Raw genomic sequence first — 72,089 nt, forward strand, 5'->3', positions numbered from 1 at the left:
AGAATGGACAAAATGCAAGAAACAGTTAACAAGGACCTAGAAGAAATAAAGATGAAACAAGCAATGATGAACAACGCAATAAATGAAATTAAAAGTACTCTAGATGGGATTAATAGCAGAATAACTGAGGCAGAAGAACGGATAAGTGACCTGGAAGATAAAATAGTGGAAATAAGTACTGCAGAGCAGAATAAAGAAAAAAGAATGAAAAGAACTGAGGACAGTCTCAGAGCCCTCTGGGACAAAATTAAATGGACCAACAGTTGAATTATAGGGGTTCCAGAAGAAGAAGAGAAAAAGAAAGGGACTGAGAAAATATTTGAAGAGATTATAGTTGAAAACTTCCCTAATATGGGAAAGGAAATAGTTAATCAAGTCCAGGAAGCACAGAGAGTCCCATACAGGATAAATACAAGGAGAAATACACCAAGACACATATTAATCAAACTGTCAAAAATTAAATACAAAGAAAACATATTAAAAGCAGCAAGGGAAAAACAACAAATAACACACAAGGGAATCCCCATAAGGTTAACAGCTGATCTCTCAGCAGAAACCCTAGAAGCCAGAAGGGAGTGGCAGGACATACTGAAAGTGATGAAGGAGAAAAACCTGCAACCAAGACTACTCTACCCAGCAAGGATCTCATTCAGATTTGATGGAGAAATTAAAACCTTTACAGGCAAGCAAAAGCTGAGAGAGTTCAGCACCACCAAACCAGCTTTACAACAAATGCTAAAGGAACTTCTCTAGACAAGAAACACAAGAGAAGGAAAAGACCTATAATAACGAACCCAAAACAATATAGAAAATGGGAATAGGAACATACATATTGATAATTACCTTAAATGTAAATGGACTAAATGCTCCCACCAAAAGACACAGATTGGCTGAATGGATACAAAAACAAGACCCTTATATATGCTGTCTACAAGAGACCCACTTCAGACCTAGAGACACATATAGACTGAAAGTAAGGGGATGGAAAAAGATATTCCATGCAAATGGAAACCAAAAGAAAGCTGGAGTAGCAATTCTCATATCAGACAAAATAGACTTTAAAATAAGGACTATTAAAAGAGACAAAGAAGGACACTACAGAATGATCAAGGGATCGATCCAAGAAGAAGATATAACAATTGTAAATATGTATGCACCCAACATAGGAGCACCTCAATACATAAGGCAAATACTAACAGCCATAACAGGGGAGATCGACAGTAACACATTCATAGTAGGGGACTTTAACACCCCACTTTCACCCATGAACAGATCATCCAAAATGAAAATAAATAAGGAAACACAAGCTTTAAATGATACATTAAACAAGATGGACTTAATTGATATTTATAGGACACTCCATCCAAAAACAACAGGATACACATTCTTCTCAAGTGCTCATGGAAAATTCTCCAGGATAGATCATATCTTGGGTCACAAATTAAGCCTTGGTAAATTTAAGAAAATTGAAATTGTATCAAGTATCTTTTCTGACCACAACTCCATGAGACTAGATATCAATTACAGGAAAAGATCTGTAAAAAATACAAACACATGGAGGCTAAACAATACACTACTTAATAATGAAGTGATCACTGAAGAAATCAAAGAGGAAATAAAAAAATACCTAGAAACAAATGACAATGGAGACACAACGACCCAAGACCTATGGGATGCAGCAAAAGTAGTTCTAAGGGGGAAGTTTATAGCAATACAAGCCCACCTTAAGAAGCAGGAAACATCTCGAATAAACAACCTAACCTTGCACCTGAAGCAATTAGAGAAAGAAGAACAAAAAAACCCCAAAGCTAGCAGAAGGAAAGAAATCATAAAAATCAGATCAGAAATAAATGAAAAAGAAATGAAGGAAACGATAGCAAAGATCAATAAAACTAAAAGCTGGTTCTTTGAGAAGATAAACAACATAGATAAACCACTAGCCAGACTCATCAAGAAAAAAAGGGAGAAGACTCAAATCAATAGAATTAGAAATGAAAAAGGAGAAGTAACAATTGACACTGCAGAAATAAAAAAAATCATGAGAGATTACTACAAGCAACTCTATGCCAATAAAATGGACAATCTGGAAGAAATGGACAAATTCTTAGAAATGCACAACCTGCCAAGACTGAATCAGGAAGAAATAGAAAATATGAACAGACCAATCACAAGCACTGAAATTGAAACTGTGATTAAAAATCTTCCAACAAACAAAAGCCCAGGACCACATGGCTTCACAGGTGAATTCTATCAAAAGTTGAGAGAAGAGCTAACACCTATCCTTCTTGAACTCTTCCAAAATATAGCAGAGGGAGGAACACTCCCAAATTCCTTCTACGAGGCCACCATCACCTTGATACCAAAACCAGACAAGGATGTCACAAAGAAAGAAAACTACAGGCCAATATCACTGATGAACATAGATGCAAAAATCCTCAACAAAATACTAGCAAACAGAATCCAACAGCACATTAAAAGGATCATACACCATGATCAAGTGGGGTTTATTCCAGGAATTCAAGGATTCTTCAATATACGCAAATCTATCAATGTGATAAACCATATTAACAAATTGAAGGAGAAAAACCATATGATCATCTCAATAGATGCAGAGAAAGCTTTTGACAAAATTCAACACCCATTTATGATAAAAACCCTGCAGAAAGTAGGCATAGAGGGAACTTTCCTCAACATAATAAAGGCCATATATGACAAGCCCACAGCAAACATCATCCTCAATGGTGAAAAACTGAAAGCATTTCCACTAAGATCAGGAACAAGACAAGGTTGCCCACTCTCACCACTCTTATTCAAAATAGTTTTGGAAGTTTTAGCCACAGCAATCAGAGAAGAAAAGGAAGTAAAAGGAATCCAAATCGGAAAAGAAGAAGTAAAGCTGTCACTGTTTGCAGATGACATGATACTATACATAGAGAATCCTAAGGATGCTACCAGAAAACTACTAGAGCTAATCAATGAATTTGGTAAAGTAGCAGGATACAAAATTAATGCACAGAAATCTCTGGCATTCCTATATACTAATGATGAAAAATCTGAAAGTGAAATCAAGAAAACACTCCCATTTACCATTGCAACAAAAAGAATAAAATATCTAGGAATAAACCTACCTAAGGAGACGAAAGACCTGTATGCAGAAAATTATAAGACACTGATGAAAGAAATTAAAGATGATACAAATAGATGGAGAGATATACCATGTTCTTGGATGGGAAGAATCAACATTGTGAAAATGACTCTACTACCCAAAGCAATCTACAGATTCAATGCAATCCCAATCAAACTACCACTGGCATTTTTCACAGAACTAGAACAAAAAATTTCACAATTTGTATGGGGATACCAAAGACCCCAAATAGCCAAAGCAATCTTGAGAACGAAAAAAGGAGCTGGAGGAATCAGGCTCCCTGACTTCAGACTATACTACAAAGCTACAGTAATCAAGACAGTATGGTACTGGCACAAAAACAGAAAGATAGATCAATGGAACAGGATAGAAAGCCCAGAGGTAAACCCACGCATATATGGACACCTTATCTTTGATAAAGGTGGCAGGAATGTACAGTGGAGAAAGGACAGCCTCTTCAATAAATGGTGCTGGGAAAACTGGACAGGTACATGTAAAAGTATGAGATTAGATCACTCCGTAACACCATACACAAAAATAAGCTCAAAATGGATTAAAGACCTAAATGTAAGGCCAGAAACTATCAAACTCTTAGAGGAAAACATAGGCAGAACACTCTATGACATAAATCACAGCGATCCTTTCTGACCCACCTCTTAGAGTAATGGAAATAAAAACAAAAATGAACAAATGGAACCTAATGAAACTTCAAAGCTTTTGCACAGCAAAGGAAACCATAATCAAGACCAAAAGACAACCCTCAGAATGGGAGAAAATATTTGCAAATGAAGCAACTGACAAAGGATTAATCTCCAAAATTTACAAGCAGCTCATGCAGCTCAATAACAAAAAAGCAAACAACCCAATCCAAAAATGGGCAGAAGACCTAAATAGACATTTCTCCAAAGAAGATATACAGAATGCCAACAAACACATGAAAGAATGCTCAACATCATTAATCATTAGAGAAATGCAAATCAAAACTACAATGAGATATCATCTCACACCAGTCAGAATGGCCATCATCAAAAAATCTAGAAACAATAAATGCTGGAGAGGGTGTGGAGAAAAGGGAACACTCTTGCACTGCTGGTGGGAATGTGAATTGGTTCAGCCACTATGGAGAACAGTATGGAGGTTCCTTAAAAAACTACAAATAGAATTACCATATGACCCAGCAATCCCACTACTGGGCATATACCGTGAGAAAACCAAAATTCAAAAAGAGTCATGTACCAAAATGTTCATTGCAGCTCTATTTACAATAGCCCGGAGATGGAAACAACCTAAGCGCCCATCATCGGATGAATGGATAAAGAAGATGTGGCACATATATACAATGGAATATTACTCAGCCTTAAAAAGAAATGAAATTGAGCTATTTGTAATGAGATGGATAGACCTAGAGTCTGTCATACAGAGTGAAGTAAGTCAGAAAGAAAAAGACAAATACCATATGCTAACACATATATATGGAATTTAAGGGAAAAAAATGTCATGAAGAACCTAGGGGTAAGACAGGAATAAAGACGCAGACCTACTGGAGAACGGACTTGAGGATATGGGGAGGGGGAAGGGTGAGCTTTGACAGGGCGAGAGAGAGTAATGGACATATACACACTAACAAACGTAGTAAGGTAGATAGCTAGTGGGAAGCAGCCGCCTGGCACAGGGATATTAGCTCGTTGCTTTGTGACAGCCTGGAGGGGTGGGATAGGGAGAGTGGGAGGGAGGGAGACGCAAGAGGGAAGACATATGGAAACATATGTATATGTATAACTGATTCACTTTGTTATAAAGCAGAAACTAACACACCATTGTAAAGCAATTATACCCCAATAAAGATGTTTAAAAAAAAATGTATATTACATGTATATTATACATGTATATTACAAGCAGTCCTCACTTGGCATGGTATTGTGAGATCGTAACATAAATGTGCAAACTGAAAGCACATAAAGAGAATTTAATAACCAATGGGAAAAACCAGGATCGTTCCATGATCTTTACAAATTTTTGTTAAATTTAAAATCTCTATTAATGTCAGTTATAAATGCATAGGGAAATGAAAAAAACCTGATATTTATTTTGTGCACTATAATTCAGAACATTAGAAACATTGAGAATTAAAGTGTTTTCTTTGTAAAACCCTATCAAGAATAGTTTGAGGAGCATTTACCTTTCTATGACTTGTCAAATTGTCTTATTCCTTCATAAGTTTGAATCAGCTCCAACATTATATTCTTTAGATTTTCAATGCCATAAAATATCTCCAAATGTTCTTTAATGTGAATTTTTTTGCTGGTGTCACTTCCTCTGGGACATCATCATCATTTCATCAAGATCACTTTCCGCATCTATGTTGACAATTTCACCTTCATTAAATTCTGGTGGCTGCCGTATCTAGTCTTTCTAATAGTGTCAGTGTCAACATTCCCATAGTTGACTATTTCTTCTATAACTCCATTTACAAATATCACTTCCAGTGCTATTTTGTTTCTTTGTTGGTCTTTCATTTTTTTTTTTTTCTCTTTTTGCGGTACGCGGGCCTCTCACTGCTGTGGCCTCTCCCGTTGCGGAGCACAGCCTCCAGACGCGCAGGCCCAGCGGCCATGGCTCACGGGCCCAGCCGCTCCACAGCATGTGGAATCTTCCCGGACCGGGGCATGAACCCATGTCCCCTGCATCGGCAGGCGGACTCTCAACCATGCGCCACCAGGGAAGCCCTGCTCTTTCATTTTTATTGGCCTATTCCCACTTCTGATTATTAATTTTTGTAAAATGTCAAGTGGGTTTATTACTGGAAGAAAAGGAGGCAATACAAATACATATTTTGCTCTCTGTATACAAACTAAATAAGAGCTGCACAGTGACCAATCACTGACAACTTTGAATAAAGTGATATAATGGGTCACTGATTATGATATGGGTCTGTTACAGTTTGTGTACTGAAGAGCTAGCACAGAAATGCGTGCTTTATGCATTTACTAAGAGTTATTACACTGAGGTAATGGAAATTTGAACCTTGTTGCTAAAGGACTGGTATTACTTAACTAAACCATGGTAACTGAAATTTGTGCGTTTAAGAACCTTACAAAAAAAGGACACTCTGTACTTTCTTTCATGATGTTAATGGAAAAAATACCTTAATCTTGATAATAATGAATTTTTTAAGTAGATAAATATATTTTGAAAATTCTTTGATATGACATGTTTGAATTCCCATCAATTCACTGTGGCTACTATGACTTTACAGAAACTCAACTGTGGGTCAGAAAACCGGGGTTTTACTTTTAGCTCTGCCACTAATGTGTCACATAATGGAGATAAATCATGTAAATTCCTATGAACTCTTCAGACATCTATTAAAAAAAATTGGACTACATTTTTTTCTAGGACAGCTCATCATACTCCTATTGTCCTGGCATTGTTATTTAAAGCTACCCTTCCACTCTAAAAATTGTCCCAATTGGGAGAATCAATTATATAGCTTGCCCCCCACCCAGTCTTTTCTGTGTCAAAGTTTTGTCTCTATGACAGAACACAAATACTATTTGTGACACAGTAGTATTGGTATTGCAAAGTTTTAATTGTTATTTACAATTATAAGAATATTAAAAAACAAAACAACTTTAAAGATGACCTTTAAATATATTCTCAGGTGCAAAACTCTATTCTTCCTTACATTTTCTGTGTCTTGTATATTTTTGCAAGTGATACCAAGTTCTTATAGATACTGAAACCTTTTATCACTTTTCAATACAAACTCACTTTTACCACTAAAAAGAGCTCTATGAAATTCACTTGATATTATTAAGCATATTATGCCTGTTGACCTGTCCTATGTTGTAGAGCACCAAGCAGTAAAAGCCCATATAGAAAAGAGATCTAAGTCAGGACTTCTGTACCTTCCTGGTTTTGCCTCTGACAGGTCTGAATTGAGAAACTTGATGATATTGGTTTATAACTTGAATTATATATTTAAAAAATATTTAGACATTTTTATGTGGTTCAGAACGGGGTAACAACAAACAATGTTTAGGTGAAAGAATTTTAATTTTACTTGATATATCAGAAATGTTCCAGCAATTTCATTGTAATTATCTCCAACATTTACCTCAGACAATAGCATTGACAGATTAGAATAGTAATCAACTTCCTACAGATCTGTGATGTTTCTAAATCTAAATGTTAAACACAGCCACCCCCAATCATATCTTAATGTTCACTCTAAGCTACATTCAAACAGAGAAATGTTGCATGAAATTTGATGACAATAAATTATGAATTTAAACAAGATACACATTATTCTTTCTTTACTGAAATCCTGAAATAAATACCAGAATGTTTTTATCAAAAGTTATTACTTTATATCTAATGTTTTAATATATTTGATACCAGACATAATCTTTCTCATCTTTCTAATCAAGTGCAAATTTAAAAATTTGGGGTTGAAGATCAATATGAACCAAAAATTTACTTCATATTTTCCTTTGTAATCTTTGCCTCTTGACATAGCATATTTGTTTATTTACAAGATTATTTATAGAAAGATTTAAAACTTTTAAGCCCTACTTAATTTGATATCAATGAAGAGTAACCCCCCAATTAAATATCAATATTTAATTTGATATTTAAAATATCACCTTTACTTTAAAAAAAAGTTTTATAGTTATATGGACATTAATATGTCCTAGAATTTCTAGGTTCTATATAACATAATATATAATTCCATAATTTAGTGCCTTATTACTAAGTTCTAGGGCCAAAATTTTATGTAGAGTATACAAATTATATAATAATGACCCCTGTTATAGTAAATATGATTTATCTCAAATATACCCTTTATACTAAATGGTCAAATATATCCTTTATGCCAAATGGTCAAAATTCTTTAATGGAACACATATACATAAATGCAATATATTATAAAATTCTGGCAATCTTCAACTATTCAGTTAGCCATTTTCAAATGTGGTGATTTTTAAATATTTGACTTGATCAAATTATTACAGCAGTCCAGTATTTTTAAACAGTGGTTGTTACAGAACACTAAACATTCAAATTACTTGTACTGGTCCAACCAAGTAACCTTGCTCTTACTCTCATATTCCAAGTGTAAAAATGTAGGTATCAGATTGCATTATTTCCAAGGTTCCCATCTTCCATAGCATTTTTTTAAATTAATTAATTTATTTTTGGCTGTGTTGGGTCTTTGTTGCTGTGTGTGGGCTTTTTCTAGTTGCAGTGAGTTGCGGTGTGTGGGCTTCTCATTGTGTGGATTCTCTTGTTGTGGAGCACAGGCTCTTAGGCACGCGAGCTCTAGAGCACGCGGGTTTCAGTAGTTGTGGTGTGCAGGTTCAGTAGTTGTGGCTCTCGGGCTGTAGAGCGCAGGCTCAGTAGTTGTGGTGCATGGGCTTAGTTGCTCCGTGGCATGTGGGATCTTCCCAGACCAGGGTTCGAACCCGTGTCCCTTGCATTGGCAGGCAGATTCTTAAGGACTGCACCATCAGGTAAGTCCTCTTCGGTGGTTTTGTAAGAGGTTCAATAATAGCATTCCCAAATCCCAGAGTTACTGAGACATTATTTATGATTATTTTGTGTTAGATTAAATTTTTTTAACTTATCCATTTATTTATTTAAAAATTTAGAATTCTTATATATTTCCTCCATTACCCAGTGTCTGTGAGAAATCACAAAAATATGTTTTTTAATCGTTTACTACCTATAAGAACATTATGTTATATAATTTCATTTACATCGTCTCCCTTAATCCTCTGAATGTTTCCAAAGATGGAAATATGGTTATCATCCTTATTAAAAAAAAAAAATAAGGAAGAAAGAAAGAAAGGAAAAAGAGGCTTAGAGGCTTAAAGAGACTAAATAATGATGTCATGTAGCTAATGAGTACATGGTAGGGACTCAAGCCCAGATTTGTCTTCATTAAAGTAAGCACCCTTTAAACAATGAATTACAGTATGGAGTGGGTTGGAGATTTTACTTTTTTTTTTTTTTTTTTTTTGTGGTACGTGGGCCTCTCACTGTTGGGGCCCCTCCTGTTGCAGAGCACAGGCTCTGGACGCGCAGGCCCAGTGGCCATGGCTCACAGGCCCAGCCGCTCCGTGGCATGTGGGATCTTCCTGGACCAGGGCACGAACCCGTGTCCCCTGCATAGGCAGGCAGACTCTCAACCACTGTGCCACCAGGGAAGCCCTACTTTATTTTTAAAATATATATTAAACCAATTTTTTCTAAACCTGATTTTGGTTTGACAATTATGAAAAATATTTTATTTGAGGCTTTCTAGCTGCAAAATCTGGGATATCATACAAAAGTCTGAATAGCTAATTTAATTAATATATTTATTGTATCTGTATTTAATCCAATGCTATTTTAAGAATGTGGAACTTCTTAAAATAAATATATGTCAATTACCCAAAAGTAAGTAAAACTTTGCCTTTTCAAATAAAAATGATAGAAAGAAAGGGCCTATTTTAAGAGTACACCATGTTCTAATTTGTCTATGACATATTGAGTTTAGGTATCATTTTTAGCAAAGTCAATTTTATGAGTAACTGAATAAACAATTAAAGTGCTTTTAAGAGTTTTAAGAACCACTCAAATTCAGACCTTAATTACTGCTGTAGCTAACTTTTGTCCTAGCCTCTAAGTTTTGCCCTATCTAAAATATCTATTATAATTCTGGCATATTTACTTTTTAAAATATCAAATATGCAAACATCCCTGCATCCATAGGGAAAACAGACAACACTTAAAATCAGTCATTTTAGATATATGACTGTGAATATATTACTAAATAGCTCTCTATCTTTTCTTAAAGTAAAATTATTGCCTATGATTCTTGAAACCTGCCACTTAAACCACAGAGTGCTGAAATCTTGAAAGATCAATATTCATTTTACCTTTTATGCACCCAATCCCCTCAACAGGAATACTCTCCCTGCTCCATTTATAAATATTGCCCATTTGAAAATTCAATTCAAGTGTCACCTCTTCAGTGTTTATTGAGCTTGTGATATTCCTTCTTTCATGGTATTGTGCTATTTAACTTTCTTTGTTCTTTAAAACACTGTATAGAGCAGAAGCAAGAAGAACCACAATCCTGCAGCCTGTGGAACAAAAACCACATTCACAAAATACATAAGATGAAAAGGCAGAAGGTTATGTACTGGATGAAGGAACAAGATAAAACCCCAGAAAAAAAACTAAATGAAGTGGAGATAGGCAACATTCAACAAAAAGAGTTCAGAATAATGATAGTGAAGATGATCCAGGACCTCGGAAAAAGAATGGAGGCAAAGATCAAGAAGATGAAAGAAATATTTTAAAAAGACCTAGAAGGATTCAAGAACAAACAAACAGAGATGAACAATAAAACTGAAATGAAAAATACACTAGAAGGAATCAATAGCAGAATAACTGAGGCAGAAGAACAGATAAGTGACCTGGAAGACAGAATGGTGGAATTCACTGCTGCAGACCAGAATAAAGAAAAAAGAATGAAAAGAAATGAAGGCAGCATAAGAAACCTCTGGGACAACCGTAAACACAACCACATTCGCATTATAGGGATCCCAGAAGGAGAACAGAGAGAGAAAGGAGCAGAGAAAATATTTGAAGAGATTATAGTCTAAAACTTTCCTAACATGGAAAAGGAAATAGCCACCCAAGTCCAGGAAGCACTGAGAGTCCCATACAGGATAAACCCAAGGAGAAACACACCAAGGCACATAGTAATCAAATTGGCAAAAATTAATTAAATTAATTAAAGAAAAATTATTGAAAGCAGCAAGGGAAAAATGATAGGTAACATGCAAGGGAACTCCCATAAGGTTAACAGCTGATTTCTCAGCAGAAACTCTACAAGCCAGAAGGGAGTGGCATGACATATTAAAGTGATGAAAGGGAGGAACCTACAACCAAGATTACTCTACCCGGCAAGGATCTCTTTCAGATTCAATGGAGAAATCAAAAGTTTTACAGACAAGCAAAAGCTAAGAGAATTCATCACCACCAAACCAGCTCTACAACAAATGCTAAAGGAATTTCTCTAAGTGGGAAACACAAGAGAAGAAAAGGACCTACAAAAACAAACCCAAGGGCTTCCCCGGTGGCGCAATGGTTGAGAGTCCGCCTGCTGATGCAGGGGACACGGGTTCATGCCCCGGTCTGGGAAGATCCTACATGCCGTGAAGCAGCTAGGCCCCTGAGCCATGGCCACTGAGCCTGCGCGTCCAGAGCCTGTGCTCTGCAACGGGAGAGGCCACAACAGTGAGAGGCCCACGTACCACAAAAAACAAAAACAAAACAAACCCAAAACAATTAAGAAAATGGTAATAGGAACATACATATCGATAATTACTTTAAATGTGAATGGATTAAATGCTCCAACCAAAAGACACAGGCTTGCTGAATGGATACAAAAACAAGACCCATATATATGCTGAAGTGAGACCCACTTCAGACCTAGGGACACATACAGACTGAAAATGAGGGGACGGAAAAAGATATTCCATGCAAATGGGAATCAAAAGAAAGCTGGAGTAGCAATATTCATATCAGATAAAATAAACTTTAAAATAAAGAATGTTACAAGAGACAAGGAAGGATACTTCATAATTATCAAGGGATCAATCGAAGAAGAAGATATAACAATTATAAATATATATCCACCCAACATAGGAGCACGTCAATACATAAGGCAACTTCTAACAGCTATAAAAGAGGAAATTGACAGTAACACAATAATAGTGGGGGACTTTAACACCTCACTTACACCAATGGACAGATCATCCAAACAGAAAATTAAAAAGGAAACACAAGCTTTAAATGACACAATATAGCAGATGGATTTAATTGATATTTATAGGACATTCCATCCTAAAACAGCAGATTACACTTTCTTCTCAAGTGTGCATGGAACATTCTCCAGGATAGATCACATCTTGGGTCACAAATCAAGCCTCAGTAAATTTAAGATAATTGGAATCATATCAAAAATCTTTTTTGACCACAATGCTATGAGATTAGAAATCAGTTACAGGGAAAAAATGTAGAAAATACAAACACATGGAGGCTAAATAATACATTACTAAATAACCAAGAGATCACTGAAGAAATCAAAAAATACCTAGAGACGAATGATAATGAAATCACGATGATCCAAAACTTATGGGATGCAGCAAAAGCAGTTCTAAGAGGGAAATTTACAGCAATAAAATGCTACCTCAAGAAACAACAAACATCTCAAATTAACAATCTAACCTTACACCTAAGGGAACTAGAGAAAGAAGAACAAACAAAACCCAAAGTTAGTAGAAGGAAAGAAATCATAAAAATCAGAGCAGAAATAAATGAAATAGAAACAAAGAAAACAATAGCAAATATCAATAAAACTAAAAGATGGTTCTTTGAGAAGATAAGCAAAATTGATAAACCATTAGCCAGACTCATCAAGAAAAATAGGGAGAGGAATCAAATCAATAAAATTAGAAATGAAAAAGGAGTAGTTACAACAGACACCGCAGAAATACAAAGCATCCTAAGACACTACTACAAGCAACTCTATGCCAATAAAGTGGACAACCTGGAAGAAATGGACACATTCTTAGAAAGGTATAAACTTCCAATACTGAACCAGGAAGAAATAGAAAACATGAACAGATGAATCACAAGTAAGGGAATTGAAACTGTGATTAAAAATCTTCCAACAAACAAAAGTCCAAGACCAGATGGCTTCACAGGTGAATTCTATCAAACATTTAGAGAAGAGCTAACATCCATCCTTCTCAAACTCTTCCAAAAAATTGCAGAAGAAAGAACACTGCCAAACTCATTCTATGAGGCCACCATTATCCTGATACCAAAACCAGACAAAGATACTACAAAAAAAGAAAATTACAGACCAATATCACTGATGAATATAGATGCAAAAATCCTCAATAAAATACTAGCAAACAGAGTCCAACAGTACATTAAAAGGGTCATACACCACAATCAAGTGGCATTTTTCCCAGGGATGCAAGGATTCTTCAATATATGGAAGTCAATCAATGTGATACACCATATTAACAAATTGAAGAAGAAAAAACATATGATCATCTCAATAGATGCAGAAAAGCTTTAGACGAAATTCAACACCCATTTATGATAAAAACTCTCCAGAAAGTGGGCATAGAGGGAACCTACCTCAACATACTAAAGGCCATATATGACAAACCCACAGCAAACATCATTCTCAATGGTGAAAAACTGAAACCATTTCCACTAAGATCAGGAACAAGACAAGGATGTCCACTCTCACCACTATTATTCAACACAGTGTTGGAAGTCCTAGCCACAGCAATCAGAGAAGAAAAGAAATAAAAGGAATACAAATTGGAAAAGAAGAAGTAAAACTGTCACTGTTTGCAGGTGACATGATACATACATAGAGAATCCTAAAGATGCCACCAGAAAACTACTAGAGCTAATCAATGAATTTGGTAAAGTTGCAGGATACAAAATTAATGCTCAGAAATCTCTTGCATTCCTATACACTAATGATGAAAAATCTGAAAGAGGAATTAAGGAAACACTCCCATTTATTACTGCAACAAAAAGAATGAAATACCTAGGAATAAACCTACCTAGGGAGACAAAAGACCTGTATGCAGAAAACTATAAGACACTGATGAAAGAAATTAAAGATGACACAAATATATGGAGAGATATACTATGTTCTTGGATTGAAAGAATCAACATTGTGAAAATGACTATACTACCCAAAGCAATCTACAGATTGAATGCAATCCCTATCAATTTACCAATGGCATTTTTTACAGAACTAGAACAAAAAATCTTAAAATTTGTATGGAGATACAAAAGACCCCAAATAGCTAAAGTTGTCTTTAGGGAAAATAACAGAGCTGGAGGAATCAGGCTCCTTGACTTCAGACTATACTACAAAGCTACAGTAATGAAGACAATATGGTACTGGCACAAAAATGGAAACATAGATCAATGGAACAGGATAGAAAGCCCAGAGATAAACCCATGCACTAATCTATGACAACTAATCTATGACAAAGGAGGCAAGGATATACAGTGGAGAAAAGACAGCCTCTTCAATAAGTGGTTCTGGGAAAACTGGACAGCTAAAGGTAAAAGAATGAAATTAGAACATTCCCTAACACCATACACAAAAATCAACTCAAAATGGATTAGAGATCTAAATTTAAGACCTGACACTATAAAACTCTTAGAGGAAAACATAGGAAGAACACTCTTTGACATAAATCACAGCAAGATCTTTTTTGATCCACCTCCTAGAGTAATGGAAATAAAAACAAAAAATAAAAAAATAAAAAGAATAAAACACTGTATATTATAACTTTTAAAATACACATAATATCTGGTAAGGTCTAATGAATATAACAGGTACTTATAATTATAAAGAAATATGGACAATTCCTAACAGAAGGACAATTCTAGAATGGCCCAGGAGTGCTTGATTCAGTGATAGAAATTTGTTACAAGATACTAATCATGTTACTTTTAAACATTACATAGTTACCCTTTAAAAATGACTAGATGAATTATTTGAGAACCCTGAACTATTCATTCCCCATGTCCCACATCTACGATTGTTTAGAGGGTAAAGTTTGTCCTTTTCATTCATTCATCTGTCTTCACTAGGTCAAATACTTTCAGTTGCAGAGCTTACAGTATATGATATAGGTCTAATATTTCCAGAAGGAAATCTCAATAAGGAGATCACAAAGCAAAATTTTGCCTATACTTTTGACACTGATTCCAATGACTTGCTTGAAACATGCTCTCTGATGTTTTCGATTAGAGTCAATGATTTTTTTCGGAGGAGGTAATTGAGTCTAATCTGGACAGTAGCTTAGAATATGATAATTGAAAAACATTTTGTAATCAAAAGCAGTAAAAATACAGTTGTCAAGCTTTTCCATATATGTCTGTACCATGGGTAGAACTTTCATAGCTTGTTTTTATTGTTCAGTAATTTTCCAGAGATTCAGAGGCCCCAGGGTCTGAAAATCCATTCTCCCTTTTAGGAATGTATTATTTTTCCTTTGAGGAGACTTTGGATATCAATTTCTTGTTAGGGGCCCTAGAAATATACTTGGTGACCTCCTGGAAACAAGAAGCAGATGGCCAAATTGAAGAAAGATAGAGGAAATCGCAGACTGGTTTTCTTAAATTCTGTCTTGAAATGCTCCAATAGATGGACAGAGCATACTGACTTCATGTGAGGATGAGACACTGAGAAATCAAGGTACATATATATATCTGGAAAGTATGGCAAGGAGGAAAATGAAGGACCTAATATTTATTGAGCACATGAAAAGCTGATTATTATATCACTGTGTTGCTTGATAAATCTAGTGTCTATAGTCACGCTGCCTGCTACTTTGTCCTTGTGATAATAAAAAAGCTTTAGTAAAATACTGTCAGGTTTAATAAAAGCAACCATTTGGTGATGAAATCAATTTTATGGTAAAATTTTTCTGCTTTATCAATTGAATCAGTTATCTGCATTATCAGTTGGATTAGCTGTCATAATCAGCAATGATGGAGAACATCAGCTTGAACATGTATGTGTGTGTGTGTGTGTGTATACTGATGACATCATACACACATACATATTCTTATTAGTACATATATACATACACACAACTGTGTGTATTCCTGTAAATCTTGAAATATAAAGAAGTAGCAAATGGTCTCTGATTGTTGAGTTGATTTAAATTTTTTTTTGGTTGGCTTAATGATCCTTTATTTTTTTAGTTTTTTAAAATTGAAATATAGGTGCTGTACAATGTTATGTAAGTTGCAGGTGTAAAACATAGTGATTCTCAATTTTAAAGGTTATACTCGACTTATAGTTATTACAAAATATTGGCTATATTCCCCGTGTTGTAAAATACATCCTTGCAGTTTATTTTATACCTAATAGTTTGTACCTCTTACTCCTCCACTCCTATGTTGTCCCTCCCCCCTTTCCTCTCCCCACTGGTAACCACTAGTTTGTTCTCTATATCTGTGTCTGCTTCTTTTTTGTTATATTCACTAGTTTGTTGCACAATGGTTCCCTTTTCTCCACATACTTGCCAACATTTATTATTTGTGTTCTTTTTGATGATAACCATTCTGACAGGTGTGAGGTAATATCTCATTTTGGTTTTGGTTTGCATTTCCCTGATGATTAGTGGTGTTGAGCATCTTTTCATGTGCCTGTTGGCCATCTGCATTTCCTCTTTGGAAAAATGTCTATTCAGATCTTCAGCTCATTTTTAAAATCATGTTGTTTTTTTGATGTTGATTTGAACGAGCTATTTACATATGTCAGATATGAATCCTTTATTGATCATATCATTTGCAAATATTTGCTCCTGTTCAATAGGTTGCCTTTTCATTTTGTCAAAGGTTTCCTTTGCTGTGCAAAAGATTTTAAGTTTAATTAGGTCCCATTTGTTTATTTTTGCTTTTATTTCCTTTATGTTAGGAGACAAATCCAAAAAAATATTGCTACAATCTATGTCAAAGAGTGCTCTGCCTGTGTTTTCCTCTAGGAGTATTATAGCATTGGTCTTACATATAGGTCTTTAATCCATTTTGAGTTTATTTTTGTATATGGTGTTAAAGAATATTTTAATTTTATTCTTTTACATGTAGCTGCCTTGTTTTCCCAGCACCACTTATTGAAGAGACTGTCTTTTTTTCATTGTATATTCTTGCCTCCTTAATGATCCCTCTTTAGTAATCCATTAAGGATCTCTATGTTAACTAAGAACTGAAATGAAGGAGGCATCTAAAATGTTTGAGCAGATATATGTAACTATTATAGAGAAATATTGGTACAAAGTACAGCCCTTAATTAAATGAGAAAACTCTGCATGTACCAAAAATGTGAATAATTTATCTGAAATTTTAAAAATGAACAAAAGTAAATGAGGCTGAAATGAAACAAAAAACATAATCTTCTGCATTGTTTAAGCATTTCATCCTAATTATATCTAGAATATCTACCAGAAAGAAACAAATTTTACCTGATTAAAAAAATCTAAGGCGATTCTGAGATTCATTTGTTTTTTAGGAGGATGAAAAATCATGATTTTGTTCATTAGGCTCATTAGGTGTACATTAACAGGAGCTACCTAAGACGTGGTTGAAACTTTTGGAAAGTCATTGCTCCAACTTTTATCTTTTAATAAAGAATCAGAGGTAAATAGGAATGTGAAATGTAAGGAAATGACTTAGAGTATCCATTCTATGTAATGAAAAGAAAATTTGAGGAAGAGTAATAAATCTGGAGTTGCTTTGAGTTATAAACTTGTCCTTTGTCTGAGAGAACATGTTTGACAGAACATGTCACAGCTGGTTCCTCTCCACACATCAGTCTCTTGGATGGGAATATACCAGCCAGGAATGAGGACTTTTTAGAAGATGGTGGGGGTGTGAGACTGAGCTGCATCTTCATGGCTTTAGGAATAAACAATTAATAGTAAGAAGGTACCCATGTTAGCCCATATCAACAATGAAATAAAAAGGCCTTAAGAGTAAAAACTCTACTAACCATAGTTCCTCCAAATATACTGGCACATACTAGCTTTCCAAGATCTAATGTGTAGCACACACAAAAAAAAAAATACTATTTAAACAGAGTCTGCTTTAGAATTTCTAGAGGTAATAAAATCAACTAAGGCAACAATAGCTATAATTTATTGTGTGCCTATTATATATTGGTAAATGTGAACTATTCAAAAATATTTTCTTTAGTATAGGTAAATATTTTATTACCATTTTAAAGTTGAGGAAAATGAAGCTCAAAGAGATTGTGACTTGCTCAAAGCCACATGCTGCATAAGAGACACAACTTAGAACTTAAATGAACCCTGATCTCACTTCAAATTCCAAGCTCAAACCACGTCAGGATCATTCTGTGACAGCAGTCAAGGGACAGAATAAGAATATTTTAAGATTTTTAACATCTCCAATGTTTGCTATTTTTGTAAATCTTTTTCAAAGTAATAATGGGTAACATAGCTATAGCAGTTTTCTATTGCCTCTGTAATAAATCAGTACAAATTTATGGCTTAAAACACAGAAATCTGTTATCTTACAATTAGTTAGGTCAGAAATTTGAAGTACGTCTCACTGGGCTAAAATCAAGGTGTCGGCCAGGTTCCACACATTGTTTCAAGCAGTTAGCACATATCAACTTATTTACTCCATGGTCCCCCCGCCCCCGACACACACAGTTCATATTTTCCCAGTGCCTATTTCAGAGAGAAGGAAAGCAAGGCAAAATGTGGTTAGTAGCTTGTCTAAGGTCATGAAGTTAGTGTGTTTGAGCCAGGATAATAATAATTAGCAACAAAATATTTGAAAGCAGGGCTAATGTATGTTCTAATTATCTGAGATTTTAAGAAAAAAAGTTACTAAGAAAATATATTTGACTTTATAGTTCAGAAGACAGAAACCCAGGAGGGAAAAATAGGTTGTTTCTACTCTAGAAAGGAGAAAAGAGTAAGTTGAAACTCTGCGACAAATGAGACTGATAAAGAAACCATCCTAGGTGCAAAGAAATGATCCCAGAGCTAAGATCTTGCTATCTGCTGCCAGACTTCTTGGATAAAAAACACCTGCCATCTTTATTTTCACTCTATCACTCACTCCAGATTCTCCACTATTGAAATGAGATTTCTACCTAGCTACTAGAATGCTACCACTTTGTTTCTCTCAGACATGCCCCCTGTAACTGGACTCTACTATCAATTGTCACCTGCCTCCCTAGATGATAAGTTTTGTTTGCCTGCCTACACTTCTTCACACTGCATACAGCTGGGTCCCTCAATAGTATTGACCCTTAAGCAGGGTCATTCACTCCTCCATCCTAGACCATTGAGGAGGACAGACATTTGTCATGAATAGGGCCAAATTTGGACTCCTTTCCCCACCCACTTTATACACACTTCCCTAAATGCATTGATTCTTCATTTTTTTCTTACAAAAATTATCAAATGCAAATTAAGCAAACATGAGAATGTTTTTTCCTCTAACATATTTATAGAAATGTTGACAAGTGAAGGCTCACTACAAACTTCCCTTCTTCAACCATCATATAATTTTTTTGTTTTATCAAATGCAAATATATTAAACAACTCTCAATGCAAGTCATAATTTTTTATCATGATCAGAAAAATAACCATAAGATCTGTAGTTAAATAATTTATAAAATTCAAGATATACAGCCAATAAGGTGAATGTGCTCCTCTGGTCCACATATCAATAGTGTTACATGCAAAATAAATGATATTAAAATCATTTTCTTTGACATTATTTTTCTCAGTGAATTTATAGTGATACTTCATTTATGTTATGTTCTTTCCTAAGTGTCAAAAGTTTCTATAACAAGCCTAGATTTTGGTCAGATTTATCACATGTTTTAGTTTATAGGTTTTGAGTTTTTTGTTTCTTCTTTAAAAGAGGAAGGGCATTGACTTATCTCCAGTCTTTCAATAGTAACAGTTGCCTCATTTTTTCATAGTTTCTCAAAGATAAACAACTAGAGATTCCACAGTAATACTGAAAATATCTTTCAGTACTTAGACATGTGATCTGATCCATCTGTTTCAACACATAAACAAACTATAAATGACAATACTTTCTCCTATTTATCACTTTATTAAACATTAATTACTCTCTCTTTTATTCTATTTTGATGTACCTTGTTGTCTAGAAATATAAAAGAAAAATATATACATAAAGAATCTTCATATTCTCTGACAGAAGATCATGGACTCTGGAGCCAGACTTCCATGCTTCAAATCCTATTTCTGCCACCAATAACCTGTGTGACTTTGGACCAGTTTAAATAGTCTATGTCTTAATTCTCTCCTCTATAAAAATGATAATTGTAATATGACACATCTCAAAGGGTTGTTGTGAGAATCAAAGGATATCATATAAAGCACTGTTACCATTTTAGATTTTTATATATTTTAAGACTTTACTCCAAGCCACTTTTCTATTTCATTTTTACTCAAGCATAGACTTTTTAAACTCCATTTTACATATTTAGTATTTCTATATAATAAAACAAGTTTGTCTTTGGGTTGTGTGTTGACTTCCCTCACAAATAACAGACATTGTTATAAAATATTTGAAACAATTCTAGGCTATTAAACATTTTTTCTAGCATTTGTGGCATATTTTTGGATATGTGCTTTAATACTGACCTGATTAGAGAGCTAACAAAAATTTCCCTTTTTATCCATCATCAATGTTAATTGTAATTTGTATAATCAGAATTGCACCTTATAATATTGCTTCTCAGATTGGATGCAATAATTCTTTTCAGAGTCCATTGATTTCTTAATAACAATCTAAATAAATCTATGGTTTGGCCTCAGTAAGAGTATTTTTCAGGCTTAAGTGAATTAATCTATTTCCCTTACATTGCTTTTGATTAGGATTAAAGCTTCAGGTATAGTCTACTTATCATTTAAAATAATTGTGTTGTATATATTTTTATAAGTCGAGATTTTATAAATATCATGCTTATTTTTAAAACTACATTTAAAGAGAATTTTGGTGTTTTCTTCCCTCTAACCAAATTCCTCTAAATGTCAGAAAATATAATAGAAATATAAATAAATTAGTAACAATACAAAATAGCAAGAAAGGATGGCTTCAGTGAATTTCATTTTGATAAGTTCAATGGATACAGAAAGCAGAATGGACGGAGGAACAAATGCAGAGAATCTACAGCCTAAAATACACATAAAAGAAAATGGTTACAAGGTTAAGAACAGTTCCAGAAATAACCCAAACTCAAATCCAATAAATACCAGGAGTGCAAGGAGGCTGTGAGGTTTTCAGTGGAAAGAAGTCAAGAGTTATGATCAGAAGAACTGTGCTTATGAACCCCTTGCCACACCAAGAATGATGCCAAATAGCTACCAAGTAGAGAAATACATTCCTCCTCAAGCTAACAATGCCATGAACAATATCTTTAAAAAGGGAAAGATCCTCGGACTTCCCTGGTGGCACAATGGTTAAGAATCCGCCTGCCAATGCAGGGGACACGGGTTCGAGTCCTGATCCAGGAAGATCTCACATGCCGCGGAGCAACTAAACCCGTGCACCACAACTACTGAACCTGCTCTCTAGAGCCCTCGAGCCACAAATATGAAGCCCACGTGACTAGAGCCCATGCTCCGCAACAAGAGAAGCCACCGCAATGAGAAGCCCGCGCACCGCAATGAGGAGTAGACCCTGCTTGCACGCAGCAGCAAAGACCCAACGCAGCCAAAAATAAATAAATAGATACATTTTGGAAAAAAACAAAAGGGAAAGATCCTCTGGAGAAGCCATCTAGATAGAATGCTAGGATTGGAGAAAGCAGCAGAAAATTTCTTCTGAGAATTCACAAAAACATCTCTGAAGGAAAAATCAAAAGGGACCAACTGGCTTTTTCCAGTCTAAAGTTATGAGAGTTATTATCCGAAAGGGAGAAATTTCAAAGGAATTTCCCAGAGGCACTTTCCACTTTCAGTCAGGACTTTATCTATACAATTCTGCCCTACTCATTGTCACCAATAACCTCCACATTACCCAATCTAATATTCAATTATTCACCTCAGAATCATTAGAATAAATTAATCATAATCATTCCAGTTGGAAACATTTCCTTCACTTGACTTCTGAGACATTAAACTTTTCTGCTTTTCTTACTCTCACAGTGTTCTCCTCTTTAAACTTTTGCCCTTTCAAAACTACAATCATTTGCTAGGTGGATAAACCCATCTCATGACTTTAAATACCAATGAAATGATCATGACTTCCAGATCTATATTTACATGAAACCCTCACACTCAGTTCCAGACTGTATATCTGACAGCCTACAGGACAACTTAACTTGTATGTCTAGTAGCCATCGCACTTATGATATGCAAAACCAATTCACTGTCCTGCAGAAACCTGTTTCTACCTGACTGTGTTTCTATTTTTAGTAAATAGCCCCAACTTTAATATAAATTGCTTAAGCAAAAACTTGGAATCATCATTGACTCTTCTTTCACACTCCCATACAATCAATTAGAAAGTCCTGTTATCTCTATTCAAATTTGACTACTCAAAATTGACAATTTCCCACTGTTCTATTACTGTTTCACTAAGTCAATAGGTGCAAGTAATTCACATGTATCAATACATATTAAAAAACAGATTATACTCAATAATTAATATAAGATGAATATAACAAAGATTAACACAAAGAAATAATATATAAATAGGAAATCCATATTATTCTTAAAAAGGATTATTAGGAGACAAAATGAAATAAAGGACATTTTTATTTTGTATTGCTGTCATTTAACTTTATACACAAAGTTTTGATAAATGTAATTTTTTAAGGTTTTGTTTAATATTATAAATGTTTAATGAATTGTGTAATATTGTATATAAACATTTGAAAGTTGATTTTTAAAACTATATGTTTAGATTACTTTATATTGACACATGTAGATGAATTTTGTTTACTTAAACTCCTGCACTGAAGCTGATTATGTAACTGAATACCTAGCTGAATTGAATGATTAAATCATATGTCACTTACCCATTTTTCCTACAGAGGGACATTTACTTGTCTCTATTTTTCTACTCTGGGACAAAGAGTGATAGAAGTTACCTGATTTTACTCATCACCTTGGCCATAAGTGCAAGAGCTTCTCTCATAAATAAACAGACTTTCTGTGTTACAGGGCATATAAACTTCAATTATACTAGCTGTGATTCAATTAATTTCTGAAGTGGTTGTGACAATTGATTTCCACTCTAGCTCTGCACTAGAGTTCCTGCTCCCACTTGCCAGCAAAAACTAGATGTCATCAGGTGTAATAATTTCTGAAAATCTGATGACTGGGAAATAGTATCTCACTATTTTGATATGTATCCCACTGACTACTAAGGAGACTGAACAGCTTTTCCAATCTCTGTTTTTCTTTTCTTTTCTCTTGTTGTACATTTATATTTTTAAAGAATCCTTCCTTAACTCCAATATAATAAACATATTATTCAAATGATAATAAAGACATATTGCTACATTTTTCCTGTGCTTTGATACTCCACAACTTAAAATCTAGAATAACCTTAGAAAAAAATCACTTACTCTGAACCTCAATCATCTCATCTGTAAAATGAGGATAATAAGGGTTGTTATGACAAATGAGCACCTTGCCTCATTTAACTCACTTTCTGACTTCACAATTTACTCATGTTCATTCATGTAGTTCCAGTATATTTTTAACTGCTGTAAAGCATTTTATTATAGGAATATCTGTGAGGTATTTCTTCCTTCTGCTCTGGAGGGGAAGAAATCAGAGAAATCTTTAAGAAATAGTATTTGAACAAAATACTAGCAAACAGAATCCAGCAGCACATTAAAAGGATCATACACCATGATCAAGTGGGGTTTATTCCAGGAAGGCGAGGATTCTTCAATATGTGAATCAATCAATGTGATATACCATATTAACAAATTGAAGGATAAAAACCATATGATCATCTCAATAGATGCATAAAAAACTTTCGACAAATTCAACACCCATTTATGATAAAAAAAACTCTCAAGAAAGTAGGCATAGAGGGAATTTACCTCAACATAACAAAGGCCATATATGACAAGCCCACAGCCAACATCATCCTCAATGGTGAAAAACTGAAACCATTTCCACTAAGATCAGGGACAAGACAAGGCTGCCCACTCTTACCACTATTATTCAACATAGTTTTGGAAGTTTTAGCCACAGCAATCAGAGAAGCAAAATAAACAAAAGGAAGCCAAATCAGGAAAGAAGAAGTAAAGCTGTCACTGTTTGCAGATGACATGATACTATACATAGAGAATTCTAAAGGTGCTACCAGAAAACTACTAGAGCTAATCAATGAATTTGGTAAAGTAGCAGGATACAAAATTAATGCACAGAAATCTCTTGCATTCCTATACACTAATGATGAAAAATCTGAAAGAGAAATTAAGGAAACACTCCCATTTACCATTGCAACAAAAAGAACAAAATACTTAGCAATAAACTTACCTAAGGAGACAAACGACCTGTATGCAGAAAACTATAAGACACTGATGAAAGAAATTAAAGATTACACAAACAGAGGGAGAGATGTACCATGTTCTTGGATTGGAAGAATTAACATTGTGAAAATTATTATACTACACAAAGCAATCTACAGATTCAATGTAATCCCTATCAAACTACCAATGTCATTTTTCACAGAACTAGAACAAAAAATTTCACAATTTGTATGGAAACACAAAAGACCCTGAATAGCCAAAGCAACCTTGAGAAAGAAAACGGAGTTGGAGGAATCAGGCTCCCGGACATCAGACAATACTACAAAGCTACAGTAATCAAGACAGTATGGTACTGGCACAAAAACAGAAATATAGATCAATGGAAGAGGAAAGAAAGCCCAGAGATAAACCCATGCACATATGGTCACCTTATCTTTGATAACGGAGGCAAGAATATACAATGGAGGAAAGAAGGCCTCTTCAATAAATGGTGCTGGGGAAACTTGACAGCTACATGTAAAAGAATGAAGTTAGAACACTCCCTAACACCATACACAAAAATAAACTCAAAATAGATTAAAGACCTAAATGTAAGGCCAGCACTATCAAACTCTTAGAAGAAAACAAAGGCAGAACACTCTATGACATAAATCACAGCAAGAGCCTTTTTGACCCACCTCCTGGAGAAATGGAAATAAAAACAAAAATAAACAAATGGGAACTAGTGAAACTTAAAATCTTTTGCACAGCAAAGGAAACCATAAACAGGATGAAAAGACAACCCTCAGAATTGGAGAAAATAGTTGCAAATGAAGCAACTGACAAAGGATTAATCTCCAAAATAGACAAGCAGCTCATGCAGCTCAATATCTAAAAAATAAACAACCCAATGCAAAAATGGGCAGAAGACCTAAACAGACATTTCTCCAAAAGAAGATACACAGATTGCCAACAAACACATAAAAGGATGCTCAATATCACTAATCATTAGAGAAATGCAAATCAAAACTACAGTGAGGTATCAACTCACACCAGTCAGAATGGCCATCATCAAAAAATCCACAAACAATAAATGCTGGAGAGGGTGTGGAGAAAAGGGAACCCTCTTGCACTGTTGGTGGGAATGTAAATTGATACAGCCACTATGGAGAACAGTATGGAGGTTCCTTAAAAAACTAAAAATAGAACTACCATACGACCCAGCAATCCCACTACTGGGCATACACTCTGAGGAAACCATAATTCAAAGAGTCATGTACCAAAATGTTAATTGCAGCTCTTTACAATAGCCAGGACATGGAAGCAACCTAAGTGTCCATCGACAGATGAATGCATAAAGAAGATGTGGTACGTATATACAATGGAATATGACTCAGCCATAAAAGAAACAAAATTGAGTTACTTGTAGTGAGGTGGATGGACCTAGAGTCTGTCATACAAAGTGAAGTAAGTCAGAAAGAGAAAAACAAATACCGTATGTTAACACATATATATGGAATCTAAAAGAAAAAGAAAATGGTTCCGAAGAACCTGGGGGCAGCACAGGAATAAAGACACAGATGTAGAGAATGGACTCGAAGACACGGGCAGGGGAAGAGTAAGCTGGGACGAAGTGAGAGAGTGGCATGGACATATATACACTACCAAATGTAAAACAGATTGCTAGTGGGAAGCAGCCACATAGCACAGGGAGATCAGCTCATGCTTTGTGACCACCTAGGGGGGTGGGATAGGGAGGGTGGGAGGGAGACGCAAGAGGAAAGGGATATGGGGATATATGTATATGTATAGCTGATTCACTTTGTTATACAGCAGCAAGTAACACAGCAATGTAAAGCAACTGTACTCCAAAAAAGATGTTAAAAAGAAATGAAGTAGTATTTGACCTGAACTTTGAGAAATACATAAGTTTTTACCACAGAGATGCTAGAGAAAAAATAACTGTGCTCCTGAAAGGCATTTTCTTTCATCTAGGGAAATTCAATCTCAATAGTTTTACTCTTACAAAAATAATTTATCTTTCAGTCTTTCTGACTGAAAACATTGAGGTTATTTTCAAATTCCTGGTCCATTGAGTGTTACAAATGGTTATAACAACAATTATAGTGGTCATATGCCAGATATACACCTAACTGAACTAAGGAAAAAAAGCCTCTGCACTAATGCCTTTGCTTTGTGGAAAATGAATTTTAATGAAACAGTCAAGTGAAGCTCCAATGGTTAGGGTTTCTGTCACTTTAGGTTTGGTTGAAAGCAGTTTTTTGGAAAGGTTGCTCCAGAACCTTCTCTTTGGAATAATAGCACATGCTTAGAAAATTGAATTCTGGTTTTTTCCCTTGAAAAAAAAATGTATTTCACAAATACTTTCTCATCTTTTGTTACTCTAAACATTATTGTTCTTTTGGCCTTTTTTGGACTGATATTTTTAAATCATGTTTTCTATACCCAAAATGTTTCCCTTTAGAATACAGCAAGTTTTTATTTATTTGTGTACATTTGAAGCCAAGTAAACCTGATAACATTAGAAATCATGTAAAATTAACCATGATCAAATATAAAGTTATTAATTTCAACATGTAAAACATGCTTTTCAATTCTTGCTATTAAATTATTAATGTACGTCACCTCCATCCTATACACCAAAAAGATAATCCTCCATATATACTCAGATTCTGTTCATAATCAAATATTCTTAAATACAATTCCTTGTATATGTGGATTTTAGACATTCTTTTCTTAGAGATGTGGTTTTATTATTAATACATTAATGCTTATGCAAAGAATCTCTGAGAATATAAACAATTCTTCCAGAGAAAAAGATGAGAAATGTAAAAAACTTGTAGCCTTTTTAATTGAAATTTCTTGAATTAAACATTTATTTTTTTGTTTCTTTTTTTAAAAAATTTTCTTTGTTTATCAAATGAGCCATATGGAATCAGTCTAGGTTTGGAAGATGATGTTTCATGAGATTATATTGGATACATCAGTATTCTTATTCAGAATATTTTCTATTTGATAAGAAAACGCCTTTACTTTTCTGATTTCCTCTTAGTCTCTTAGATTTGCTTTAACTCATTTATTAATGAGAGAACCAAATATGTTGTGACCAGTTCAAGCATTTAAGAAGGTAGAATATTCACAGGCAATAAAAAGGAAAATGTTAGGATAAGATTGCTGAGATACGTATCAACATGTTCAATGTACAACAGGCCATAAGTATTTGAAGTTATCTGTAACACTGGGCAGAAATTATTTGCGTCTCTACTGATGAAATTCTACAAGTTAACAAGGAGCTCCACTATATATGGGACTTCTAATCAATAGTGACAAAGACATTAATTTAGTAGATTCCCCAGACAATCCTTGTTACAGCCATTGTCCCATATGATATTGAAGGCATGCTATATTTTTTTGCCATATTTCCAAATTGTGGATAATTTTTTCCTACACTACCTCCTTTAGCACCTAATACAGTTGCAAAATTTAGAGTTTTGTTGACAAATTGATGGCATTTTCATTTCTTTTTCTCACCCATGCTTATTACTCTCTCGTTTTTTCAAAGAACAGGGATTGCTCCAAACAATGAACAAAAGCACAATTGTCATTTTCTCTATATATATTTTTTAAATTTCAGTACTTAACCTAGAACATTTTTCCACTTCAGGAACCCCAATCCTTTATTTTATTATTCTATTTTTTTCCTGTGGTAATTTCATAGCAGCAAAAATTGTCTTATTGATTATATATTATCAAGCCAAGAGTTTTGTGTTTGATCATTTGTTTGATTTGGTTTAATCTAATTTTCTTTTTAACCAGAATAAAATTAGAGAATGTATCTTACTCCTTCCTTCTGAAGCTGAATTTCTAACAGAATTTTTTTAAAAGTTTCTGCCTGGGTTGAGCCTGATGGAATTACATTTGCAGTCATTAATAAAGGACCATCACATGGACCCTCTTTAGAAATTTGAGGCTTTGCTTCTAAAGTAAGAGATTAACCCACTCTTTCTTTCTTTCTACATATTTTTTGGTCAAAATTGATACAGCAGTTTCTGCACTATATCCTACCTATATACTTTCTCATGTCTGTCCATTAAGAAGATATCAGAATTTTTTCTTCATAAAATAAGAAAGATTCATGGTAATATGATGACTTAATTAAAAATAATTTAATGTTCTGGATTAACATGGTGTTGAAAGGAGAATGGAAGAGTTACCTGGCAATTGATCAAGATGCTTTATCTTTAAAGACATTACTCACATAAAAATAGCTCATAAATCTGAAAGTCTGATTACTTTAGCAGTAGTGGGAACATTTTTACAAAAGAAAAATCAATTAATGAGAAAGGGGTCTTTAATAATACTGAAGTACGGTATTCCTGAGTTTTTTCTCTTAGGTATCCTTATGTGGGTTATATGCATATTTCACTGAATATGTTCAAAGAGAGCAAGAAGAACTCTCCTCAGGTAGTCTTCACAGTATTTTAAAACAAAGAACTTCAGTAAAGAGATAAACAATAAATACAAAAATAGCTTTACACACGTGGTGACATGCATTTAATATAAATAACACTGTTGAGTGTTGACTGTTATTCATCATATGAATATAAATTGAGTTTTTATAGCCATTGCAAACGATCTCACTGTAAGAGTCTCTGTCAGTTTTTTGAGGCACCAAGTGGACACACTTAATAATCAGATTCATATTGATTATCTTCCTATAGTAAATGAACTGGTTTAATCTAAAAGCATACATTCAATATATACCCAAAATTTGACCTGTTGTAATTTGACAGTATAATCATACTATGTTGCTATATACTGCACTCCTTTGAAAATAGGTATATATTTTTCCTTTGAACTTAAATTTATAAAACTTCATACAATAATAAATGTTTTTCATGGACAGATGGATAAAACAATCTCATGATGTCAGGTGCTCAGGATAAACACATTTAAAAGGGTGTTTTAAGGGCCATTAGTGCCCTTGATCAATGGCTAGGTCTTTTATGACGCTGTCTGGCTTTAAAAAAAAAAAAGCTATGTAATGGTGTACACAGATAAATATTCTTCAACAAATACAATTAATGGACTTGATGCTATTAGAATTGTAGGAAATTCTTTCCCCAAATATATGTCTATTGACCTAAATCCATATATATCCAAATAATTAAGCTGAAAATGGTTCTATCATTGCTAACATTTGATGTGTCCTGTATCACAAGATTTCAGAACCACTCTGACATTTGCACAGAAGTAATGCAATAGGATATCATGTGCAATCATGCCAGAGACTGTTATGACATACCTCTGTTATATAAACATATATAAATACATGATATAGAAAGGAAAGGACAACATGGACTTGTAAATCAATTCTATAATTCAATAACCCAGAAATGTCTCTTTACGACAGTATAAGAAAATATAAGTTTTTTACGTCAACTCTGTTGGAAGACAAGACAAACACCTGTCATATGGTTGCTAATCTATTTAATAAAATGACTTCCTAAAATAATAACAGTAACACTATTGTCAGGATTTCTTGTGTTATACAAAAGGGGAGTAAAGCTTAGGTCAATTTATAAATGATAGTCCCAGCACCTACCAACTGAAGTTAGAAACTTTACAGTTACCACTTCTAAGGCTGACAACATGAGGAAAAAAAAATCAATAAATAGTCGCATGAAGAATATGTTGGATTTATCGCAAAAAAATAAAAGACTGAATAGACTATTCATCTAAGACAGAAACCCTTGAGTGAGGTTGTAGAAAAGTTTACTGGTGTAGAAATGTCTTTAGGACATTGTTTTCTGCTCCTATCTCCATCCTTAGTGTAGGTCAGGCATTCAAGAAGAGTGCTGAATAATGAATGATGCTTGCCCCAGCAAAGATAAACCAATTTTTAGCCTAAAGAAAGCATTTATAGCAACTCAGAGCTCCTATGTTGCCATCTCTGCAGGCATTCTACAAAGAGGAAACTGGCATAAGTGTGTTCCTTAAAATCTTATAGTCTTCCCCAATCTCCTTTTGTATAGAATGTGACCAAGGTAGCTAGTCACTCTCGACGGTGTTGAAATGTTCCAAGGGCAAATCATTATGAAAAATACATGTAACAGAAGGGTCAAGAGTATTCATCTTTTTTATTGCATGGTTTGCATTCTGTTGTGTCTCCCCTATATTATACTGATTTTAATTTTCTTTGCTTTTAATTTATTCCATATAACCAATCTATTTAATTACAGTTCTGAAAGATGCTTCCTTTTAATGATTTTCTTTGCATATTTTACTTTTTTCAATTACAGTTACCTGAGGAACTATACTAGAATAAGGAAGATTATAGCCCTTGATTGAGACCATGTTCAATTTCAACGGTGGCAGAAATGTGCAGAGAGCTCTTTTTTTATTTTTAAGCTGATAGTGTTTTCAGAGCAAAAGAAATGTTAGTCAAGACAAGCAATGTAAATTTTTTATGATTTAAGAGCACAACGCCTTCTCTACAGAATCACTATGGTTTGCAGCAAATTCCACATCAACTATGAAATATAAAAGTAGAGAAATCTATTATTATGTACTATTATACCCACACTGCTTCCAAATAGAATATATATTAATTCAGACATCTGACATTGCTTGACATCAACACAGCATGAGCTAGCTTCTGAGTTCCTTGCCTCTGTTTCTTTTAACGAAAATAAAAATACATTTTCTGTATTTTCTCAGATGTTAATCACAGGGAAGTTGAGAGGAAAAGATGCACCTACTTCCAAGTGGCTAATTAGCTTACACAAGAAATGAATAATGGGCCCAGTTACTGTTTTGTAACACCTTAATAATAAAGTTTTAAAGATAAAACATATTTTCTGCAGTTAGTATTGTTTCTATATTACCTACAAGGTATCTACATATTTAAGAAGAGTATTTTTAGATTTTAACCAATTCAAGTAGATATACAATAAGTTTGTATTTGATACAAAGATAACATCTTTCAAATTCATTTTTTCATTTGTTTCATTTAGAAATCCTCTCAGTGCAGGTAAAAATATGTCTGCCCATGTACATTTTAAGTGTCCCATAAAAATTCATTGTTTGAAAATGCCTTCCAAAAATCTAAAGTGTTAGAAAAGTTTTAGATATATATGTTATTGTATATAGTAAAATGGGTAAGTTTTAGTACTATTGAGACTAAAATGTATATAAGTGTAGAAAAGAGTTGAGTCCTTAATACAGAAAACCTTTTTTCTTGACATAATATCCTTATGACCAAGCTTAAAGGTACTTCTGTTTTCAAGATCAGAGTACAAATAGTAGGGAATCTGGGAAGGGAATCTGGGCGCATAATCCACATTTTTCCCCAGAGGATAATATGGCCATATACGGCAACAGTTAATAGTAGCATGAGCTCTAAATAACAAACTACAAGCACTGCTTTCACTAAAATCTGAATATGCAAATCATTATTCTCATCTGGGTCATCTTATGTAATTTTCTTTTCAGAAGCTTCATGTCACTTGGTGTTTTAGCAGAAGCGGCATGCTTTGCTCCAAGCTGGTCAGTCATAGGACTGAGACAAGCAGATGTTTATCACTATGATAAATATTTGCAACTGTAATTTACTTAGGCCTTTGTTGATCAGACATGAGATCTTGAGAAAGGGCTGACATTTGATGAGTGAACTGGTGACAGGACAAAAATTGTTTTCTACAGTATAGCTTTTGCCATTTGGAATATGCTGAAATAAATTTGTGCCCAAGATTTGTAATCATCAGAAAATATGTCTGTGAACTAGCTTTTCAATAACCATCAGGATGCATTTCTGAAATGGTCTACCGCAAAGCTTATTTCTGTTCACAAACAAAATCTCTATAAATGCTTTCACCTGACGGGCCAACACAGACCATATTCACTGGTTTATAATTCCTCAAATATCTTATATGTTAAAATATTGAACTTCTATTATGTAAATAAAGTACCATAAAGGACAATAAATAAGAATTCACTGAAATGATTAAAATACACTCTTTGTGTATGACTTAAGTGAATAAGTTGCTTAACTTTAGAGAAAAATGTCAAGATAGCTTTATTATTCTGGCTAGAAAATGTTAGCATCAAGAATAAGGAATAGAGACAGACTAACCAAAACTCCTATTGTTCTACAGTTTAGTTGTGTCTTAAATGGGGGAGAGAAGGCTATACCCAAAATAATCAGTTTCCTGGCAATAAGTGAAGTTATTAACAGATCTGTTAATGACCTCTTTGACCTAATTGGTGATAATATTTTAAATGACCGTCCTGATTAAAGATTTCATGGCTGTTGCAAAGTTAAGGTCATTTATTTCATCAAGAAAGAGTGTGGCATAGGCAAAAAGTCACTCGGTTCAAGTCGAGAATCCTGTTTTCTGATGTCACTACAGCCATCCACTGAACGATCGATCTTCCTTATATTCTCAAACACTCAGTCCAATTGTACAATGTTTACTCTAGCAAGAGGATCTGTAAGCTTTCTTTTGCCTATGTTTCTTTGAATACTTTAACTGGCATTTCCCATAGACTGCAGATAAAATATGAGAATAGCTCTTAATTGTACCTTTGGATTATCATAAATATGGACCAAATTTGTTTTATTAGGTAGAGAAGGTCCAGTTTAAGTGGAAATATAAACAGTCAAAATGTTTATGTTTAATAAGCTACATGGTTTAAATGGATCTTTCATATCTATTATCATAAATCTCATAAAAACAAAAAGGTTTTTAATCACAGAAATGTAGTGAGTTAAAAGGTGACCGTGGTAGTTCTTCTTCTAGTATGGCTAGAAGAAGCCATACTAGAAGAATGACTAGTATGAAAGAACAACTAAAAAACAACTATGCAGCAGATAATTAACTATAAAGTGTGGATAAAATATTGAGAAAAAAAATTCCCAAAAGCCACAACAGCTGCTTGAATGTAACAGAGGGTAAACAAATATAAGCAGAACTGGAGAGAAGCTGAGACCTGGAGAGAATAGAGCTTGAAAAGTTCATATTTTTATCACATTTACCCAAATGCCACCCACACCCCAGTCTGCACTGTGTGGGATGGCTAAAACTCTGATGGAAAACACAAGGTCACACTGTCTAGCAAATTAAAGGACAGTGTGCAAGCCACCACAGCCACTAGAAAGTGAAGATGCAAATTCTTGAAAAAAGGATGCCAGAAAAACGAAACTCAAATTAGGGTAATAGCTAAATATCTGATTGATCTTTGCACCAGATAGGCACAAGGCAGACTCCAAGCAGACAACAAAATCAAAGACTGTAGCTTGGTTTATCAAAGATAAATGCTGCTTTAAAATTTGCTCTTTGGGGCTTCCCTGGTGGCGCAGTGGTTGAGAGTCTGCCTGCCGATGCAGGGGACACGGGTTCATGCCCCAGTCCAGGAAGATCCCACAAGCTGTGGAGCGGCTGGGCCCGTGAGCCATGGCTGCTGAGCCTGCGCGTCCAGAGCCTGTGCTCTGCAACGGGAGAGGCCACAACAGTGAGAGGCCCGTGTACCCCCCAAAAAAAAAAAAAAATTGCTGTTTGGCAGATCCTAACTTAATTCAAATTTCCTGAAACACACAAATCAAAATGTCCAAGACAAAAAATCCAAAATTACATATCATAGAAAGAAGAAAATAAGACCCATTTCTTAAGAGAAAAACAAACAAAAAATCAATGCAATAGGGACCAATGCCAGATGAAACAAATATTAGATTTACAGATAAAACATTTTAAAGCACAAATTATAACTGCTCAAAGAGAGTGAACTGATAGATAAATAGAGAAATGAAGAGATGGATAGATATGCAATTAACAGGTATGGTAAAAATATTAAGTGTAGAATCAAGATTATGTGCATGTCAAATTCCTTTCAAGTTTTTGGTTTTTAAAATGTTTTCATAATAAAAAGATGAAAAGAATAAATGCTTTATAAGAATGAAAAGTACTATCACACTGAAGAGAAATATTATTCATCTGTTACTGAAATAAAGTATATTTTACAAAATTTTCCATATGCATATAAATGTCTCTGCTCAATTAGTTTAGTTAATTCTATCTATCTGATAATGTTGAGAAGGACATATAAGTATAATAACTAAATTTATGTTTATATGTGAAAGACTGACTAGTTTTTCAGAAAAAAGAAGTGCTGTGTACAAGCTTTGAAAGTTAAAAAAAATTGTTTTACATAGCAGTTAGTCTTTTCCCTACTGTCATTATTCAAGTCAATTTCTTCTGAGCTTACATTTCTTCAATTTAAAACGTAGTTAATTTTACATATCCCCTAGGATTATTGTAAGATCAAATGAGAGAATGTATTCTGAAGGCATTATAGCAACTGAGAAGCATGCACAAAATATGATCATTATATAATAAGTGGAAAAACAGATATTTGACCTATCTCAAGGGATCTCAAAGCCCAGGAACTCATTGTGTATCCCTGCATCATTGCCTTTGATTAATTATTAGTAATGCTAAATTCCTAGTTATTATGAGGATAAAATGAGATAAAGTTTATGAGCATACTTCATAAATTATATAGTGCTAAAATAATGTTATTAACTAATATATTTTTTATTTTACTTTGATTAATATAACTATTTTGATTACTATTTAACAGAACATAATCACAATTACATATATATCATACATATATAATTATATCCATATATGTGTGGTTTATATGCAGATAATTATATAAACATAAAATTTCGGTAATACACAATTAAATAATGGTCACAGTTTATCTCTATAAATACAGATAGATATAAATACATATTCTTTATAATGGGTTATCTCATTTATATAAGTACATTTTCTTCTAAAATTTCCTTTTACTAATATAAAATTTGCTTTGAATTCTCTGTGCCACACTGTAGTCAGATAATGAAGCAACCACATCTAATTAACAAGAAAAAATCATATATATGAAGAAAACAGGTGAACATTTTAAAATAAGATTTTATTTAAGTATAGTTGCTTTACAGTGTTGTGTTAGTTTCTGCTGTACAGCAAAGTGAATCAGTTATATGTATACATATATCCCCTCTTTTTTAGATTTCCTTCCCATATAGGTCACCACAGAGCATTGAGGCATATATACACTACTATGTATAAAATAGATAACTAATGAGAACCTACTGTATACCACAGGTGATCATTTTTAACCTTTAAAAAGTATTTGCAATAGTCAAAATATCCTTATTTCTAAGACTCATACCTTACAATATTATATTATAATATATATTGTATTACATGTCATTCATATATACACACACACACACACACACACACACACACACACACATAGTGGCTTACTGTTAACTGTAAGTAGCTTCAACTAATTAGGAGGTTGTACAGTATAAGGCCCACCCTTTGGTTGCTGGAGCTGGAAATTTATTCTGACTGGTCCATCCAACCAGGTCTCTGAAGGGCTTAGCAACAGACAATACAGGAAAATAAAATAAAACCTATTCATGAAATTAACCACAATGATTTTAAGAACAAAACAGGACTACAGTCTTGAGAGGCTAAACTGTGTGGTTCCCAAGCCTGACAGATCATTAAAATCACCCAGGCAAAATTTTAAAAATACAGTTTCCTAAAAAACAAAGTCCTAGGGGTTTCCCAGGTGGCACAGTGGTTGAGAGTCCCCCTGACGATTCAGGAGACACGGGTTCGTGCCCCGGTCCGGGAAGATCCCACATGCCGCGGAGCTGCTGGGCCCGTGAGCCATGGCCGCTGAGCCTGCATGTCCGGAGCCTGTGCTCCGCAATGGGAGAGGCCACAACAGTGAGAGGCCCGCGTACCGCAAAAAAAAAAAAAAAAAAATTTCATATTTTTTGATAGTTTTCTGTTGATTCATATAATCAGTCGAGCATGGAAAACACCCAGTACTATATTTATGTTATATACATCACCTAATTCCCATGTTATTAAAACAGAATCTCAGTCACAAAGAATAATATGGAAACCCATTTTCAGAACTGGACAGCTCTGTGTCTCAAAGTCTGGGTCTCAAAAACAAGAGGAAGCAGAAGCTTGATTTCTTTTTTTCAAAAAGTGGAGATAATGATAATTTTACTTAAACCAATGATAATAACTAATAACTTATTTTAAGGTACATTGCCTGTTATTGAGCACCTGCTGTATTCTTGGCATTTTCTTTCATTGTTTCAAGTTGGGCTCTTCTGATTTTTAAGGAGCTGCTTGTAGAAGAAACCAATAGGGAGTGGTGGGAGTTAAGACAGAGAGTGAGAAGACAAGCACGACTAGCATTTCAGGCACAACCTATATCTGATTACGCAGAAAGTTCTGAAGCATAAATTATACTTCAGAGTTTGTCCTTCCTTGAGGCAAGGGAGTTGGGCTTCCATATTCCTACAGTAGTCAGTCCCAGCTGGAAGTAGGGGAGAGAATGTAAAATCCCAGGTAACTTCCAGCTCTTCCATGCATGTGGGCAATGGGCTTCAACGGGCAAATGGAAGTTGCCTGTGCAAATTCTTAAAGCATACAGAAACTGAGAGAAAACTGGGCAGTACGAATAACTGAATTGAAGGTACCTGAGAGGAGCACTAACAATGTCTAATATATCGATTTAACAAATGTTTAATGAAGGCATGCCCTCTGTCAGACTTGTCACTTTGAGGCAGTGGAGACACAGCAGTGAACAAACAGACCAAAACCATTATCCATATGGAACTTACATTCTAAAGGGTTACATGATTTGCAATGAATCAGGCTCAGAAATCAAGACTTAAAAGGCATTTATTGGGGTAACATAGGAAGCATTGGATGCAAGAACAAGGAAAAGCCTATATCACTGTATGTAATCAAGTCGGCAACTGCTAGAAGGGGTTGTTCAATCTCATGGGTCCTCCTAAGAAGCTCTATGAAGTTCACATAGAACTATCTGTTAGAGGATGAAAAATGAGGAAGGCATTTTTTAAAAGGCAGTTCACTCCACAGGGCATTAAACCCCCCCACTACCAAAATGTGCATGTTTATGCCAAGGAATTTCTTGTAGCATCCACACTGTAGCAGCCACTACCATGTTATCCCTGGGTATGACAGCAGTAAAGGCCAGGAAACTAATAAGTATAGCAAAGGACTGATTTGACATACTCTCAGAGCATGTACAGAATGGATTCACAACAGCCATGGCTGCAATTAAAAACAAATGAGGACAATCAGATATGAAGTTGTGCACATGAGTTATCTGATACAGGTCACTTCTTGCACCACACTGTTCCACTTGTTTCCTCCCTGAAATCAAATCCAAGGCAGAGTTACTATCCAGCTGACGGTCTACTGAAATCTCTGTAAAGTCGTGAGGCAAGAAGGCTATTAAAATAGCTACAATCAACAATGCAACCACTGATCTTTAGATTATATTTAATATTGATTAAATATATCTTTCAATATCCTTCTAGATTGATCTCACCTCATATATCAGTTTAGCTGCTCTGAGACCCAAATTCCCAAAAGGAATGAACTCTTCACTGTTTTGCCCTTGTCAGCCTATGGCTGCTGTAATATATATTCAGATTTATAACTAATCCCAAAAGCTTCAAGAGACTTTGAAGAGAATATCTTATATTCCAGTGTATTCCTCTTCCGCTGTGTAACAGCAATCCTAGCTCCTCATTTTATTTGGAGTCAATTACTCCTCACATTTCAGTTATTCCTTTCTTTGCTTGCCAGTCTGCTGGAACGAAAAGACCAAAATGGACTGGATATAGTTTTAATGTTCTAGGAACAAGTAGTGTTTCCTAAGCAGAAGCACCCTCTCCATCACGAGGAATCAGGAGGTTAACTGTAACAGAACCTAAAGTGGTGAAGACAGAAAGTACAGATTCTGAAAGTGGATCACTGGGGTATGTCCATCTCTTGGTTCCTGGACTTAACATATTCTAGCGCTGGAGACAAAACACTATCTATCAATGGTCATTTCAGCATATATACCACACTCTGAATATCAGTCCCCAGCTTCAGAGGATGTTAATCCCTTTCAGACATGTTAGCTCAGTATTCCACGTTATTTAAACCAGCTACATGTTATATTAAACCAGCTACTTGCAACTGATGGAATACATGTTAACATCTGTATATCTCAGGGTCACTGTTAGACATCTTTTGTTGTAAAATAGGTACCTAATTGCAAGGCAGTGTTATGGGGGATAAATGCCTAAGAGATTAGGTGTTCTCTAAACTCTCAGTTGGTCACAATGGAGGAGGCACTGTGGGAAAGGAAGATAAACCCAGATCTGGAGTTGATGTCAAAATCCTAACTGCTGCCTCTTCTAGGGTGAATGGTATCTGCTTCAGCTGAGGTATTTAAAGGGTCTCCAGGAAAGCGGAGATTTCTCTCCTCTGTAAAGGAGCAGAGATCTTTTTTTCAATGCATAGAAAGTTGAGGGAAATTTAGTGGTCTGAGTTCCATGGAATCATCCATCAAAATGTCCCCATCCTGTTCTCAAAATCTTACTCTTCCTATCAAGGTCTTAACCAAGCAGAAGAAACAAGAAAAAAGGACACCTGTCAAGGCTATGGATTTATCTCCTTTGCAATTCTGCCTCCCTTATACATAGATCCTGACCTGAGTTTCAATACAGTCTGTCTTGAGACTATAGGAGATGAAGCTCTCCTTAAACTTCCATAGAGATCTGCTACTCTTCAGTTGATGGTTATGAGATTTAGTCTCTGATTTTTTTCCCCAAAGATCCCAGTGCCAGTATCTCCACAGCCTTTGCAATATTTATTGCCTCTATATTTCCCAGGTATCACAGTCACAGTGTAACATAATGCCTTACTATTTTTCCTTCATCCCAATCCATCAAAGTTGAGAATAATAAGAATTGTAAAGCTGGTGTGTATCCCAGAGTTTTTCAGCACTCCACTTAACCCCAGCAAGTTTCTTACTGCCATATGACTGATTAATGATCCACCTCCAAATTTCAGCTTTCTAGGCAACTTTGGATACTATTGTCTTAGCCTGTTTTTCCCAATAAAACAAAGCCTAAATGAAAGTTTAAAGGTAAGTAATTTATTGGGAAGTATAAGCCAAGCAGCTGAGGTTGGGAGTGGGGGAAAAAAGCAAAACAGCTGAGCAAACTGAAATGGTGCACGACAGTGGTTGATATAAAGAAAAGGTAAACAATAAACAAAATAAAATGTACAGTTTGGTAGATTGTGATAAATGCTATGGAAGAAAAATAAATCAAGAAAAGGGGACAGATACATCAGAGAAAGCTGATTCAATTTTAAATAGAATGAACAGGGAGGGCCAGAGAGGTAAAATGTGGCCAAATCATATAGGGCTTTGAGGTACATTTTAAGGAGTTTGGTGCTGAGACAGGAAGAATCCTTTGGAGGATTTTGAGAGGAGATGTTGCATGTATTGACTTATTTTTTTTTAATAGCTCTGCCTGCTGTCTGAAGAACAGACTATATATGGGGAAACAGCTGAAGCATGAAAATGTATTGAGACTATCACAGTAATCTAGTGAGAGAAGATAAAAGTCTTGATCCAAAATGGTAGTGGTGGAAATAGTAAGAAGTGATCAAATAATGGATATATTTGGAAGGTAGACCTAATATGATTTGTTGACAGATTTTATGTGGGGTCTAAGATTACAGACTTGAACAATGCAAGGACTGAAATGGGAAAGAAGGTATATTATATTCATTATTTTAAATTTACTCCCTGTACAATTGGTATTATTATCACCATTTTCTGGATGAGGAAACAGGTTCAAGAGAAGTTAAGTGTCACATCCAAGGGCAACTAATACAGGGAAGAACTGGTATTTAAAAATATGTCTACTGGTCTCCAAGCCAGATGTTATCTCTTATATTACACTTCCTTTTCAAAGATCATTTCTGGGAATGTGACAGAACTGACTATTCTGAGTTTCACAGCATTGAATTAGAGTCCCTTATATTCTTTTTGCTTAACCACAGGATTTGGGAAGAAATGGAAGGTTAAAGTATAAATTAAGTGACCTCAACTTTGGTGGTAGTGGGAAACTTTACAACTATTTTGAAGTTATAAAAATTGAAGCATGAAACTCTAAGAATTGTGAATTAAATCACCATCTTCACAGTCCAAATTATCCAAACCAATGAGCAGCCCCATGGCTATTGGAGCCCTGGAGGAGCTGCGTGGTTGTCAAGTCCTTAATGCTGGTAGTCATAGTGATCCATCAACATAAGAGAATGCTTCATGCTTCATACTTTAACCAACAGATGTTATCCTTTAGTGAAAGATGACACCTTAATGAACAATCATCTTGAAGGAAAGGAGAAGTACTCTGGGAATACCAGCTACTTAATTTATTGGTTTGGCAGGAGGGTAGGAAAGAAGCAATTCCATTGTCTGAAAAATAAATCTCTGGAGGTTGTACAGTCTGCCTTTACTCATGAAATTCATCTAGACATAGCGCTTCCACTAACCTCCCAAGGAACTCTAACCTTTGATCGGCATCCCTAAGGATGAAGAATTACAGGAAAAACTGTCTAGCTCCACCATACTTAACACCTGTAGAAATGAAAAATGATAAATGCTTTTACTTTGGGTTTATAGTTCTCAGTTACCTTAAGAATTCCACAGACTGAATGGGCAGTAGGACAAGGATGTAAATATGAAAATAAAATAATGACTGATACCAAGTTTTGTGAAATAACATTACTGTAAATTGAAGTCTTTTAGGAATTGAAAGGGCACTTTGATTAGTGCATTTTAAGTAGAAAATTTGTATCTCAACTATTGGCAATTGATTTGGAGATTTAACTCCACTGAGACATTAAAACACAAGCAAACGTCTCAGTCTATTAAAATACCAATAAATCCTGTGCTGTGAAATATTTGTTAAGGTAAAAACTTAATTCTAATGCATGTTGAAAGTTCCAACCTTTAGTGGAATTTTGAGTCTAAATCTACAACATTATCACTTAGCCTCGCTTATACTTGTGAAAAAGGAAAATATCAATTATATTAAAATAGGGCTAAAAATATAGACTACTGTAATTGGGCAAAATTTGGAAACTTTCAAGTCTATGCATTTAATACACACTTCTTATATATGTTGTACATAAACAATTTATAAGACTCAAAGCAATCAAATATCAAAATAATTTATAATAATACCAGATAGTAAAAAGTATTTAACAAATATTTTTCTTTAGCATAATGCATTAAAGTACTCTTTAAATACACATATGAGAAACAGAAGAATATTTAAGTATCTGAGAGTTTTAAGTAATTACACAAGGAATTAAAACCTTAGGATTAAACTGGCATGTGCCATTAAAGAGATTTAGATAAAATACTAAAGGATTTCAGAGAAGATTCTACTCCCAGCTATGAAAAGGACAGGCACCAATCTAAAGCTAATGACTTAGTATCCCTTGACTAGATGTGAATTAAGTAATTAAGTAAAATACAAAGTAAAACCTTAGCAATGAAAAATCTTTCATTAATGACTGACTCATTTGAGACATTGAGGAGAAAGCATGGTTAAATCCACTATATATCTCCTTTCCTTCCTAAAAGGAGTCCAAATAACATAATATAGCTTTTACTTTATGATTCAATGTCTTCATTATAGTCGTTAGTTATTCTTGTGCACTCCAGTGGAGCGTTACGGTTCAGCTGGAAATGGTATTGTACATGAGGTTAAATGTGTAGCAACTACAATGGAAACTAGAAATTGATTTCTTAAAAAATGATGTCAACATTTTTTAATCTTTTTATATATTTTTCAGTCTTTCTCTTGGAAATTTCTGTCTTCAAACTGTTGCTTGAAAGATGAGTACTTGCATGAATTCCGAAATTTCATAGCATAGTTGTGTGTGTGTGTGTGTGTGTATGTGTGTGTGTGTGTGTGTGTATTCACAGGTTTAAGTAGACAGTCAAAGGCCAAAACTGTCTTTCCCCAAATGGCTTTCTCAAATATTCTTTAACTCTTTAGCACCATTTGAAACAGCATCTGATTTATACACAAACACATGAAAAACAAGCTCCTTCTTAAGAGCCTGCACTTATTATTCTAGGTCATTTGAAGCACATCTGACCTGGTTATGAAGAAGTGGTAACACCTTTCAAGAATCTGTGGTCAATTTTCTTAAGGAAAACATCCAAAGCCTATATTTTTCATCATCAGAGGAAAACATTTATGTATACCTGACACTAGGTAATATTTATTCTTTAGTTTTGACTTTTAACATAACTTCAGAAACAGAAGGTTTCTTCATCATGGAGCTACATGCCCTCCTGTCTCAGGAGTCAAAGAAGTTGAAGGAGAATTCGGGAGAAGGTTGAACAGATACAAGACTGCCTGCTAACCCCACACTGACAGGATTAGACAGCAGATTGGAGACAATATGTGCCAGCTAGAAAATGCCTGTTGCTTCACTTCTCACCTCCAAATCTTGCACAGAATTCCCATTTATGGCCTACCCTAACTGGAAATGTATAGAGAAGGAAATTCTGGGGTATGCATTTCACTCTAGCCCAGAGGTAACACATTACAAAGCCACCACATCACATACCATTTTCTTAGGCTGAAGTTCAAACTTCTTAGCATATTATATGAGACTTTTTCAAAAAATCTCTGGCTTCACTTTCTACCCCTGTTGGACAGTTACCAAACTATACCCTATACCAGGGTCTCACAAACTTTTCCTGTAAATATTAAATAATGAATATTTTAGGCTCTGTGGGTCATATATGGTCTCTGTCACATACATACATTTATTCATCAACCTTTAAACAATTTTTAGCTCATGACCCTGTAAAAATAGGTCACAGGCTGGATTTGGTCTGTGGGCTGCAGTTTACAATCTTGTCTCAGCCCATCCCACAGTGTAGAGGCTTACAATTTCACCCATTTTCCTTACATAATCACATACTTTCAATAAATAAATCTATTTCTCTTTCTTTACAGGTCTTTAAGAGATACATTTCTCAATGTTCTGTAAAACTACTATTCATCAAATAAAATGTCTTTATTCCTAAGAAAACTCTCCCAATCTCCTAAGCAATAAGGTACTTTCATTTTCCCCATAGAACTTTGTATAAAACTCTATAACAATGCCTTATAATTATTAATTCCTCATGCCTACCTTTTTAGTTGAACTATGAGTTCTGTAAAATGTGTCAACATTTCTGTATTTTGGTTTGTCAGAGGCTAGGACAATGATAAGCACTGAGTGGACCCTCACTTGATATAATTTGAATTGTAACCACATTTGTATCCACTCCGACTCTTTAAACAAAGGATTTGAGGTTACTAACAGCAAAAATATGAACAATGAAATGACAAAATAGAAATGTAAAAACAGATCCGTGGAAAGGGAGACTACTGCACTACTAAAACATGTATCAACATAACTGCTGCAGTGAGTTTCAAGTTTGAGGAGCAAGAAAAGAAACACAATTTGGTATATTGTTTTGTGCATAAAACAGAATGAAGTAGCATATCATTTGTTCATGAGAAACACTGACTTCCTTCTGGTAGAATTCTGAACCAATCTCAAGAACAGCTTTATATAGGAGATTCTAGTTGAATGATATGATAAAGTGTCCCCTACACTTTTGCAGCAAATACAGTAGTGAACTGAATCCAACTAAAATGGGAGTTTAAGGAAGATGAGAGCCTTCAGATGGAATCAGGTGCCTTGAATAATCTTTCTGGTACTGTTTTGGAGTGATTGTCTTACCCACATAGACATTATATGGGCACCTAGACAACCATAGTCATCTGCAGGAGCACAGTCTGGTTAATTGAGTTTGACAACCCAAGGAAAGCTGCTTTGAAGGAGAAAGAGGTGAAAACCACAAAAGATTCCTCTTTAATACCTGTCCAAAAGAAGAATGTGTGAACAAAACAATGGCACTTTTGCCAATTTATTCATCTATAATCACTCCTATGTGGAGAGCTGAGTAAGAAGAAAAGGTAAAGAAAATTGGCTAATATCATTAAATATTCTTGCTTCGATATGGAGCAGTAGTGGAAGTTTTCTTGAGGAAAACATAAGGACAAGATAAGAGGAGTCCACCCAACAGCTGCTACTACAGAAAATCATACCCAAGAGCATAAAATTACAAGTTATAATGAAAGGAATTTTGCTGTGGAGCCAAGTTAACATGGTTGGTACGTGTAGCCTGATAGTGGTCATATCGAAGCAAGAATACCTCAGAGTATTAAATTGCATATGTCTAAAAATTCTTTCCTAAATCTGACCTTTCTCAGTTGGAGTTTGGATAGAAACCAGGGAAGAGACCATTTTCTGTGTGTTTTCATGAAACGGAAAAAGCCGATACTCTATATCACTTCTATATTTCAGATTTAATAGTTCAATGAAGAATTTAAAAATGAATGAACGGTAGGTGACTATTATTTACCATATCTCTTCTATGTCTGTCCCTTTATGACACTGTCTCTTTTCTGCTGCAGGCACAACCTCTGCTCGTGGCCTCCATCAGTTTCTAATAAACGCTGATATTAATGCAGCTTCCATTGATGCCATTACCGCCTCACATCTCTTCCTTTGGCTTTTCTTCACGCTTGTCTATCCTGCCAGTGTCACGTTTCCCATTCTTTCTGGTTTATAGGTAAAACAGTTGGGCTTTTTACACTCTGTGAAGTAGAGAGCACGCTTCCTTTTATATGATCATCAGATGTACCAGACATAAATAAAATCTTCTTAACTAAGCTCAATAATCTCTTGGTGTTAAGGGTAATTTTGGGGATGATTTTAAGACTGGAGGTTTTCCTGGGGTCTAACATCCTAAGTGCCAGATTTCAGATAGCTGAGATTTAGATATCTGTGCTTCTATATTACATTTTGTGGCATTTGCAGTTTTCAGTGATTTAGTTTCAACCTATATTTCTGGCTTTCTTGTAATAAGTCCCTCTGTGAAACTGCTGCTTCAGCCAACATATATTATCTATTGCCTGTTACGTGGATGTGGAGAGCTCCTTCCTTGTGCCTTTCCTCAAGTGTTCTCTCTGCCTGCAGTGCCTTATATACTCCTTCTTCCACTTGTGGAATTCTGATGGTTGTTTTAAAAACTGGTTTTTATGCAACTTCATCTGTAAAGCTTTCCTTATCTTAGCCAAAACTTTTTTCCCTTTTTGACCTGCTGTGACAGTGGCAGGGTTCGTAGAAATGGAACAGCAAATAAGAAAGAGGTAGGAAATTTGCTTTCTATTCTTGGTTCCACTAATTATCTGACCTTAAATAAAACTCTTAATGTCTTGTAGTTAATAATAATTATCCAGCTTAACATTCAGTTCTATTTTGAGCTTCAAAAGACATATGATGCTTGAATTTATAACATGAAAAAAATCTGTGAAAATTTAAGGTGTGTTACAAATAACATTTCTGTTTTACAATTAAACATTTGCTTAAAGTCACCGTTATGATTTCATGCTTTCCTCACATGATGACAAATGCAGTACCCACCTCCTAGTGGTAAATGAAATACATGTGAAGTGCTTATCACAGAATCTGGCATTTAGCAAGAGCCCGATGCTTATCACAGTGCTTTTCTTTGACTGCTTTTAGATTCACATTGTCCCACAATTCACTTATGTCCAGTTTTTTCAGTCTTTTTAATATGTGTTTGAGTTTGAATAATTTCTATTGCTATGTCTTCAAATTCATTGTTCTTTTTTTCTGCTATGTCTAATGCACTTTAACCCCATTCGGTGTATTTTTAATTTTAGGTATTTTACTTGTTCATCTCTAGAAATACCATTTACCTCCATTTCTTTCCTCATTTTATTCATATGTTTCTTCTCATTCTAGACCTTGTGGAACATACTCATATATGTTTTAACATCCTTGTCTGCTACTTCCATCATCTCACTTGTTTCTGGGTCTATTTCTTTCTTTTTTTATAATTTATTTTATTTATTTATTTTTGGCTGTGTTGGGTCTTTGTTGCTGCTCACAGGCTTTCTCTAGTTGCGTCGAGTGGGGGCTATTCTTCGTTGCGGTGTGCGGGCTTCTCATTGTGGAGGCTTCTCTTGTTGCAGAGCATGGGCTCTAGGTGCCTGGGCTCAGTAGTTGTGGCTCACGGGCTCTAGAGTGCAGGCTCAGTAGTTGTGGCACGTGGGCTTAGTTGCTCCGTGGCATGTGGGATCTTCCCGGACCAGGGCTCGAACCCCTGTCCCCTGCATTGGCAGGTGGATTCTTAACAACTGCGTCACCAGGGAAGCCCCTCTGGGTCTATTTCTATTGATTGATTTTTATCCTATGTGTGAGTCATATTTTGCTGCTTCTCCCCATGTCTTGTAATATTTTATTTGGCTGCCAGATGTTGCAAATTTAACAGTATTGAGCACTCAATGCTGTATTCCTTTAAAAATCACTGGGTATGTATTCTTTTGGACCACAGCTATATTACTTGGAATTGACTCAATCCTTTTCAGCCTTCATGTTGAGTTCTAATAGGGTATGTCATGTCCAGAGAAACCTTATTGCAGGGCTTATTTAGCCCCACAGCTAGGGCAATTCTCTCCTGAGGATTCTATACAAGGCCCTGAAACTACAAAGTATTAACATGCTGACTGCTGGGAAAATAAACCATCCCCGGTTTTATGAGAGCCCCAGAGATTTTTCGGTCTGCTGCTTTCTGTTGGTTAGTGCCTACTCATACAGAGAGTACTCAGCTCAAGGGTCCTTCCAGGGCCCTTTTGCAGATCGGAACTCACTCACTCTCACTCATTCTAGACCTCTCTCCCTCTCTGAGCAACTCTTTTGTCTCTGGTACTCTGCTCCACAAACTGACCTCCCCAGATTCTGACTCTGTCCTCCACTCAGTGACCCTCCCAATGACTTTTTAGGTTCTCCCTCCCTGAATTGCTAGCTGGAACCTACTTCTAGGCAGTAAGTTAAAGTAATCATAGGCTTACCTTGTCTGTTTTCCTTCTTTCCCTGAGCATAGTCCTGAGCTGCCTGCTGCCCAATAGATGAAAACCTTGTTTCACATATTTTGTGTAGTTTTCTAGTTTGTAAGTGTAAGGGTAAATTCAGTTTTTCATATCCCACCATGGCCTAAAGCAGAAATTCTTAACACAGTGTTTTATAGAAAATTATACTAAGAAATATTTGTGATATTAATATTCTAATTAAATAATTGGTGATGAAACACAACTAGTTGAAGGTCTGAATGATTGATTTGGCATGATCTTATCCTTCATGAACCTGAATTCTTTGCTTTAAATTTCCTGTGGCAGAAACAAATACAAGACCACCTGAAAGGAAATACAGTATACAGGAGAAACTAGAGAGACACACGTTTGGAAGTGAGTCAAAAGGAAAACAGTCAGATAGATATTAAAGTTTACCAGTTCACAAAATGCCCTATGTGTCCTGTTTTCATTAGTATCCTAGGGTAGAAAATAGGGGGAGGGAGGAAGAAGCCTGACTTACTGTAGGTAAGAAAGAATACTTGGAATAGTTTAATTTTTCCACTGACTGTCTTTAGAAATTAAAAGTTTGGGTATATGGTTTTTGAGGTTTTGAGGTTTTAAATCCTTTAGGTACAACACTTATGAGTCTGCCAAAATGAACACTGAATAAAGCAAATCCAAAAAAGGTGCTGACCATGCTCTTTCTATTCTGGTTTATAATTTATGAGTGTTTTTCTTTCAGGTTAAATTCCCTAGATTACAGCTTTATAACTTGTCAAATCCCAGCCACAACTCTTATTTGTCTATCAAAACCTCAAACATCACAATATAGAAATAAAGTCCAGTGAATATAGAACGTTTTAGAAATGGCACCAGAATACGACAAACTGTACTCACTATACATAGTGAGATATGCCACCATCTTTAAATATAGTTCAATATCAAAGTAGATTAGAGCAATAAAGACAGATGACCACATATTCATAGGTGCTGCTATAAAATCAAAAAGTAAGATTTATACCTAATATATGTTTTTTTTTTTTTTTTTTTTTTTGCTGTACGCGGGCCTCTCACTGTTGTGGCCTCTCCCATCGCAGAGCGCAGGCTCCGGACGCGCAGGCTCAGCGGCCATGGCTCACGGGCCTAGCCGCTCCGCGGCATGTGGGATCTTCCCGGACCGGGACACGAACCCGTGTCCCCCGCATCAGCAGGTGGACTCTCAACCACTGCGCCACCAGGGAAGCCCGTAATATATGTTTTAACTAGTAATTTATTATGGGTTAGGAAACCAGCTAACCAAACTTGTTAGAAAGATATAAAATAAAATTAAGGACATTTTGTGCATGGATTTATAGATATCTGTTTCATTGCTTGGGGTTTTTAAAATATCTTATTGTTTTGTTTTTTAATTTGTTTCCTTTTTTACATTTTCACCCCCTTCAGTCATTTTCCCACTCCTCCACCCCCACCTCTGGCAACCATCAATCTGTTCTCTGTATCTTTAAGCTCAGTACTTTTTTCTATTCTTTTTAGATTCCACATATGAGAGATCATAAGATATTTGTCTTTCTCCGTCTGACTTACCTAACTCACTTCACTTAGCATAATGCCCTCAAGGTCCGTCCACATGGTCAAAAATGGCAAAATTTCATTATTTTTTATGGCTTAATAATATTCTATCGTATAAATACCACAAATTTTTATCTACTCATCCATCGATGGACACTTAGATTCTTTCCATATCTTGGCTGTTATAAATAATGCTGCATCAAACATGGGAGTGCACATATCTTTTTGAGTTAGTGTTTTTGTTTTCTTTGGATAAATACACAGAAGTGGAATTTCTCATTCATATAGTAGTTCTATATTTAATTTTTTGAGAAACCTGCATAATGTTTTCCACAGTGGCTGCACCAATTTACCTTCCCACCAACAGTGCACAAGGGTTTCCTTTTTTCCACATCCTCACCAACACTTGTTATTTCTTGTCTTTTTGATATTATAGTAGCCACTCTGACAGGTATGAGGAGATATTTCATTGTGGTTTTGATTTGCATTTCCCTGATGATTAATGATGTTGATTAATTAATGATGTTGACTATCTTTTCATGTGCCTGTCGGCCAATTAGATGTCTTCTTTGGAAAATGTCTATTCAGATCTTCTGCCCATTTTTTAATCAGATTGTCTTTTTTTTTTTCTTTTTGCCATTGAGTTGTTTGGGTTCTTTATATATTTGGGTATTAGCCCCTTAACAGTTACATGATTTGAACATATTTTTCTCCCATTCGGTAGGCTGCCTTTTCATTTTGTTGATGGTTTCTTTTGGTATGCAAAAGCTTTTTAGTATGACGTAGTCCCACATACTTATTTTTGCCTTTGTTACTTTTCCTTTTGGTGTCAGATTCAAAAAATCGTCAGCAAGACCTACGTCAAGGAGCTTGCCACCTATGTTTTATTCCATGAGCTTTGTGGTTTTAGGTGTTACATTCAAGTGTTTAGTCCATTTTAGCTAATTGTTGTGCATGGTGCAAGATAGTGGTCAAGTTTTCTTTTGCATGTGGCTGTCCAATTTTCCCAAACACGATTTATTGAAGAGACTGTCATTTCTCCATTGCATATTCTTGGTTCTTTTGTCATAAATTAATTGACCATATGCATGTGACTTTGTTTCTGGGCTCTCTATTCTGTTCCACTAATCTATGTGTCTATTTTTAATGCCAATACCATACTGTTTTAATTACTGTAGCTTTGTAATATAGTTTGAAATCAGGGAACATGACAGCTTCAAGCTTGTTCTTTTTCAAGATTGTTTTGACTATCTGAGGGATTTTGGGGGGGTTCCATAAAATCCATGAGCAAGAAATATCTTTCAATTTATTTGTGTTTTCTTCAATTTTGTTTGTTAATGTCTTGTAGTGGTCAATATACAGGTCTTTCACCTCTTTTTTTTTTTCTTTGCGGTACGTGGGCCTCTCACTGCCATGGCCTCTCCCGTTGCAGAGCACAGGCTCCGGACGCGCAGGCTCAGCGGCCATGGCTCACGGGCACAGCCACTCCGTGGCCTGTGGGATCTTCCCAGACCGGGGCACGAACCCGTGTCCCCTGCATCGGCAGGCGGACTCTCAACCACTGCGCCACCAGGGAAGTCCTTTCACATCTTGATTAAATTTATTCCTAGATATTTTATTCTTTTTGATGCAATTGTAAAAGAGATTTTTTCTTTATTTCTCCTTCTGATATGGCTAATAACTTTGATATAATATAAATATAATAATATATAAATGCATAATATTTCAATATATTATATGTATGCTATATAAATACATAAAAATATACAGATACTAATGAAAAGTCAGTTTACAATTATTCTGCCAGGAATACTGAACTCACATATTGTTTTACCTAAATTCCAAATAATTCTAAGTAGTCTGCATTTTTTTCTAGATATAATAGTGCATTGGTGTGCACTGCTTATTCAATACTCCCTCATCAATAAAAGAACTTTGCATGGGCAGAGACAGAGTAAAATCAACAGTTCCACAAAGATTCAAGATGAGGACTTTTTGCCAAGAGCCCTATGTTATAATGATGAGTTAGGTTCATAAGGTACAAACTACATTTCAAAAGAATTTTTTACATATGTATTTGATTTTTAGACAACTACATAATAAGCTAGCAGTTATTCTCTTAAGCACACCCCATGAGGTATCCCTTTAAATCCATATCAGAAACAGAGTGCTGTAAATGCTATTTTGTCCACTGATCACCTTCAATTCAATAAACTATAATGGAACGTTTACTAGTTAGTTTAATTAAATCACTGTAAATAATAACATTTCTAAATATAATGACTATATTTTTTAAAATAAAAATAAAAAAACAACTCTTAAGGACAGAAACTTCCTGTATATTTTATGGTACCTGGTATCTTAAACATACTTTTCAAATATATTAATTTTCAAGAAGATAAAGGTATTTTATTGAACAGCAATACATATTAAAATTTCTTAGTGTTTGTAGGCTACAAAAAAAACACATTCTGGGTTTCTTGAATTAATCTAGTTTGCCTCTAGATAGCAAAAGACTAATGTACCAACAATACGGATAGTTAAAACTTACCAATGGAGATAGTTCAAAACCCATCATTGTTGTGGCATGTAGGCATAGTTATAATTAGGCTAAAATTTAAATAACTTAAAAAAGGTAAAGGATGGATGTTACCTGTTTGAGCAAGTGTATACAATGGTGAACTGACACTAGAAAAGGGACTACCAAGAGAGATCATCAGAAAATTAAAAATATGAAGTTCACATCTTCATATTTTGCTATTTTTAGTAAAAGAAGATAATTTCAATAGAAGTCTTTTTGAAGAAGAATAGGAAATAAATAAATAAGCACAGGTAAACTTTAATTATTGAATTAGGGAAATGTAAACACTATTAGTACAACCACAAGTTCCCCATGCATAAAATGGATGTTGAGCAAAACATGATTTGCTTGGGACTGAAAACGATTTTTTAAAGACAATAAAAATGAAATCTACTTGAAATAAGATGTCTAAAGTTATAAAATACTGCACGTAAAATAAAGAGGATATATAAATTATTTAAACAAAGGAAAATATGTACTAGAAAAGATAATTGATTTTTCTTTCTCTCTTGAGAGTTTGGGAGCTTAACTATTGGGCTTTTATTCTAGCTCATGACATCATTCAAGCTATCTCTCAAAAAATGTGTATAACAAAACGCATTTAGTGCATACCCAATGCAATTTTCAAATATATTAGCTCTTAATAGTCAAATATAGATAGCAGTTTTGTAAATGATGGCTTCTCTCATGGGAGTTTGAAAATCAAGACATTTAAAACTTTTAAAAATTAGGTTTGAATCCTCACTGTGCCACTTGCTACCCATGTGACTGTCAGTCATGCACCATTCTTAATCTTTGTTTCTAAGTGTGTAATGTATGTAATATCTACCAGCTTGCTGCAATGATCACATGTGATGACATTCATAAGGCACGTAGTGTGGTGACGGGTACTGAGTAGTCCTCAGTAGAAAGCTGTGGTTGGTTACCACTTGTGGCAATCGTTCCCAACAAATATTATTTTATAATTTATTTTCGTTACCTTTTCCTCTTTTTTGGATTCTACATTTTAGTCTAACTGTACTTCAAAATAGAATGCTAGTTGCAAGGGTTTTAAAATGAGGAAACCGTTCAGGAGAAAACAGGGTAGCTATTTGTAACACCCTCAGAAATATACTGGATCCTTATATGTTCACAGCTGTAGATACCAGTACTGTGCCAAAAGTCTGTGTCTTCCAACCCATGCTCTATAAACCTTGAGTAATTCTTGGTGGGGATGGGAGGGGGTGGGGAATGTGAGCGGGTCAAGATCATTCAGTCTTCACAACCTAACAGTCTGGGAACAAGAAGATCAAACCCAGTTTATTGCAGACAAGCAATTTTTAACCTCCGAAGAAACACAAAAGGTACCCATTGTGATTGTCTCATAATCTTTGCAGCATTACTACTTTCTGCACAATTCAGTCACCATTTCCACAAAGATGTGTGTGTCAAAAACACAGCTTCATAAAGCAACATGACTCTTCACCACCGATTGCTAATTGTCCTTGCTAATCTCACACTATATGTCAAAGAGTAATGAATGCTGTGGGATCAATACCAATTAACACGAACCTCTGTTTTCTGAAAATCAGAGTTTATTTAAAATTCTTTTTTCATCTAGTTGGCATTCCCCTAAGTAGAAAGTACTCCTACTGAGTGTTTTGTATGTCCTTTCTTTTCTAAGCTTTTTGTAGGCAATTGAAGATTTATGAAACAGGAAAAAAAAGAAAAAGAAAAAGAAAAAAGAAAAACCATGCCCTCTCACTGCAAAGCAGAAACAGAAAGATCTCTAGCTTTCTCCAAATCACACTGAAGTGCTGGTAAAGCTGCTGAGAAATAGGCAGTCACACACTTTGCCGGTGGGAGCCTAAATCAATAAAATACATTTGCAAAGCAATTCAGCAATGTTTTTAAAACTCTGAACATGTTTATACCTTTGACACATTAAATGTACCTTTAGTAATTTATTCTAAAATACCATAAGAAATGCTGAAAAACTTTTTGCCCTAAATTTTTGTTGAAATATTATTTGTAATAGTGGCAAATTGAAAATAGCCTAAATATTCAATAAAAGAGTTACTATGAGGTAAGTTGTGTACTTCCAGTAATACCTTATATTATAACCCAATACATGAAAAAATATTTTTAAAAGATTTTCAAAGTTGTTTAAATGAAGGTAATATGATGTAATGTAAATAGCAGCTCCACACTTAAGCTCTGGAGTTGGACCCTAATCTCAATTAACTACTAGTTAGCTTGGTGATGTTGGGTGGGTGAGTTACTTAATTTCTCTGTACCTCAGGTTCCTTATCTATAAAATGAGGAAAATCATATGATTTACCTCATCAGGTTGTTGTGAGCAACGAATGAAATATTGCATATAAAGTGACTACAGCATTCCTGACATAGAAATCAGTCAATAATATTAACCCTTACTATTACTTGCATAAAATTATGATACCTAAATCTGTGTGTGATGTGAAAAATACTTAGAAACAAGACTTACAAAAATTGCACTCATATGTTTTAAAAGTAGTAATCTTTTAATGGTAAGTATTTTTTTCTGTTTTGATATGATCACTAGATTTTCTACACTTTTCTACATCTACTGCTTTTTTCACTGTAGAAAAGAAATTTTTAATTATCATTTAAGATTAAATAAAAAATAAATATCTCTGAAAATTTTTGTAGACAACCTCTACTTCTAAATCAGCATCTCTGTGTCACGAGGAAAATGTCAACTGTGTTGCTCAATCACAAGTTAAGCTATACATTATATCCATCACAGTTTGTTATTAGATGCTAGTATACTCCCAAGAGAACTGACAGAGACACAATTTAACATCCTCAGATGTTCTCAATTAGTTCAACAGCTCACTCGCTCACTCACTCTCTCGATTAAAAACTTACGTCTACATGGCTAGTCATATAACATTCCACTTGCCATTACTCAAAAACTACGTTTCAAAACTCATCAGCATTAATGGAGGAGGAATTCAAGTATAAAATGACTTGTTACACTAAGTCTATATTATAACGTGCCCTTTGCTATTCTATTTGTCAATGGATTTCTTCTTTCTTGGTCTTTGTCATTTTATATCTATTTCTAGTGTCATTTTTGAGAGTCTTAAGCTAAACTGTTTCTACCATTTCCTGCTTAATTGGCCCACAGCAAGACTCTTCACTGCAATTATGCTAGACAGCATCAATAACTAATCATTATAATTTTAGCATCAATGGCAAACTTAATACGTATGAGAGAAAAGGTTTATAACAGTACTTAATTTTCAAAATGCTGAGTTGTAAAAAAGTGGTAAAGCAATAGTATATATTATATGTGGTAGGTTATATTCTTTTTATTTTAATACTTGCTCATTTTATGTGATACTAAGAGGGTTCAACTGATGTAATGATTCTCAGTTCTACCCTAAAACAGACACAGAGAGAAAACAAAACAATGCTGCTAAGAATTCAATTTCATGGAAGTCATAACATTCTAGAAGTGATACTGATGTTAGTAAAGCTTGCCCAATATCATGAGACACATTCACTTTCATAGGCCTGCAGTCTCTTTAAGTAAATTACAACTCCTGATGCACTAAATAACACTACTCACCTGCTAGAACATCTTTGAAAATTGAGGACTATCGGTTTTGATAAATAAGTAACATAGTTTACTCTTTTATGTATCCTGCTTCCCAAAGTGGACCTGTTTTGAGATAAATTTAGTTAACTTGATTTTTATTTCTAAATATCCTTATTTACTTCTCTCTCGTGTATGACTATCATCACTGTTGAAGTAAATTCTTGGCATACTGTGGCAATGGAAAGGGAAAGAAATTTCGAAGAGCCCAGTCATAAGGACACTGGCAAAAGACAGCTATGGAATAAAACCAAGCGGAAAGTGAAGGCAAATCTGAGATAATAGACTGGAATTCAGTGGGTGCCTGGAAGCTCATGTGTACAGAGAGCATGGAGCCTAAAACTGGTGAACACAAAGGAGGAGCACTGCATATAGGAGTTGTACACTGCTAAAGCAGTGCGGCAGGAGCCAGGAGACACCCGGCTTGGTGGCAGCAGAACACAACTGGCTGCAGAAACATTAAGAAAGTTTAAAAAAATAATAAAATGTTAAAATAAAAACAAACAAAAGTAGTAGTGGCACTATAACCAGCAGCAGGAGCAAGAAGGTAGGGTATCAAGTAAGAAAATTAACCTGGAAATCTTATGATTAGAAGATAAGGAACTTAGGAAAGTAAACTAAGCATCCATCACGGGTAATACAGGAAAGAATAATTTGTTTCTTACATAATTTTTTAATTCAACCAATGATTTTCTAACACAATATCTGTTGGAGTAAGAATTAATCCTGAAATTTAGACAATTTATGGTGTTAGGAGTAAAAACTAAACATGCCAAAAAATAATATTAAGTCTGGTGAGACTGTGGTCCATATGTGTATTATCAAAGAATATGATCAAGGCAAACATTCATGAAATCAAATCCTTGCTGGATCATTTGCCATCAGGGTGACTATGGGAACATCATTTCACCGAAACTCACTTTTCTGATCTCCAAAACAGGATATGAATTCCCACCTCAGATATTATTGGAAGACTGGAGATAAATGTAAAGTACTTGGTACATACAAGATGCCTCATAAATGATAGTTACTTTTACTAATATTAAAATGTCAATAGTGCTGAGTTTGAAAAACCCTGTATTATGGAATTGGTAGTCCCTAGTTTATGCCAACTTAGCACCTAGCACTTCTGAATTATATTTATCACAGTCTTCTTTCTCCCATCAAGGGCTCAGAGACAGAAAGAGAGAGCATGATAGGAACAGAGCAAAAAGAAAGCTAGAGTATTCAGACCTGACTTTCTAAAGCAATACCCTATCACTTTTACCATTTTCTACTTATTAGAAGCAAGTTACTAGGCCCAACTCATACAAGTGAGAAGGGGATTACACAAGGCTGTGAACACCAGCAAGTTAAGATCATTAAAGGCCATTTTATAGGTTGTCTACTGCAGTCCCTTCTCTGTCCTTTAATGATTCAATCCCTTCCTACTATAGCATCAGCTCAGTCTCATCATATAAATCAGATTCAAGCCTCTAAGGAGGCTTAGGTAAGCCTCCTTAGATGTTATTCTTAACACCTCAGGTGTAGTTAAGCACATTCATACGACACCATTGGGAAAGGGCACATGGAAGCTAGTGCACGGTTTCTCTTGAACCCTTGCTTTTTTTTTTTTTTTTTTTTTTGGCTGATCTTAATCTGTATCCTTTAACTGCAATAAACTGTAACTGTGAGGATAAAAGCTTTTTCTGAGTCCTGTGAGTTCTACTAGTGAATCATTAAATATTAGGGTGGTATTGTGGCCGCTCAACATCTACCCTCAACTCTTTGCTTGCAAATCTCCTTAGCCATATTACCCAACTTACTAGGCGTACTTTCTACTTTTCATGTTCATTAAGTAGATACTGTTGTTAAGCTTCTGCCACTCCATAACAAGTTATGTCCCTTCCTCCAGTTTCTAAGAACATGTTTCTCATTTCCCTTTAAGTTCTCCCTGGAAAGGCTCTCCACCTCCATATTTTTACTAAGTCTTATAGTAAAGACAATTTAGGATTTTCCTAACACTATGCTGAAAATCCTTCCCAGTCTTTATGCACTACCAGCTTCCTAAGCGACCCTACACATGTAGATATCTGATAGAGCATCACTCTACTCCCAGTACAAAAATCTGTATTAGTTATATATATGGATTTCTCCACAACTTAATGGCTTGAAACAACAAACATTTTTTTTTAATCACCTAGTTTCTATGGGTCAGGAATCCAGGCATAGTTTAACAAAGGTCCTCTAGCTCAGGGTTTCTCACAAAGTTACAATCTAGGTGTTGGCTACAGCTGCAGTCTTCTCAGGGTTTGACTTGTGTGCAAAATGTGCTCTTAAGTCTCTCGTGTGGCTACTGGAAGCCTCACACCCTCACTGGCTGTAGGTCAAAGACATCAGTTCCTTGCCACGTGGGCCTCTCTCCATAGAGCTATCCAAATATGGCATCTTGTTTCTCCCATAATGAGGCCCGATGAAGAGAGAGAGCAGGAGAAAGTGGTAGAAAGAAAGAGAAAGAGAGAGAAACAAAGAAATGGGAAGAAAGGGAGAGGAGGATAGAACCCAGAAACATTTTGTAACCTAATCTTAGAAGTGACATCTCATCACATTTGCGCTACTCTGTTCATTAGAAAGAAGTCATTAGTCCCAGCCCACACTTAATGGGAGAAAATTACACAAAGGTGTGTATACCAGGAGTTGTAGAAGAATGGGGCTATATGCCACCTACAACCAGACCAGAAAAAATGAGAGGAGACACAATTACAATATCAGGATTGAAAAAATACTATTTCTATAGATATAAAATGATAATAGAAGAATATTATGAAGAAGTTTATGCTACTACATTTAACAACAAGTTCTTTGAAAGACACAAACTTCCAACCTTCTTGGAAGTTATTAGTTTTCTATTGTTGCATAACAAATTACCACAGATTTAGCTTACCATTTATTAGCCTACAGTTCTATATGTCAGAAATCTAAGCAGATTTAGCTAGGTCCTCTAATTAGGCATTCATGAGGCCAAAATCAAGGTATTTGCTTGGTTGAGTTCTTACATGGAAATTCCGAGGAAGAATCTACTTTGAAGTTCATTTATGTTGCTGGCATAATACATTTCTTGTAGTTGTAACACTGAGGTTCTCCTTTCCTTTCTGGCTTTTAAGAAAGAAACTACCAAATCTACACAAACACTTCCAGAAGACTGAACAGGAGGGAAACTTTGCAATTCATTCTTTGAGGCCAGAAATCAAAACCAAATACATTCAAAGAGAAAAGTACAGAGTAATATACTAACCCTCATGAACACTGATGCAAAAGTTATAATTTTAACAGATGGTATTAAACAATGTCTAAAAAGAATAATATATCCTAAGTGGAGTTTATTCCAGGAATAGAAAGTTGGTTCGACATTTGAAAATTAATAAATGTAATTCATTCTCTTAACAAACTAAAAGAAAGCCCTTATGATCATCTCAACAGACACAGAAAAAGCATTCCACAAAATTCAACATCCATTCCTGATTTTTAAAAAGAGAATAAAAGAAAATTTCCTCAGTCTTATAAAGGGCATCTAGGAAAATCCTAGAGCTAAAATCATATTTAATGGTGAAAGACTGAATTCTTTCCTCCTAAGATCAAGAGCAAGTAAATAGTGTCTGCCCTTTCTCCTTCTATGCAACATTGTACAACTTGCCAGCACAACCAGGTAAGAAAAAGAAAAAAAAAGGCATCCAGACTGGAAAGGAAGAATCAAAACAGTCTTTATTCCTAAATGGTGTGATTGTCTATGTAAAAAAAATCCAATGGAATCCTCAAAAAAAGAACTATCAGAACCAATAACTGAATATAGCAAGGTTGTTGAATAAAATGTCAATAAGGAAACATCCATTGTACATCTATGTACTAGTAATGAATAACTGTACACTGAATGTTAGAAAAAATAACATTTACAATACCATAAAAATATGAAATACTTAGAAATATATCTGGCAAATGACATGAAAAATATGTACAATGGTATTTGAAAAATGTTGCTGAGAGATTTAAAGACCTAAATAAATATAAAGATATATATCATTCATGTCTAAAGATTCAATAATATTAAGATTTCATTTCTTCTCAAATTTATCTATATATGCAATGCACCCTAATCAAAGTCACAGCGGTCTACTTTGTCAAAAAATTATATGATAGTTCTAAAATTCATAGGGAAATACAGAGGACCTAAAATTGACAAAAATATATTTGAAAAACACAAAGTTGAAAGACTAATACTATCTGTTTTCAAGCCTTATTTTAAAGGTTCAGTAATCGAGATGGTGTGGTATACGGGCAAAGGTAGACCAAAAGAACAGAAGCGAATGGCTAGAAATAGACCCATACATATATGGACAACTGATTTTTGACAAAGGTACAAAGGTATTTCAGTGGAAAAAGAATAAAGTCTTTTAAATAAATGATGCTGGAATAAATGCATATCTACACACACACACACACACACACACACACACACACACAAAGTTAAGAAAGACCTTTGATTCATACCACATACCATACTCAAAAAATAACTCAAAACGGTTCACAGACCTAAGTATAAAATGATAAAGCCTCTAAAAGAAAATGTAGGAGGAAATCTAAGTCAGGAAAAGATTTCTTGAACAGTACCAAAAGCACGGTCCTTAAAAGAACAAATTTACAAATTAAATATTATTGAAACTAAAATATCTGCTCTGTTAACAATGTTGTCCTTAAAAGAACAAATTTACAAATTAAATATTATTGAAACTAAAATATCTGCTCTGTTAACAATGTTAAGGAAAAGAAAAGGTAAGCTAATGATAAGAAAATGTTTTAAAACTTATATCTGATTTTAAAATGTACCTGGAATATATAAAAAATACTCAAAACTCAATAATAAAATAATAGCTACCTCAATTAAAGATTGGGAAAAAAGTCTGGACACCTCAGCAAAGAATATATACAGTTGTAAATAAGTTTATGAAAGACTCTCAACACTATCAGTCATTAGAGAAATACAATTTAAAACCATAATACATACTTAGCAAAATGTGTAAAATTTTAAATATCTGACCACATCAAGTGTTTCTGAGAATGTAGAGGAACTGGAACTTTCATACAGTACTGGTAGAAATGGAAAATGGTACAACCATTTTGGAAAATAGTTTTACGGTTTCTTAAGAAGTTAACCATAAACATACAACATTATCCAGCCATCTTATGTATTTACTAAGAGAAATAAAAGCACATGTCCATTCAAAGACTCACGTACAAATGTTAATAGCTGCTTGCCTCATAATAGACAAAATCTGGTAATAACTCAAATGTCCATCAACAAGTGAATGGATAAACAAAGAGTTATATCCATACAATGGAACACTTCAGCAATACAAAGGAATAAACTATTGAAGTGTGCTACAACATGTATATCTTTCCAAATAACCAAGCCAAGTGAAAGTATACAGACAGAAAAGAGTACACATTCTATGATTCCATTTATATAAGATACCAGGATATGCACATTAGTGTACAGTGAAGCTTATCAATGGTTGTATCATTAAGGGAAATGGGAAGTGGCCTATAGAGATTACAAAGTTTCATGATAAAAATTTTGGGGGTGATAGATATGTTCATTATCGTGTTTGTGGTGATGGTGTCATGAATATATATTTATGTCAAAATATCAAATTGTACCCTTAAAAATGTACAGTTTAATGCATGTTACTTATTCCCGAATAAAGTTATTTTTAAAATTATTTTAAAAACACACAATATAATACTATTTTATATAAACCATATTGGCAAAAAATAAAAACATAGACAATTCCATAATAACAGAAATGTTTATACAGTACTATTGGTCAAGAGAATATAAGTTCCAATAAGAGCAAGGATTTCTTTTTTTGATTTGCTCACTGATTTATTCCTAGGTCCTAGAACAGTACCTGGCAGATAATTCATGCTTCATAAATATAAATTTAACACTTGAATAAATGAATGAAGCATTTATCAGCACATCTGACATTATATCATAGAGTCAACAGTACTAACTTCACAAGAGCCAGTAATTTTTTTTTCTTTTTTTTTTTTTGCGGTACGCGGGCCTCTCACTGTTGTGGCCTCTCCCGCTGCGGAAAACAGGCTCCGGACGCGCAGGCTCAGAGGCCATGGCTCACGGGCCCAGCCGCTCCGCAGCATGCGGGATCTTCCCGGACCGGGACACGAACCCGTGTCCCCTGCATCGGCAGGCGGACTCTCAACCACTGCGCCACCAGGGAAGCCCAGAGCCAGTAATTTTATTTATCTTGTACTTGCACAAATACACCAAGAGACATATACAAAAGCATTCATTAGCAGTATTGTAATGACAAAAACCTCAAAGATGCAAATGTCTATGATAGGTAAATGACAACTTGACAACATATTCATGCAGTGGAATACTATAACTCAAATTAAGGGAATTATTACAGAACCATGCAGCAGTATGGCTGAATCTCAAAAATATAACATGCATGAGTGAAAAGGGCAGTAACAAAAGAATATGTGCAGTATGATGCCAATGACATAAAGTTAAGAAAAATTACTGATACATTGGTTTTACTATTAAAGTATCAATAGCAAAACAATTGTGAAACTGATATATAACAAGTCAAAATTCAGAACTGTGAGTACCGTTGGGGTAGAAAGGAATAGGATGTGAGAAAAAGCACAGACAGTCATGGTCTATGCAACTGTATGTTTTTAGCCTCTGTTATTATCTGTAGTACCTTATTTATCTGCATTGTATTTATTATTTTGTACATATCAGATAGTCCATCAAAATAAAATCATTTTGAAAAATAGTAAGGAAATAGGAAACCTGGGGGTTCTGCGTGTGACAGCCCACAGAGTGAGAAGGTGGGTGGCTGTGTTCCGGGGTGTGGGAGAGTAGTGGAGGTGTAAAGAGCTAAACTGAGGAGACGTTAATTACTCTGCCAACACTCACATTAACTTCTCTCTTTTTTCCCAAGATGCTTCTTGGATGTTTAAGAGAACATTCTTTTAATTTTTTTTTTTTCTGAGGGTATAATCATCAGGCTCCTTTGCTCCGTGGGCCAGGGTTATGTGAGAGGAATACGAAACAGGCTCTCTTCTATACATCCCTTTGTATTCACCCACTGCTGGAGTTTCAACAGGCAGAGGAGCTCACTCGGTCAACACAAGAATGTTTCTGGTTCCCTCTCTTGAAAGGCTGCAGTTTTCTCTCCCATATTTTCCACTATTAACACTCTTTTATCTAACTCTTTTCTTGCACAGTTTTATTGAAACCTCATTTTCTTTGATATCTCTGTTCCTCTTTATACAATATCCTTAAAAAATACATATCCTATATATTTTAAGAGAATCACTAGTGAGAGAAGCAATAAACACATTATGTTCAGTCTGCCATCTTGAACTGAATTTCTATATTTATTTCCCAAGTAAACACACACACAAGAAAAAAGATACCAAATATAAATAGGCATAATGTTTTGAATAATTAGCTGTTTTGAGTTATTTTATTTTTCTTTTCACTAGTGCAAAACTGACCATATAAAGCAGCCATTTTTAGCTATTGCTTTCTACTCTGTAGCTTACCATAAGACGACATTAAGATCAGTTTGTTCTGGTTTCTTAAATTGATGATTCAAATAATTTACTTCTTGATTTTTTATGAAGAGTATCTGTCTGACTAAGGGACAGCATGTGAGAAAAACTTGATCTTTACCAACTGAGGGAGAGTGAGAAAATATATAAACCAAGTTTACATAAACACCTAGTAGCTTAAGATTTCTAAATGACCAGAATGGCTGCCAGCTGACAAAGAGGTTACATTCTGTATTCATTTGCAGTGAAGCACCTACGTTTTGGCTGAGTTGCTTTGGATCTGAACACTCAGCAAATCTCAGTTAAGTAAGTTATACTAAAGCAAGACTTGGATGGGCACCATCCCCTAAAAAGGAATATAAACGTGTTATAGTGGAGATGATGTTAAATTAAAGATGTAGTTCTCTTTATTTTCTAAATTAATTTTAAACCTTTCATTAAGGCAACTTCTTATATAAAATTTAGGCCTTTGTTACCCAGGTTATTCATATCTGGGTCTAATCAAATGATTTATTTCCTTGGCAATTGTGTGACCAATAATACAAGTATCTTTCTTTTTAACAGAGTAATCTTGTATATAATCCCCTGAACAGTGGTGACAACAGAATGGCACAATGCCATGGTTCTTATTAAAATGTATATTTTGAGATATAAGAACTGAATTCAAATTCTGAATTCAACTCTGAGATATAAAACCCGAATTCAAAATCAAGTTCTTAACTCAGGTTGAATTACAGGTTCATTTTTAAAGCTGTATCACAATGAGAAGTTACTTGAAGTCTCTATCTTAATTTTGTCATCAATACAATAGTTAGTCCCTTAAAGAGAACACCTACTTACTTGGATTATTGTATGGATCAAATTAAACAACACATGGAAAAGTAGTGTGCAAACTTTATAAAAGTTATATATGTAATATGATACATTGCTTGATAAATGTTTGCTCATTTTAATGGAAAATCCTGGATTGTTTATAGTATGAAGGTTTCCTAAGTATATAGTAACTAATAAAAGTATGATGCACCCTAATATTTTTGGAAGTTCTCTAACACTTCAAAGTTAACACAGCACTTTTACACTCATTTGACCTTCCCACTCTTTTGCAACTTTTCTACGTCTACCAGGTGTCCTCAATATTTCTTCTCTCTCACCACAACCAAATAATAATAATATGTGTGTTAATGTATCTTTAATGCCTTCTTATTATCTCTATAATCTCTACATTTTATGATATAGTTCCAGAAAATGTAAGGTTATTCCATGTAAACTCTCCTGAAGGTAACTGGAGTAGTCCAAACAAATGCCTGAAACGAAGAGGGCAACTGCATTAGTTTTCTGTTGACACAATGACAAATTTCTACAAACTTAATAATCTAAAAAACATGAATTTATTATCTCACAGTTCTTTAGGTCAAAAGTTCAAAAGGGTCTTACTGGGCTTAAATCAAGGTGAAAGCAGGGCTGCTCTCCTTGCTGGAGGCTCTGGTGAAAAATCCACTTTCAAATTCATGCAGATTGTTGGCAGAATTGAGCTCCATGCAGCTAGAGCACTGAGATCCCTGTTTCCTTGCAGGGTATAGGCTGGGTCATTCTCAGCTTCTAGATATTGTCTGAGTCCTTGGCTCATGGCCCCCTTTACCTTCAAAACCAACAACAGTGGGTTGAGTCCTTCTCATACCTCATCTCTCCTATCTTCTATTCTTCACCACATCTTTGTCTGCCTCTTCCGCCTCTTCTTTCATTTTTAAAGGCCCATGTAACAATCCAAGATAATCTTTCTATTTTAAAGTCAATTTATTAGAAACTTAATTACATCTGCAAAATCCCTTTTACCATATATCATAACATATTCACAGGCATTTAACATAAGTGGGTTGAAGATTATGTTAGCCAAAAACAGCACAGCCTAATAGATAAATAACCATTTAGAAGACAGGAAAATATTAAAAACTTTTAATATCCTACAAAATGTTTATACAAACACTTTTATGTACTCTGATTTTAGAGAAGATATTTATTCAAGAAAATATGAAATCTGGCAATTCTGAATGACCAATCAATATAATTCTCTTATTCCTGAGATATATTAAAACAAAACTTTTCAATATAATATGTACCTAGACTCTTCTTTTTTGTGGTCTAACTTTTTCCTTTTTCATTACATTCTGGATAATTTATTTTTATTTTCAGTTTTTTGGTTAATATGACTTAGGTCAAACTCTGGCAGAACTCAAAAGATGCCTTAGACCTTATTTTTATTTTCAAATAATGTCAACTACAAATACAATGGATTATTACTCCACCATAAAAAGAATGAAATTTTGCAACAACATGGATGGAACTTGAGGGTATCATGCTTAGTGAAATAAGTCAGAAAGAGAAAGACAAATACTGCATGTTATCACTTATACGTGGAATCTAAAAAATAAAATGAACACATGAATATAACAAGACAAACAGACTCACAAATACAGAGAACAAACTAGTTGCTACCAGTGGGGAGAGGGGAGTGGGGAGGGACACAGGAGCGGCAAGGATTAAGAGGGGCAAACAACTATGTATAAAATAAGCTACAAGGATATACTGTACAGCACAGGGAATATAACCAATATTTTATAATAACTTTAAATGGAGTATAATGTATGAAAATTTTGAATTACTATGTTGTACACCTGAAACTAACATAAATAACTAATACAAATCGACTGTACCTAAATAAAATAATAAATAAGGTGACGTACAATCAATCCATTCCCTTATTATAAGTAATGAAGGACAGATATTACTATTGGAACATATAAAGTATCATCTATAGAAGGACTGATCAACCAATATTGAATTTGGAGTAAGGAATTTAACACTATGATAATAAGTCCAGCACTAACTTCCCAAGTCACTATGGGCAGGTCATTTATTTCTTCCACATGTACATATTCTTTGCTTTATAAAATATTGCTGAATGAGTTATCCTTACATATTTTGGGCTAATTGCTCTAATCGTAGCAATACAGCATTTTGGTTAAGAGGAACAATTTGGGACCACCACGGCCTGGTTCAAATCCTGGCTCTACCACTTATGAGCTCTGTGACCTTGGATAGGTTATTTAACCTCCCTATGCCTCAGATTCTTTATATAAACAGTACATAAAATTACAGAAAGTTAATATCTAATTTCACATGATTATGTTAAAGATTAAATGGCTATTATTTGTAAAGTTCTTAAAAGAGAACTTGGCACATACAAAATATGTTCTTTTTAAAAAAATTTTATTTTATATTGGAGTATGGTTGATTTACAATGTTGTATTAGTTTCAGGTGTACCACAAAGTGATTCAGTTGTACATATACATATATCTATTCTTTTTCAGATTCTTTCTCCATATAGGTTATTACAGAGTATTGAGTAGAGTTCCCTGTGCTCTACAGTAGGCCCATGTTGATTATATATTTTATATATAGTAGTGTGTATATGTTAATCTCAACCTCCTAATTTATTCCTCCCCCACCTTTCCCCTTTGGTAACCATACGTTTTCTAAGTCTGCCTATTTCTGTTTTGTAAATAAGTTCACTTGTATCATTTTTTAGATTCCTCATATAAGTGATATCTATGATACTTTCTCTGTCTGACTTACTTCACTTAGTATGATAATCTCCAGGTCCATACATGTTGCTGCAAATGGCATTATTTCATTCTTTTTAATGGCTGAGTAATACTCCATTGTATATATGTACCACATCTTCTTTATCCATTCATCTGTCAATGGACATTTAGGTTGCTTCCATGCTTTGGCTATTGTAAGTAGTGCTGCAATGAATATTGGGATGCATATACCTTTTCGAAGTATGGCTTTCTCCAGATATATTCCCAGGAGTGGGATTGCTGGATCTTATCTATTTTTAGTTTTTTAAGGAACTGTCAGATATTTACACCTGTTCTAAAATGCTTATTGGCATCTGATTACCTGTAAGTTTCAAATTTCTTAGTGTACCATTCATGATCTTCCATATTTTGATTGTACCTTCTTTTTCAGACCTAATATTCCACTCTTTTGGCCAACTTCTCCCCTAACACACAATATCTCTCTGCTGACATGATTTTTTGTGACAAACAGGTTTATTTTTCACCTCAAAACACCCTTAAAATGTCTGGTTTCATTTTTTCTTACCTACACTACCACCATGGATTGCCCTCCCTCAATCTTTCTACCTGTTCAGTTGTTCTCACCCTGCAAAGTCCTATTCATATTAATAACACAGGTTTATCACCTCTGGATGCCTAATATTTATGTCTACCATTCATTTGACAAATGTATACTGCGTTACTTTCAGTATAGTTGCAGCTTCTTGAAGACAATGTTTTCAGCTTCTGCATATTCACTACTATGTCATTATTTACAATAAAACTGTGTGGGCTTATTTATTGAACACAGACATTATAATTTAAGTAAAAATTGAAATTACATTATTATTGAATTTGATCTTATGCTACAAATTAAATAAAATTATAATAGGAATTGTTAGTTCTCTATTATTTCTTTGTAATTCTACAGAACAAAAGCATGAGTTTACAATGTAATCATGGCAGAGACACTTTAAAGTATATTACATTGTTGGTTTAATTTGAGAAATATGAACACAATGCTTTCTGGAATTTTTAATATAAAAAAATACAATGAAAAATTCAAAATAGGCTTCAAGGGAATAAAAGTGTATTTTGTAAGATAATTTATAGTCTGGATGTGTGTTTTTTAAAATTCTAGCTTTACTAAATATCTGAAGAATTGAAAAATTGAAACATTTTTCCCTTCCCTATAGCAAAGGCTTTTAATGTAACTACCAGGTTGCATACTAGCCATTTTTACTATGAGTTATAACATAATGTGAAAAATGAACTGAACAAGTGAAAAAGTAAATCTACAATTTGTTTAAAGATTTACAAATGTAACAGAATAAAAAGAAAATGAGAGGCGTCAGATTTTATATTGCTATACAACTTTGGTTAGGCATAAAGAGGTACATCTGTTTCCTTTTAAGAATTTACAACTGCTTCCTGAAATTAAACTGATACAGTCATTAAATAGTTTGCTAATTTGAAAGCAGAACTTTAGGGATAAATAACTATAATGGATGAGAAGGTTATCTAGTCATGGTGTTTTAACAGTGACAATTAACAAACCAACTGAATTTTTAAAAGATTTGTCTTGGATAAGCTAATAATTGAAAGCTCCTATAAGTATTGCTTGCCACTATGGCTTATCAGTAATAAAAACAAATGCAAATTTAAAAAGAAAAGCAAAGAATAAACTATCTACTTGATCAAACTTATTTCTGAGGCACACATTTAATACTGCCTATCTCTGATAACCCTATTAAAATGTTAACACATTTTAAATAGCACAGTAAGTATCACGGTTATTTTATATTCAGATTTATTAACAATTACTAACAGAATACATACGTCATTTGTCAGTAGATGAAAGCTTACACCAATAAACTGATAGGGTAAGTTTTTTCTTTGTGTTAGTATTTTGTTTTTATAACATGAAAGGTCAATCAAAAGAAACTACAGATGGGTGATTAAGAGTTTCATTTAAGACCTTGAAGATATGAGAAAAAATTCATAAGATGTGTAATTTTAGATAGCAAACAGTAAGAATTTATCAAAGAAATTAAACGCATCAGTAACATTTCAATTCCCTTGGATACTGTAATACCATCAGTTGGTAGTGTATTTTGATTTTTTTTATTTTTGCTTTTTTTGGCTTTTTCTTCTTTAGGTAATCTTATGAACAAACTGCTTTTTATTTATTCAACATGTTTTATTCAATTACAGTCATTATTACTTAAATTCCTCTAATTGCTCCACATTCGGCCAGTGAGAGCCTCTTTATATGAGCTGTTATGTCCTTTCGACATGACCCTATTAGTCTGAAAAATTTCTTCTTACTGGCACAAGACATTCTCTGCTCCTTTTCTGTAGTCTTTGCCTAGGACCTAGAATCAGTGAGTACTTCAAGGAGTCCAAATTGTTTTAGGTGGAGAAAACACACACACACACACACACACACACACACACACACACAATCTGTTTCTGGTTTTCCAAAATGTTAATGCTATTTGGAAAAAGAAATGCGAGAAGAGACTGTTACTCTCATTACTCTCCTTGGTTTTCAGGAGGATAATGAGAAGATTCAGTAAGAATCTGCCAGTAGGGTCCTGATAGAACCCTGGGAGTTTACAGTCAAAAGATATGTCAAATCATGAAACCACTGAGAAACCAAAAGTCTAGTATGTATAGGGATTGTATAGGTCCAAATAATAGGATATTTTGAATGCAACCTCAAACAAGAAGTACCCACATATCAAAGAGGAAAACAAGGCAGATGGCTGAAGATAGAGTGCCTGGAAGGAGCAAGGAAAGATCAAAACACATCAGACAGATACACAGCCATAGGTAGCAGTACCAAGAAGATCTGGAAACTGAAGTTAATTTTTTCCTCAAAATATCTTACATGCATCCTGCTGAGGTAAAGTTACATCTTTGGATTTGGCAGCCACCATACAGATAAGAGAAAAATAAGCATCTAGACAAAAGAAGTAATAATTAAAACTTTGCAAAGTCTTTGAAGCCCTCTCAAAAGGTACAAGCTGATTCACAAGTTAATTAATTAACTGCCTGAACAAAATTCAACACTGTCTCTAGTAAAGCCACAAAATCCAGACACTCAACAACATACATGCAAAATGTCCAACATCTAATAAAAAACTATGTCAAGTGAGGAACATGACCCATAACTAGGAGAAAAATCAATCAATAAACAAACTCAGTATATTAAAGAAGATATAATTAGTAGTCAAGGACCTTAAACGAGCTCTTTTGACATGTTCAACTACTTAGAGTAAAGCATAAAAATTATGAAGATGGACTTGGAGACTAAGTAAACTTCCAGAGCCAAAAAATATCAGAATGAAGTATCACTGGCTGGGCTTTCAGAAAATTAGAAAAGGATGAAAAAATATTAGTAAAGTTGAAGACAGGAAATAGAAACACCAAAACTGAAGCAGAGAGAAAACAGACTTGAAAAAAAAATAAGCAGATGCCCAGTGTCCTGTGGGGTAATATCAAGCAGTCTAACATACGTGAATTTGGAGACATTTTTAAAAGACAAAGAGAAAAGAGGACAGGGGAACAAAGGTAAGAAATAACACAAATTTCTTAAAATGCAATTCAGAAGACAATGTAACAACATCTTTAAAGTGCTGAGGGAAAAAAACAAATTGTCAACCTAGGTACTGTTTGCAACAAAGCATCCATGAAAAATAAAGACAAAATATTCACATTTTCAGATAGGCAAAAGCTGAGTGAATTTTGAGCCATCAGACCAGCACTACATGAAATGCTAAAGGAAATTACTCAGGCTGAACATAGAGTTTCCAAAATGGTAAATATGTGGATGAATAATACTATTCTATGGTTAATAGAATAATTATATTCTATTCTATATACTATTATAATAATGATAGTTTACTTTTCAAAGCAAAATTAATAACACTATATTGAAAGTTTATAACTTGTATAGAAAAAATTCATGATAATAAGAACAGCACAAAGATAAGAAGGGGGAAATGGAAGTATGCCCTACTAGAGTATTTAATTACATATAATGCTATAATATCTTTTAAAGGTAGATGGTCATATTTTTAGGATATACACATACACACACATACTCCTATTATGTATAATAACTCTAGCAACCATTAAATCATAAGGCAGGGTTTCCCTGGTGGCGCAGTGGTTGAGAGTCCGCCTGCCAATGCAGGGGACACGGGTTCGTGCCCCAGTCCGGGAAGATCCCACATGCCACGGAGCGGCTGGGCCCGTGAGCCATGGCCGCTGAGCCTGCGCGTCCAGAGCCTGTGGTCTGCAACGGGAGAGGCCACAACAGTGAGAGGCCCGCATACCGCAAAAAAAAAAAAAAAAAAAATCATAAGGCAGAGAAGTATAGCTAATAAGTCAATAGATGGGTTGTTTCTCACCCCTTTCATTACTTTCTACATTCCTTCTACCTAGACTGAAATTTCCTGCTGTTTTCTCTTTTTCCCACCACTTCTGTACTTCTGACCCTACTTTGGAATTTTCAGTTATTTTATTATATATGAAATACTTCATATATCACACCCCCCAATCTCCAGTTATGTGGCCCACCAAAATCAGGGCACACACATTAGGGCATACAACATTACTGCAAGCATTTTCTTTGATGAGCTAGACACTAAAATAGGTACTAGGGATGTGGCAGTGAACAAGTTAAAATGAATTTCTGTTCTCAAAAAGCTTGTATTCTATGAATAAAGACAAATATTAAATGTGTGATAAGTATAGCTAAAGAGATTTACAATACAACTAGTTCTTATTCATCTTTGTTTCCCTATTGCCTAGTCCATTTTGAATCACAGAAAGCACTCAATAAATAATTACTGACTGAATAATGGAATGTAGTCATGATTTAAATGCTGTTCTCTGATAATGTCTTCTCTGATTTCTCCAGGAAATATAAGCTTCCACAGCTCTTTGTTCATGTCAGTTCTTAATAACCCTTACCATCATATCGATGATAATCTATCTGCTTAAATAACTATGGGCTACAGGAAGGCAAGTTCTGCACATTTTCTATGAATGATCTGAGTATCTCCAAATTAATAAAACTTCTGAGGTAACCCTTTATTATTGTTTAAATCGCTTTGACTGATTTTTCAAATGGATAACCACCCTTGCACTACTGAAATAAATTCCACTTGTTCATGATGTATTATGTTTTCCATATAGTGTCGGGTTCCATTATGAGTTAGGAATGTTCTTCTCTATTTTATAAGCTAAGATTGGTGTTATTTCTTTCTTAAATATTTGGAAGAATTCTCTGGAGAAGACATATGGGCCTGGAATTTCCTGTCAGTGAATGTTTTTAGTAAGACTTTCAGCTTCTTTAACAGATATAAGACTAACCATATTTCTTATTTCATGTTCTAGAAGTTTTAGAAAACTTTGTTTTTTAAATAATTTGTCCATTTCACTTAAATTCTAAAATTTGTTGGCATAAAGTTGTTCATATCACCTCCTAAATAGTGTTTTAATGACTGTAGAAACTGTGTTGAGGTTACCTTTCTATTTCTAATCTTGAAAATGTGTCCTTTTCCTTTTTTCTTGATCAGTCTTAAAGAGTTTATAAATTTATTAATCATTTCAAAGAACATAATTTAGGATTGGATATATTCTTTATTAGACATTCATTCTCTATGCTATTGATTTCTGTTCTACTTTTATTACTTTATTCTATTTCTTTTGCCTTTGAGTTACTATGCTTTTTCTAGCTTTGGGGAATAGAAATTTATCATTCGTTTTTAGCCTTTTTTCCCCTAATATGTGTATTTCATTCTTGTGAATGTTTTAGCTGTGTGCAAGTTAGATATACATATTTGTCAT

This window comes from Delphinapterus leucas, chromosome 1 (genome assembly GCF_059928025.1).
Source record: "Delphinapterus leucas isolate spDelLeu-1000000601 "Yukka" chromosome 1, BTC_Dleu_Yukka2, whole genome shotgun sequence".
NCBI lineage: Eukaryota > Metazoa > Chordata > Mammalia > Artiodactyla > Monodontidae > Delphinapterus > Delphinapterus leucas.